The sequence below is a fragment of the Arachis hypogaea genome, chromosome 7, assembly GCF_003086295.3.
Source record: "Arachis hypogaea cultivar Tifrunner chromosome 7, arahy.Tifrunner.gnm2.J5K5, whole genome shotgun sequence".
NCBI lineage: Eukaryota > Viridiplantae > Streptophyta > Magnoliopsida > Fabales > Fabaceae > Arachis > Arachis hypogaea.
In genome coordinates, this window is record NC_092042.1 from 7679198 (window position 1) to 7751286 (window position 72089).

The window sequence follows — 72089 nt, forward strand, 5'->3', positions numbered from 1 at the left end:
ACCGAGTTCCGTCAGAATGAGTACTTGTGCGGAGGGACAGACGAGGAGGCCAATTACGACGTCTTCGTCCCGGCTCCTCATGAGCGCTTGTACGAGCTTAATTTCCACGCCCCCCGAGTTGCCGACTGGATTTGGTTCTACAAATCCATGTTTACTCAAGTGGGAGTCCGTATTCCATTTTCCGCCTTCCAGATGGCGCTTCTAGGTCGGATTTCCGTGGCGCCGTCGCAATTGCATCCGAACAGCTGGGCTTTAATCCGCTGTTTCGAGATGGTTTGTGAGTATCTCGAGCTGCCGGTGTCTGTAGATGTTTTTCTTTTCTTTTTCAATCTTACAAACCCTTCGAAGGAAGGGAAACATAAGAAGGGGTTCATGTCCTTCCGGTCTGCCCAAGGTCGGAGGATTTTTGGTCTGTTTGAGGACTCCTATCATGGATTTAAGGATAAATATTTCAAGGTCCGTCCGGTCAAAGGTCGTCATCCCTTTTGGTTGTCGTTGGAGGGGGCACGCCTCATCCCGACCTATTGGAGCTTCGGGGCAGGGTCCAACGCCTTTGTTAAAGTGTCCTATAAGGGCATGGCTGCGGTGGACAGGAGGATTGCCGACGTGTTGCTGGCAATCTTTGGGAGGAATCATGTGAATCCTCACCTCCTCATGGGTGACCGGGAGGCCGGTCGGAACTATATTTGTGAGGAATCTTTGCTTGCTTTGTCTCTTAGCATCTTGCTTTTCCTAATAACTTATTGCGACTAACGGACTTCTTTTTCTTTTCACAGTGGGAATGTCTGCCGAGATAACGGGTCTCCCCAACTTGTTCCAAACCTTCCTATGCGCGAGTGACGACGAGGGGGGTAATGAGAAATCTGCTGCTGCCCCGGAGGACAAGGCCGCCTCCGAGCAAGGGGCTGCGGTCGACGAGACCGGCACCCCGGCTCAGGGTGCCTCGGTTCAGGTTGATAAGGTGGTTCACGTTTCCCCCTTCCACGAGGTGGTCGGTACTGGGGGTTCGACGTCCAACCCTGATGCCGATGACGAGGTGGAGGAGGTTCCTAGCCTCAAAAGGAAGAGGAAAATGTCCAGCAGTCCTGAGGGGGTTCTTACTGTCATGGAAAAGAACTTCGACGCCGGGAACTTTATAGATTCTCAGCTGATTCCTGGTACTGAAGAGCATTTTCATGAATCATCCCTTGCCGGGCAAGCGAGGTGGATGTATCGTACCCTCTTGCGCGGCGCAGTGATAGCTCGGAAAGTCGAGTTCGAGCTGTCCGGGATGGAATCTCTTCGCAGGAGGTTGGAATCTGCTGGAAAGGCTAATAATGAGCTTAAACAAGTTGAGACTCTCCGGGAGCAGCTGACCCAATCTAATGAAAAGCTTGACGCCGCCGAGAAGAAAGCTGCTGTTGCCGAGAAGAAAGTCACTACCGCTGAGAAAAAGTTGGAAGAGTCGGACGCCACGATTTCACGTCTTGTTGATCGCGAAATGACTTTAGAGAGTCAGGTCGGCGCGGCACAAAAACGGGTGGCCGAGATGGAGAAGGAGAAGCAAGCTGTGGAGGCTGAGTTGGCAGTGTTAAAAACAAAGTACAAAGACGTCGTCAAGCAGGGGAAGGGCGCGATCCTGGCGACCGAGGAGGCCCTTAAGGCTCAGGTCAAAATTGTTGCTCCTGGTTTCGACACGTCGGCAATTGGTGTCTTCAAGGTGATCAAGGACGGGAAGATTGTTGACGTTCCCAAAAAGTGATTCCTCTCATTTTGTATGAAACTTTTGGTTGGCCGTTTGCTTTGGCTTTTGTGAACAGTTTGTTTTATTGGGTTTTTTGCCCGCTTTGTTAATTAATACTTTAATTCGTCTGGTAGTGTTGCCGTTTATGTTCACCGTTATTGGTTTGTAGTTGCCGTTTGTGGGGCCAAGTCGTGGCTTTGTAGTGTAGCCGTTTGCTATCGTGGTGATTTATGGGCTACCGAGGTGATCAGTCCCGGGGCCGCTGGTGGACGAAATTGTGATCACATCAATGTAGTATTCTTTGTTGTTGTATGGAATCATTATTATGGCTCTTGGCTATGTGTGGACACAACTCCGTTCAACTTAACCAGCAAGTGTACTGGGTCGTCCAAGTAATACCTTACGTGAGTAAGGGTCGATCCCACAGAGATTGTTGGTATGAAGCAAGCTATGGTCACCTTGTAAATCTCAGTTAGGCAGATTAAATGGTTATGGGTTTCAAAAATTAATAATAAATAGAAAATAAAAAGGGATAGAAATACTTATGTAAATTAATAGTGGGAATTTCAGATAGGCGTGTGGAGATGCTAGAATCCTTTCGAATCTCTACTTTCTTATTGCTTTCATCCAATCCTTCTTACTCCTTTCCATGGCAAGCTGTATGTAGGGCATCACCATCATCAATGGCTACTTTTAATCCTCTCGGAAAAATGGTCCTATGCGCTGTCACTGCACGGCTAATCGTCTGGAGGCATCACCCTTGTTGATAGCTACATCCCATCCTCTCAGTGAAAATGGTCCAAATGCTCTGTCACAGCACGGCTAATCATCTGTCGGTTCTCAATCAGGTTGGAGTAGAATCCATTGATTCTTTTGCGTTTGTCACTAACGCCCAGCCTTCAGGAGTTTGAAGCTCGTCACAGTCATTCAATACCGGAATCCTACTCGGAATACCACAGACAAGGTTAGACTTTTCGGATTCCCAGGATCCTACTCGGAATACCACAGACAAGGTTAGACTTTCCGGATCCCCATGAATGCCGCCATCTATCTAGCTTATACCATGAAGATTCTGTTGGGGAATCTAAGAGATATGCGCCCGGCCTAAGGTAGAACGGAAGTGGTTGTAAATCACGCGCGTTCATAGGTGAGAATGATGATGAGTGTCACGGATCATCACATTCATCAAAGTGTTGTGCAACGTATATCTTGGAATAAGAATAAAAGAGAATTGAATAAAAAGTAATAGTAATTGTATTGAAACTTGAGGTACAGCAGAGCTCCACACCCTTAATAGGAATTTCTTGATGATGAGCTTCCTCATGCATCTCTTGAGAACCGTGGAGGGTCTCTCTTGCTTGCTCCATCCTCTTCTTGGTGATGGGCTTATCCTCTTCAATGAGGATGTCTTCTTCTATGATAACTCCAGCTGAGTAACATAGATGGCAAATAAGGTGAGGAAAAGCTAGCCGTGCCATGGTGGAGGGCTTGTCGGCTATTTTGTAGATTTCATTGGAGATGACCTCATGAACTTCTACTTCCTCTCCAATCATGATGCTATGAATCATGATGGCCCGATCCACAGTAACTTTAGATCGGTTGCTAGTGGGAATGATGGAGTGTTGAATGAACTCCAACCATCCTCTAGCCACAGGCTTGAGGTCCAGTCTTCTTAGTTGGACTGGCTTGCCTTTGGAGTCTCTCTTCCATTGAGCTCCTTCCACACATATGTCCGTAAGGACTTGGTCCAACCTTTGATTAAAGTTGATCCTTCTAATGTAAGGGCGTTCATCTCCTTGCATCATGGGCAAGTGGAATGCCAACCTCACATTTTCCGGACTAAAATCTAAGTATTTTTCCCGAACCATTGTGAGATAATTCTTTGGACTCGGGTTCATACTTTGATCATGGTTCCTAGTGATCCATGCATTGGCATAGAACTCTTGAACCATTAAGATTCTGACTTGTTCCATGGGGTTGGTTAGGACTTCCCAACCTCTTCTTCGGATTTCATGTCGGATCTCCGGATACTCATTTTTCTTGAGCTTGAAAGGGACCTCAGGGATCACCTTCTTCTTTGCCACAACATCATAGAAGTGGTCTTGATGGCTCTTGGAGATGAATCTTTCCATCTCCCATGACTCGGAGGTGGAAGCTTTTGTCTTCCCTTTTCCTTTTCTAGAGGATTCTCCGGTCTTAGGTGCCATTGATGGTAATGGAAAAACAAAAAAGCTTATGCTTTTACCACACCAAACTTAAAATATTGCTCGCCCTCGAGCAAGAGAAGAAAGAAGAGAAGAAGAAGAAGAAGAAAATGGAGGAGAGTGAGGGGAGATGGATTCGGCCAAGGTATAGTAGAGGGGGTAGTGTTGTGTGAAAATGAAGTGGAATGAAAGGGTATATATAGGGAGAGAGGAGAGGGTAGGTTCGGCCATTTAGGGTGGGATTGGGTGGGAAAATGTTTTTGAATTTTGAAGGTAGGTGGGGTTTATGGGGAAGAGTGGATGGATGTGAGTGGTGAATAGGTGATTGGGAAGAGAGATATGGGGAAGAGTAAAACTAGGATTAGGAGGTAAGGTGGGAATATAGTAGGTGGGGATCCTGTGGGGTCCACAGATCCTGAGGTGTCAAGAAATTCCATCCCTGCACCAAATAGGCATGTAAAATGCCTTTGCACACCATTCTGGCGTTTAAACGCCGAGTGGTGCACGTTCTGGGCGTTCAACGCCCATGTAAAGCATGTTTCTGTCGTTGAACGCCAGTTTCATGCTTGTTACTGGCGTTCAGCGCCAGCTTTTCTTCTAGGCACATTCCTGGCGTTCAGCGCCAGAATGTTGCTTGTTTCTGGCGTTCAGCGCCAGAATCATGCTCTGTTCTGGCATTCAGCGCCAGCCAGATGCTCCTTACTGGCGTTGAACGCCAGCCTGTGCTTCCTCCAGGGTGTGATTTTTCTTCTGCTGTTTTTGATTCTGTTTTTAATTTTTATATTTTTTTTCGTGACTCCACATGATCATGTACCTAATAAAACACAAAATAACAATAAAATAAAATAAAAATTAGATAAATAAAATTGGGTTGCCTTCCAACAAGCACTTCTTTAGTGTCAATAGCTTGACAGTGGGCTCTCATGGAGCCACAAAGGTGATCAGGTCAATGTTGTATAGTCCCAACACCAAACTTAGAGTTTGGATATGGGGTCTTAACACCAAACTTAGAGTTTGGTTGTGGCCTCCCAACACCAAACTTAGAGTTTGACTGTGGGGGCTCTTCTTGACTCTGAACTGAGAGAAGCTCTTCATGCTTACTCTCTTTTGTCACAGAGGGATGGCCATGTGCCTTAAACACAAGGTAGTCCCCATTCAATTGAAGGACTAGTTTACCTCTGTTGACATCTATCACAACTCCTGCTGTAGCTAGGAAAGGTCTTCCAAGGATGATGCATTCATCCTCTTCCTTCCTAGTGTCTAAGATTATGAAATCAGCAGGGATGTAAAGGCCTTCAACCTTTACTAACACGTCCTCCACTATTCCATAAGCTTGTCTCAATGACTTGTCTACCATTTGTAATGAGAACAAGGCAGGTTGTACCTCAATGATCCCCAGCTTCTCCATTACAGAAAGTGGCATAAGATTTATCCCTGACCCCAGATCACACAGAGCTTTTGCAAAGGTCATGGTACCTATGGTACAAGGTATCAAAAACTTGCCAGGATCTTATTTCTTTTGAGGTAAAATTTGCTGAATCCAGGTATCCAGTTCACTAATGAGCAAGGGAGGTTCTCTTTCCCAAGTCTCATTACCAAACAACTTGGCATTCAGCTTCATGATAGCTCCTAAATATTGAGCAACTTGCTCTCCAGTCACATCTTCATCCTCTTCAGAGGAAGAATAGTCTTCAGAGCTCATGAATGGCAGAAGAAGATTTAATGGAATCTCTATGGTCTCTATATGAGCCTCAGATTCCTTTGGATCCTTAATAGGAAACTCCTTCTTGCTTGAGGGACGTCCCAGGAGGTCTTCCTTACTAGGATTTTCGTCCTCCTCCTCCCTTGTGCATTCGTTCACATTGATTATATCAATGGCCTTACACTCTCCTTTTGGATTCTCTTCTGTATTGCTTGGGAGAATACTGGAGGAGTTTCAATGACTTTCTTACTCAGCTGGCCCACTTGTGCCTCCAGATTTCTAATGGAGGATCTTGTTTCACTCATGAAATTGAAAGTGGCCTTTGACAGATCAGAGACTAGATTGGCTAAATTAGAAGTGTTTTGTTCAGAATTCTCTATCTGTTGCTGAGAAGATGATGGAAAAGGCTTGCTATTGCTCAGCCTGTTGCGTCCACCATTGTTAAAGCCTTGTTGAGGCTTTTGTTGATCCTTCCATGAGAAATTTGGATGATTTATCCATGATGAGTTATAGGTGTTTCCATAAGGTTCACCCATGTAATTAACCTCTGCCATGGCAGGGTTCTCAGGATCATAAGCTTCTTCAGAAGCTGCCTCTTTAGTACTGTTGGATGCATGTTGTCATCCATTCAGATTTTGAGAGATCATGTTGACCTGTTGAGTCAACACTTTGTTCTGAGCCAATATGGCATTCAGAGCATCAATTTCAAGAACTCCTTTCTTCTGAGGTATCCCATTATTCACGGAATTTCTCTCAGAAGTGTACATGAATTGGTTATTTGCAACCATGTCAATGAGTTCTTGAGCCTCTTCAGGCATTTTCTTTAGGTGAATAGATCCACCTGCAGAATGGTCCAATGACATTTTCGAAAATTCAGAGAGACCATAATAGAATATATCTAATATGGTCCATTCTGAAAACATGTCAGATGGACATCTTTTGGTCAGCTGCTTGTATCTTTCCCAAGCTTCATAGAGGGATTCACCCTCTTTTTGTTTGAAGGTTTGAACATCCACTCTCAGCTTGCTCAGCTTTTGAGGAGGAAAGAATTTATCCAAGAAGGCTGTGACCAGCTTATCCCAGGAGTCCAGACTATCCTTAGGTTGTGAATCCAACCATATTCTAGCTCTGTCTCTTACAGCAAAAGGGAAAAGCATGAGTCTGTAGACTTCAGGATCAACTCCATTCGTCTTTACAGTCTCACAGATCTGCAAGAACTCAGTTAAAAACTGGTAAGGATCTTCAGATGGAAGTCCATAAAACTTGCAGTTTTATTGCATTAAGGCAACTAGCTGAGGTTTCAGCTCAAAGTTGTTGGCTCCAATGGCAGGAATGGAGATGCTTCTTCCATCAAATTTGGATGTTGGCTTTGTGAAGTCACCAAGCATTCTCCTTGCATTATTATTATTTTCGGCTGCTATCTCCTTCTCTTGTTTGAAAATTTCTGAAAGGTTGTTTTTGGATTGTTGTAATTTAGTTTCTCTTAGTTTCCTTTTCAGAGTCCTTTCAGGTTCAGGATCAATTTCAACAAGATTGCCTTTTTTCCTGTTCCTGCTCATATGAAAGAGAAGAAAACAAGAAAAGAAAGAGGAATCCTCTATGTCACAGTATAGAGATTCCTTTATGTTAGTAGAAAAAGAAAGGGGATAAGGAAAGGAGAATGGTTCGGATTTTTAGATGAAGAGAGGTGAAGAGAAGTGTTAGTAATTAAATAATTAAATAGAATAAGAGAGGAGGAAGAGAATTTCGAAAATAATTTTAAAAAGGGGTTAGTGATTTTCGAAAATTAGAGATAAAATGTAATTAAAATTAAAATTTAGAACAAAAAGAATTTTTGAAAAAGAGGTGAGATATTTTCGAAAATTAGAGAGGGAAAAGTAGTTAAGTGGTTTTGAAAAAGATAAGAAACAAACAAAAAGTTAGTTAGTTGATTGAAAAAGATTTGAAATCAAATTTTAAAAAGATAAGAAGATAAGAAGTTAGATAAGATATTTTGAAATTAAATTTTGAAAAAGATAAAATTTTGAAAAGGATAAGATAAAAGATAAAAATTTTTTGAAGAAAAAGATATTTTGAAAAAGATTTAATTTTTAAAATGACTTAGCTAACAAGAAACTACAAGATAAGATTCTAGAATTTAAAGATTGAACCTTTCTTAACAAGAAAGTAACAAACTTCAAATTTTTGAATCAATCACATTAATTGTTAGCTAATTTTCGAAAATATGATATAAAGATAAGAAAAAGATTTTGAAAATATTTTGAAAAATTTTTTTGAAATTTTCGAAAAAGAGGAAAAATTGGAAAAGATATGATTTTTGAAAAAGATTTTGAAAAGATAAGATTTTTAAATTTTTGAAAATTTGACTTGACTTGTAAGAAACAACTAATTTTGAAAATTTTTGACCAAGTCAACCCAAAATTTCGAAAATTTGGAGAGAAAAAAGGAAAAGATATATTTTTTATTTTTGAATTTTTAATGATGAAAGAGAAAAACACAAATATGACCCAAAACATAAAAATTTTGGATCAAAACACAAGATGCATGCAAGAACACTATGAATGTCAAGATGAACACCAAGAACACTTTGAAGATCATGATGAACATCAAGAACATAATTTTGAAAAAATTTGATGCAAAGAAAACATGCAAGATACCAAACTTAGAAATCTTTAATGCATGGACTCTAACAAACGAAAAATGCATATGAAAAACAACAAACAACACAAAACAAGAGATCATCAAGATCAAACAAGAGGACTTACCAAGAACAACTTGAAGATCATGAAGAACACTATGAATGCATGGGATTTTCGAAAAACACAAGAAAATTTTTTAAAGGCATGCAATTGACACCAAACTTAAAAATTGACTCAAGACTCAAACAAGAAACACAAAATATTTTTTATTTTTATGATTTTATTAATTTTTTGGATTTTTATTAATTTTTTTCGAAAATATTTTTGGAAAAAAAACGAAAAAGAAAAGAAAAATTTTGAAAAAGTTTTTGAAAAGAAAATTACCTAATCTGAGCAACAAGATGAACCGTCAGTTGTCCAAACTCGAACAATCCCCGGCAACGGCGCCAAAAACTTGGTGGACGAAATTGTGATCACATCAATGTAGTATTCTTTGTTGTTGTATGGAATCATTATTATGGCTCTTGGCTATGTGTGGACACAACTCCGTTCAACTTAACCAGCAAGTGTACTGGGTCGTCCAAGTAATACCTTACGTGAGTAAGGGTCGATCCCACAGAGATTGTTGGTATGAAGCAAGCTATGGTCACCTTGTAAATCTCAGTTAGGCAGATTAAATGGTTATGGGTTTCGAAAATTAATAATAAATAGAAAATAAAAAGGGATAGAAATACTTATGTAAATTAACAGTGGAAATTTCAGATAGGCGTGTGGAGATGCTAGAATCCTTTCGAATCTCTACTTTCTTATTGCTTTCATCCAATCCTTCTTACTCCTTTCCATGGCAAGCTGTATGTAGGGCATCACCATCATCAATGGCTACTTTTAATCCTCTCGGGAAAATGGTCCTATGCGCTGTCACTGCACGGCTAATCGTCTGGAAGCATCACCCTTGTTGATAGCTACATCCCATCCTCTCAGTGAAAATGGTCCAAATGCTCTGTCACAGCACGGCTAATCATCTGTCGGTTCTCAATCAGGTTGGAGTAGAATCTATTGATTCTTTTGCGTTTGTCACTAACGCCCAGCCTTCAGGAGTTTGAAGCTCGTCACAGTCATTCAATACCGGAATCCTACTCGGAATACCACAGACAAGGTTAGACTTTCCGGATTCCCAGGATCCTACTCGGAATACCACAGACAAGGTTAGACTTTCCGGATCCCCATGAATGCCGCCATCTATCTAGCTTATACCACAAAGATTCTGTTGGAGAATCTAAGAGATATGCGCCCGGCCTAAGGTAGAACGGAAGTGGTTGTCAATCACGCGCGTTCATAGGTGAGAATGATGATGAGTGTCAAGGATCATCACATTCATCAAAGTGTTGTGCAACGTATATCTTGGAATAAGAATAAAAGAGAATTGAATAAAAAGTAATAGTAATTGTATTGAAACTTGAGGTACAGCAGAGCTCCACACCCTTAATCTATGGTGTGCAGAAACTCCACCGTTGAAAATACATAAGTGAAAGGTCCAGGCATGGCCGAGAGGCCAGCCCCCATGATCTAAGAACTAATCATCCCAAGATGTTCGTTAGATCTAAAGTGATCAAAAGATGACTAATACATTAGTAAAAAGTCTTATTTATACTAAACTAGCTACTAGGGTTTACAGAAGTAAGTAATTGATGCATAAATCCATTTCCGGGGCCCACTTGGTGTATGCTTGGGCTGAGCTTGATCTATCCACGAGCTGAGGCTTCTCTTGGAGTTGAACTTCAAGTTATAACGTGTTTTGGGCGTTCAACTCCGGATCCTGACGTGTTTCTGGCGTTTAACTCCAGACAGCAGCATGTACTTGGCGTTCAACGCCAAGTTATGTCGTCAATTTCCGAATAAAGTATGGACTATTATATATTTCTGGAAAGCTCTGGATTTCTACTTTCCAACGCTGTTGAGAAAGCACCATTTGGAGTTCTGTAGCTCCAAAAAATCCATTTCGAGTGCAGGGAGGTCAGATTCCAACAGCATCAGCAGTCCCTTTTGCCAGCCTTTTTTAGAGTTTTGCTCAAGTCCCTCAATTTCAGCCAGAAATTACCTGAAATCACAGAAAAACACATAAACTCATAGTAAAGTCCAGAAATGTGAATTTAACATAAAAACTAATGAAAACATCCCTAAAAGTAGCTTGAACTTACTAAAAACTACCTAAAAACAATGCCAAAAAAGCGTATAAATTATCCGCTCATCAGCCGGGCATTGTTGCCGATTTGTGAGGAATTCGCTTGCGTAGTGGGTTGTCCGGAAAAAGTGAACGAGACAAAAGAAACAAAATTTGCACAAGTATATCTTATTCGGTAATTGCGTAAAAGTACAATTCGATGATGAAAAGTACAATTCCGTGAATGAAATACTTAGCTTGATTGGTCAGCATGTCGCCTCATGTACTAGGAGTAAAATCTTCTCAGGTTGTTTGCGTTCCACGTTCTTGGGACTTCTTTGCCATCGAGTCTCTCTAACTTGAAAGCGCCTTTACCCATCACTTTTTTGATTCTATAAGGGCCTTCCCAGTTTGCCGCCTGCTTGCCTACTCCAGGGGTCGGTAAGCCGATGTCGTTACGCCTTAGGACGAGATCGTTCGGTTCAAATTCCCTTTTGAGCACTTTGGTGTTATAGCGCAGGGCCATTCTTTGCTTCAGCGCTGTTTCCGCCAAATGGGCCATTTCTCTGGCTTCATCTATTAGGTCCTTTTCCACGGCTTCCTCCACTCCTTTCAAAAGTAGTCGCGGGCTCGGTTCTCCGATTTCCACGGGTATTACCGCATCTAACCCGTATGTCAGTCGGAAAGGGGTCTCCTTAGTGGAGGATTGCTCGGTTGTTCGGTAAGACCAGAGGACCGAGGCTAGCTCGTCGGCCCAAGCACCTTTTTTATTATCCAATCGCTTCTTGAGCCCTAACAGGATAATCTTGTTCGCGGACTCCACCTGTCTGTTTGTTTGGGGGTGCTCTACCGAGGAGAACTTCTGTCTTATACCCAGGCCGGTGAGGAACTCCGTGAACTTCTTGTCGGTAAACTGTGTGCCGTTGTCCGAGATAACGACCTCTGGAATCCCGAATGCCTCCACATGAATTTCCTACAATTGGATGAGGATATGCTGGCCAGCGGCTCGGCCTCTATCCATTTGGTGTAGTAATCAATGGCGACTATGAGGTAGTTGACTTGCCCAGGACCAACCGGGAAGGGCCCCAAGAGATCGACTCCCCATTGCGAGAATGGTCGGGAGGATGTTAGCAGGCTTAACTCGGAGGCCGATGCCCTGTGGAAATTGGCGTTCTCTTGACACTTGGCGCATTTTCTGACGAATTCTTTAGAGTCTGCCATCATCGACGGCCAATAGTATCTAGCTCGGATCAACTTTCTTGCTAGGGCTTTGCCCCAAATGTGATGTCCGCAGCAACCTTCGTGGACTTCCCTGAGGACGTAGCTCGTCTGTTCGGGGTGTGGCATTTCAGTAGGGGCTGGTTGAGTCCTTTCTTGAATAGCTGTCCCTGGATGATCGCGTACTTGGCCGCTTCCCTTCTTAGTTTCGCGGCATCCTTTTCGTCATCGGGGAGTTTGCCGTTTTCTAAGAAGTTGGTGATGGGGTCTATCCATGAGGGGCCTAGCCTTGATAGGTGTAGAGTGATCGCTGGCTCCCTCGTCATACCTTGGATAAGAGACCGGTTACCCTCTCCCGGCTTGGTGTTGGCCAGTTTTGATAGGAGATCTGCCCGTGTATTTCTTTCTCTGGGCACGTGGTGGATCGTGACCTCTTCAAACTTTTGACTCAAATCCTTGACATTTTCCAAGTACTTTTGCAATAATGCGTCTCTGGCTTGATAGCTCCCGTTTACCTGGGAGGTGACGACCTGTGAATCGCTGCATATTTCAAATCTCGTTGCTCCGACTTCCGCTGCTAGGGTTAAGCCCCCTATGAGGGCTTCGTATTCTGCTTGGTTGTTTGAAACGGGGAATTCGAACCTGATTGACTGCTCGTATATGACTCCAACCGGGCTTTCCAGGATGATCCCGGTGCCCCCAGAGGTCTGGTGGGAGGCTCCGTCTACGTGGAGCTTCCACCGTGTGCTCGCTTCTTCGGTTGGATCTCCCGTTACTTCTACTAGAAAATCTGCCATTGCTTGCGCCTTGATTGCTTGCCGGGGCTCGTACCGTATGTCATATTGGGAAAGTTCGATGGACCAAGTCATCATCCTTCCCTCGGGTTTTTGGAGCACTTGTCGGATCCCTTGGTCTGTTCTTACGACTATCCGGTGACTCTGGAAGTATTGTTTTAACCTCCGTGAAGAGGTCAAGAGTGCTAGAGCTAGTTTTTCCAGTTTGTTGTACCTTAATTCTGCCCCTTGTAAGGCCCTGCTCATGAAATAGACTGGTTGTTGAGCCCTCCCTTCTTCTCTTACTAGAACCCCGGCCAAGGCTTCTCCTGTTATGGTGAGGTATAGGTACAGCGGCTCCCCGACCCTTGGTTTCTCGAGAACCGGGGGCGCCGCTAGGATTTCCTTGAAATGCCTAAAAGCTTCCTTGCACGCGGGCGTCCATTCAAACGCTATCCCTTTCTTCATGAGGTTAAAGAAAGGTAGGGCCTTTGCTTCCGATGCTCCGAGAAACCGGGATAGCGAGGTCAGTCATCCCGCCAATCTCTGGACGTCCTTGATACAACCCGGGCTCTTCATCTGGAGGATCGCTTGGCATTTCTCCGGGTTAGCTTCTACCCCTCTTTGGGTTATCATGAATCCTAGGAACTTTCCAGCTTCCACAGCGAAGGCACATTTGAGGGGATTGAGTCTCATGCCATGTTGTCGGAGAGAGGCGAATACCTTTGCCAGGTCATTCAGAAGGTCGTCAGGTCTCGTTGTCTTTGCGAGGATGTCATCCACATAGACCTCTACAGTCTTGCCTATGAGGTCATGGAATATCTTGTTCATCAGCCTCTGGTACGTTGCTTGATGAGCGGATAATTTGTACGCTTTTTGGCATTGTTTTTAGTATGTTTTTTGTAGTTTTAGTTGAGTTCTTAGTATATTTTTATTCGTTTTTAGTTAAAATTCACTTTTCTGGACTTTACTATGAGTTTGTGTGTTTTTCTGTAATTTCAGGTATTTTCTGGCTGAAATTGAGGGACCTGAGCAAAAATCTGATTCAGAGACTGAAAAGGACTGCAGATGCTGTTGGATTCTGACCTCCCTGCACTCGAAGTGAATTTTATGGAGCTACAGAAGCCCAATTGGCGCGCTCTCAACGGCGTTGGAAAGTAGACATTCTGGGCTTTCCAGCAATATATGATAGTCCATACTTTGCCCAAGATTTGATGGCCCAAACCGGCGTTCAAAGTCACCCTCAGGAATTCCAGCGTTAAACGCCGGAACTGGCACCAAAATGGGAGTTAAACGCCCAAACTGGCATAAAAGCTGGCGTTTAACTCCAAGAAGAGTCTCTACACGAAAATGCTTCATTGCTCAGCCCAAGCACACACCAAGTGGGCCCAGAAGTGGATTTTTATGTCATTTACTCATCTTTGTACACCTTAGGCTACTAGTTTTCTATAAGTAGGACCTTTTACTATTGTGTTAGAAATCGGGGAATCTTGGTAGCTATCTTCGTGTTTTATGCTATCTTAGATCATTGGGAGGCTGGCCGTTCGCCCTTGCCTAGACCTTGTTCTTATGTATTTTCAACGGTGGAGTTTCTACACACCATAGATTAAGGTGTGGAGCTCTGCTGTACCTCGAGTATTAATGCAATTACTATTGTTCTTCTATTCAATTCCGCTTGTTCTTTGTCCAAGATATCACTTGTTCTTCAACTTGATGAATGTGATGATCCATGACACTCATCATCATTCTCACTTATGAACAAAGTGACTGACAACCACTCTGTTCTACAAAGCAACAAGGCTCTAGTGTTTATCTCTTTGATTCCTGATACACGATGCATGGTTGATCGCCTGACAACCGAGTGCTCGCCTGACAAACGAGCCAGCCATTCCGTGAGATCAGAGTCTTCGTGGTATAGGCGAGAACTGATGGTGGCATTCAAGAGAATCCGGAAGGTCTAACCTTGTCTGTGGTATTCTGAGTAGGATTCAATGATTGAATGACTGTGACGTGCTTCAAACTCCTGAGGGCGGGGCGTTAGTGACAGACGCAAAAGAATCACTAGATTCTATTCCGGCCTGATCGAGAACCGACAGATGATTAGCCATGCTGTGACAGAGCATAGGAACATTTTCACTGAGAGGATGGGAGGTAGCCATTGACAACGGTGAAACCCTTGCATAAGCTTGCCATGGAAAGGAGTAAGAAGGATTGGATGAAGACAGTAGGAAAGCAGAGAGACGGAAGGGAAGGCATCTTCATACGCTTGTCTGAAGCTCTCACCAATGATATACATAAGTATCTCTATCTTTATCTTTATGTTTTATTCATCATCTATACCCATTTGAGTCTGCCTGACTAAGATTTACAAGGTGACCATAGCTTGCTTCATAGCAACAATCTCCGTGGGATCGACCCTTACTCGCGTAAGGTTTATTACTTGGACGACCCAGTGCACTTGCTGGTTAGTTGTGCGAAGTTGTGTTTATGCCATGGTATTGAGCACCAAGTCTTTGGAGCCATTACTAGGGATTGTTTTGAGTTGTAGTGATCACAATTTCGTGCACCAAGTTTTTGGCGCCGTTGCCGGGGATTGTTTGTGTATGGACAACTGACGGTTCATCTTGTTGCTTAGATTAGGTATTTTTCTTCAGAGTTCTTAAGAATGAATTCTAGAGTTTCATGATGATCTGTTGAAGTCTGGCTGGCTGTGAAGCCATGTCTAATCTTATTGGACCGAGGTTTCAACTGATCATCACAATAGCTTGTTGATTTCCATCAATCTTGCTATTGGAGCAATGATCTGCTAAGGCTTGGCTGGCCATTGGCCATGTCTAGTGTTTTGGACCGAAGCTTTCTTTGAAAGCTTGGCTGGCTGCAAAGCCATGTCTAATTCCTGGACCGAAGTCTTAGACTAGCATTGCAATGATTCCTGGAAATTCAAATCAAGAATTCTGAAACCTTTATTTTCTATTTTCATATAATTTTCGAAAAAAAAAACACAAAAAAATTTCAAAATCATAAAAACCAAAAACATTTTATGTTTCTTGTTTAAGTCTAGTGTCAAATTTTAAGTTTAGTGTCTTGCATGCCTTGTTTATTTGATCTTGGTTCTATTTTCAAGTCAATAGTACAGGGGACTGAAGATTCAGAACATGCAGCAGGGGAATTACACAGAAAAAGCTGGGCGTTCAAAACGCCCAGTGAAGAAGGACAGACTGGCGTTTAAACGCCAGCCAGGGTACCTGGTTGGGCGTTTAACGCCCAAAAAGGTAGCATTTTGGGCGTTAAACGCCAGAATGGATACCATTCTGGGCGTTTAACGCCAGGATGGCACAAGAGGGAAGATTTTGTTTTCAAATCAATTTTTTTTCAAGTTTTCAAAGTTTTTCAAAACCAAATCTTTTTCAAACCAAATCTTTTCAATCAAATGTTTTCAAAATCAATTTCTTTCCTTTTTCAAAGATACTTACTAACAATTAATGATTTGATTGAACATTTCAAGTATGTTGCCTTTTCTGTTGAGAAAGGTCTAATGTTTGAATCATATCTTTTCTTGTTAGGCAAGTCATTAATTTTTAAAATCAAATCTTTTCAAAATTATTTTCAAATCATATCTTCTCAATCACATCTTTTTAAAACCATAACTTTTCAATCATATATTTTCAATCACATCTTTTTGTTTTCAATCATATCTTTTTAACTTCTAATTTCAAAATCTTTTTCAAAAATTACTTGATTTTTTTTCACTCTTGATTTTCGAAAATCAATTAAAGTTTTTCAAAATGTTTTCAAACTTTTTCACTTAATTTTCGAAAATTTTCTTCCCCTCTTCTCACATCCTTCTATTTATGGAGTATCACTCCTTCTCAATGCACAATTCGAACTCCATCTTTCACTGATAAGTTCAAATTTTATACCTCTTCCTTCTATTTTTCTTTTCCTCTGACACCTCAAGGAATCTCTATACTGTGACATAGAGGATTCCACATTTTCTTGTTCTCTTCTCTTTCATATGAGCAGGAACAAAGACAAAGGCATTCTTGTTGAAGCTGACCCTGAACCTGAAAGGACCTTGAAGCGAAAGCTAAGAGAAGTTAAGGCACAACTCTCTGAAGAGGACCTGACCGAATTCTTCAAAGAAGAAGAAGACATGGCAGCCGAAAACAACAACAATGCAAACAATGCAAGGAAGGTGCTGGGTGACTTTACTGCACCTACTCCTGATTTCTATGGGAGAAGCATCTCTATCCCTGCCATTGGAGCAAACAACTTTGAGCTTAAGCCTCAATTAGTTTCTCTGATGCAACAGAATTGCAAGTTCCATGGACTTCCATTGGAAGATCCTCATCAGTTTTTAGCTGAATTCTTGCAAATCTGTGACACTGTCAAGACTAATGGGGTAGACCCTGAGGTCTATAGACTTGTGCTATTCCCTTTTGCTGTAAGAGACAGAGCTAGGACATGGTTGGACTCACAACCTAAAGAAAGCCTGGACTCTTGGGAAAAGCTAGTCAATGCCTTCTTGGCAAAGTTCTTTCCACCTCAAAAATTGAGTAAGCTTAGAGTGGAAGTCCAAACCTTCAGACAAAAGGATGGAGAATCCCTCTATGAAGCTTGGGAAAGATACAAACAATTGATCAGAAAGTGTCCATCTGACATGCTTTCTGAATGGAGCATCATAGGTATTTTCTATGATGGTCTCTCTGAACTATCCAAGATGTCCTTGGATAGCTCTGCTGGAGGATCTCTTCATCTGAAGAAGACGCCTACAGAAGCTCAAGAGCTCATTGAAATGGTTGCAAATAACCAATTCATGTACACTTCTGAAAGGAATCCTGTGAACAATGGGACTAATCAGAAGAAAGGAGTTCTTGAGATTGATACTCTGAATGCCATTCTGGCTCAGAATAAAATATTGACTCAACAAGTCAATTTGATTTCTCAAAGTTTGTCTGGAATGCAAAGTGCACCAAGCAGTACTAAGGATGCTTCATATGAAGAAGAAGCTTATGATCCTGAGAACCCTTCAATGGAAGAGGTGAATTACCTAGGAGAACCCTATGGAAATACCTATAATTCTTCATGGAGAAATCACCCAAATTTCTCATGGAAGAATCAAGAGAGACCTCAACAAGGTTTCAATAACAATAATGGTGGAAGAAACATGTTTAGCAATGGCAAGCCTTTTCCATCATCTTCTCAGCAACAGACAGAGAATTCTAAGCAAAACCCATCTGACTTAGCAACCATGGTCTCTGATCTAATCAAAACCACTCAAAGTTTCATGACTGAAACAAGGTCCTCCATTAGGAATTTGGAGGCACAAGTGGGACAGCTGAGCAAGAAAATTACTGAACTCCCTCCAAGTACTCTTCCAAGCAATACAGAAGAAAATCCAAAAGGAGAGTGCAAGGCCATTAACATGGCCGAATTTGGAGAGGAAGGTGAGGCAGTGAACGCCACTGAGGAAGACCTCAATGGGCGTGCACTGACCTCCAATGAGTTCCCCAATGAGGAACCATGGGAATCTGAGGCTCAAAATGAGACCATAGAGATTCCATTGGACTTACTTCTGCCTTTCATGAGCTCTGATGAGTATTCTTCCTCTGAAGAGGATGAGTATGTCACTGAAGAGCAAGTTGCTAAATACCTTGGAGCAATCATGAAGCTAAATGACAAGTTATTTGGAAATGAGACTTAGGAGAACAAACCTCCTTTGCTCACCAAAGAACTGGATGACTTGTCTAGGCAGAAATTACCTCAAAAGAGACAAGATCCTGGGAAGTTTTCAATACCTTGTACCATAGGCACCATGACCTTCAAGAAGGCTCTGTGTGACTTAGGGTCAAGTGTAAACCTCATGCCTCTCTCTGTAATGGAGAAACTAGGGATCTTTGAGGTGCAAGCTGCAAAAATCTCATTAGAGATGGCAGACAATTCAAGAAAACAAGCTCATGGACTTGTAGAGGATGTTTTGGTGAAGATTGAAGACCATTACATCCCTGCTGATTTCATAGTCCTAGAGACTGGGAAGTGCATGGATGAAAACATCATCCTTGGCAGACCCTTCCTAGCCACAGCAAAGGCTGTGATTGATGTTGATGGAGGTGAACTGATCATTCAAGTGAATGAAGAATCCTTTGTGTTTAAGGCTCAAGGATATCCCTCTGTCATCATGGAGAGGAAGCATGAAGAGCTTCTCTCAAATCAGAGTCAAACAGAGCCCCCACAGTCAAACTCTAAGTTTGGTGTTGGGAGGCCACAACCAAACTCTAAGTTTGGTGTTGAACCCCCACATTCAAACTCTAAGTTTGGTGTTGGGAGGTTCCAACATTGCTCTGAGTATCTGTGAGGCTCCATGAGAGCCCTCTGTCAAGCTATTGACATTAAAGAAGCGCTTGTTGGGAGGCAACCCAATGTTATATTTTATCTATTTTCTTTTGTTATTCTATTTTATTTTGTAGGTTGATGATCATGAGAAGTCACAAAATCAATTGAAAAAAAAGCAAAAACAGAATGAAAAACAGGAAGAAAAACAGCACACCCTGGAGGAAGATGTTGCTGGCGTTTAAACGCCAGTGAGGTTAGCAATTGGGCGTTTAACGCCCAGTCTGGCACCATTCTGGGCGTTTAACGCCAGAAAGGGGCACCAGACTGGCGTTAAACGCCAGAAAAGGGCAAGAACCTGGCGTTAAACGCCAGGAATGGGCACCAGCCCGGCGTTTAACGCCAGAAATGGCTCAAAACGTGATTTTGAATGCCATTTGGTGCAGGGATGACTTTTCCTTGACACCACAGGATCTGTGGACCCCACAGGATCCCCACCAACCCCACCACTCTCTCTCTTCTTCACCCATTCACCAATCACCTCAACACCTCTTCCCCAAAAAAACCCTTCACCTATCAAATCCCATCTTTCTCTTCACCACTCACATCCATCCTTCATAAAACCCCACCTACCTCACCATTCAAATTCAAACCACTTTCCCTCCCAAACCCACCCATACATGACCGAACCATGAGCCCCCCTTTTCCTATATATACCCTTCTTCACCCCTTCATTTTCACACAACCTAAACACCACTTCTCCCCCTCTTTGGCCGAACACAAAGCCATTCCCTTCTTCCTCATTTCTTCTTCTTCTACTCTCTTCTTTCTTCTTTTGCTCGAGGACGAGCAAATATTTTAAGTTTGGTGTGGTAAAAGCGTTGCTTTTTCGTTTTTCCATAACCATTTATGGCATCCAAGGCCGGAGAAACCTCTAGAAAGAGGAAAGGGAAGGCAAAAGCTTCCACCTCCGAGTCATGGGAGATGGATAGATTCATCTCAAGGGTGCATCAAGACCACTTCTATGAAGTTGTGGCCTTGAAAAAGGTGATCCCCGAGGTCCCCTTTTCACTCAAAAAGGGTGAATATCCAGAGATCCGACATGAGATCCAAAGAAGAGGTTGGGAAGTGCTCACCAACCCCATTCAACAAGTCGGAATCTTGATGGTTCAAGAGTTCTATGCCAATGCATGGATCACCAAGAACCATGATCAAAGTGTGAACCCGGATCCAAAGAATTATCTTACTATGGTTCGGGGGAAATACTTGGATTTTAGTCCGGAAAATGTAAGGTTAGCATTCAACTTGCCTATGATGCAAGGAGATGAGCATCCTTACACAAGAAGGGTCAACTTTGATCAAAGGTTGGACCAAGTCCTCACTGACATTTGTGAAGAGGGCGCCCAATGGAAGAGAGATTCAAGAGGGAAGCCGGTTCAATTGAGAAGGCATGACCTCAAACCCATGGCTAGAGGGTGGTTGGAGTTTATCCAACGCTCAATCATTCCCACTAGCAACCGGTTCGAAGTTACTCTAGACCGGGCCATCATGATTCATAGCATCATGATTGGAGAAGAAGTGGAAGTTCATGAGGTTATAGCCCAAGAACTCTATAGGGTGGCGGACAAGTCCTCCACCTTAGCAAGGTTAGCCTTTCCTCACCTCATTTGTCACCTCTGTTATTCAGTAGGAGTTGACATAGAGGGAGACATCCCCATTGATGAGGATAAGCCCATTACCAAGAAAAGGATGGAGCAAACAAGAGACCCCTCTCATCATGAGATCCCTGAGATGCCTCAAGGGATGCACTTTCCTCCACAAGACTATTGGGAGCAACTAAACACCTCCCTAGGAGAGTTGAGTTCCAACATGGGACAACTAAGGGTGGAGCACCAAGAACACTCCATTCTCCTCCATGAAATTAGAGAAGACCAAAGAATCATGAGGGAGGAGCAACAAAGACAAGGAAGAGATATTGAGGAGCTCAAGCACTCCTTAGGATCTTCAAGAGGAAGAAAGAGCCGCCATCACTAAGGTGGACCCGTTCTTTGATTTCCTTGTTCTTTATTCTTCTGTTTTTCGAATTTTATGCTTATGGTTATCTATATTTGTGTCTTGTGATCATTAGTGTCTTAGTGTCTATGCCTTAAAGTTATGAATGTCCTATGAATCCATCACCTCTCTTAAATAAAAACGTGCTTAATTGAAAAGGAGAAGAATTGCATGAATTTTAAATTTTATAACAGTTTAATTATTTTGATGTGGTGGCAACACTTTTGTTCTCTGAATGTATGCTTGAACAGTGCATATGTCTTTTAAATTTGTGGTTCATGAATGTTGGTTCTTGAAAGAATGATGAAAAAGGAGACATGTTACTGAGGATCTGAAAAATCACAAAAATGATTCTTGAAGCAAGAAAAAGCAGTGAATACAAAAAAAAAAAGAGAAAAACGAAAAAAAAAGGAGAAAAGAAAACGAAAAAAAAAAGAGAAAAGAAAAAGAAAAAGAAAGAAATAAAGTTGTGATCCAAGGCAAAAAGAGTGTGCTTAAGAACCCTGGACACCTCTAGTTGGGGACTTTAGCAAAGCTGAGTCACAATCTGAAAAGGTTCACCCAATTATGTGTCTGTGGCATGTATGTATCCGGTGGTAATACTGGAAGACAGAGTGCTTTGGGCCACGGCCAAGACTCAATAAGTAGCTGTGTTCAAGAATCATCATACTTAACTAGGAGAATTAATAACACTATCTGGATTCTGAGTTCCTAAAGAAGCCAATCATTCTGAATTTCAAAGGATAGAGTGAGATGCCAAAACTATTTAGAGGCAAAAAGCTAAAAGCCCCGCTCATCTAATTAATACTGATCTTCATAGATGTTTTTAGAGTTCATTGCATATTCTCTTCTTTTTATCTTATTTGATCTTCAGTTGCTTGGGGACAAGCAACAATTTAAGTTTGGTGTTGTGATGAGCGGATAATTTGTTCGCTTTTTGGCATTGTTTTTAGTATGTTTTTGGTAGTTTTAGTTGAGTTCTTAGTATATTTTTATTAGTTTTTAGTTAAAATTCACTTTTCTGGACTTTACTATGAGTTTGTGTGTTTTTCTGTAATTTCAGGTATTTTCTGGCTGAAATTGAGGGACCTGAGCAAAAATCTGATTCAGAGACTGAAAAGGACTGCAGATGCTGTTGGATTCTGACCTCCCTACACTCGAAGTGGATTTTCTGGAGCTACAGAAGCCCAATTGGCGCGCTCTCAACGGCGTTGGAAAGTAGACATCCTGGGCTTTCCAGCAATATATGATAGTCCATACTTTGCCCAAGATTTGATGGCCCAAACCGGCGTTCAAAGTCACCCTCAGGAATTCCAGCGTTAAACGCCGGAACTGGCACCAAAATGGGAGTTAAACGCCCAAACTGGCATAAAAGCTGGCGTTTAACTCCAAGAAGAGTCTCTACACGAAAATGCTTCATTGCTCAGCCCAAGCACACACCAAGTGGGCCCAGAAGTGGATTTTTATGTCATTTACTCATCTTTGTACACCTTAGGCTACTAGTTTTCTATAAGTAGGACCTTTTACTATTGTGTTAGAAATCGGGGAATCTTGGTAGCTATCTTCGTGTTTTATGCTATCTTAGATCATTGGGAGGCTGGCCGTTCGCCCTTGCCTAGACCTTGTTCTTATGTATTTTCAACGGTGGAGTTTCTACACACCATAGATTAAGGTGTGGAGCTCTGCTGTACCTCGAGTATTAATGCAATTACTATTGTTCTTCTATTCAATTCCGCTTGTTCTTTGTCCAAGATATCACTTGTTCTTCAACTTGATGAATGTGATGATCCATGACACTCATCATCATTCTCACTTATGAACAAAGTGACTGACAACCACTCTGTTCTACAAAGCAACAAGGCTCTAGTGTTTATCTCTTTGATTCCTGATACACGATGCATGGTTGATCGCCTGACAACCGAGTGCTCGCCTGACAAACGAGCCAGCCATTCCGTGAGATCAGAGTCTTCGTGGTATAGGCGAGAACTGATGGTGGCATTCAAGAGAATCCGGAAGGTCTAACCTTGTCTGTGGTATTCTGAGTAGGATTCAATGATTGAATGACTGTGACGTGCTTCAAACTCCTGAGGGCGGGGCGTTAGTGACAGACGCAAAAGAATCACTAGATTCTATTCCGGCCTGATCGAGAACCGACAGATGATTAGCCATGCTGTGACAGAGCATAGGAACATTTTCACTGAGAGGATGGGAGGTAGCCATTGACAACGGTGAAACCCTTGCATAAGCTTGCCATGGAAAGGAGTAAGAAGGATTGGATGAAGACAGTAGGAAAGCAGAGAGACGGAAGGGAAGGCATCTTCATACGCTTGTCTGAAGCTCTCACCAATGATATACATAAGTATCTCTATCTTTATCTTTATGTTTTATTCATCATCTATACCCATTTGAGTCTGCCTGACTAAGATTTACAAGGTGACCATAGCTTGCTTCATAGCAACAATCTCCGTGGGATCGACCCTTACTCGCGTAAGGTTTATTACTTGGACGACCCAGTGCACTTGCTGGTTAGTTGTGCGAAGTTGTGTTTATGCCATGGTATTGAGCACCAAGTCTTTGGAGCCATTACTAGGGATTGTTTTGAGTTGTAGTGATCACAATTTCGTGCACCATTGCTCCTGCGTTTTTCAACCCGAACGACATCACCTTATAACAGAAGGTTCCTTCCGGCGTTATGAACGCCGTCTTGTCCTCGTCAGGACGGTGCATCGGTATCTGGTTGTAGCCGGAGTAGGCATCTATGAAGCTCAAATAGCGGTAGCCCGCCGTAGCGTCAATGAGTGCATCTATGTTGGGGAGGGGGAAACAATCTTTTGGGCATGCCTTGTTGAGGTCGGAGTAGTCTATGCACATTCTCCATTTGCCGCTGTGCTTCTTTACTAGAACCACATTCGAGAGCCACGTCGAGTAGTCTAGTTCTCGTATGAAACCTGCGTCTAGGAGGCTGGCCGTCTGCCTGGCCACCTCCTCTGCCCTCTCCCGCGACATCTTTCGTCTACGCTGGGCTACCGGGCGCGCATCCGACTTCACGGCCAGGTGATGTGACATAATTTCAGGGTCTATGCCCGGCATGTCGGCCGGTGTCCAGGCAAATAGATCCCCATTGGCCCTGATCATCTCTACCAGGGGATCCTTCAATTCATGTGGGAGGTTCCTGTTGACGAACGTGAACTTTTCTTCCGTGTCGCCGACCCTGAACCTTTCCAGGTCCCCTTCTGGTTCCGGCCTGGGCTTGTCGTCTACCCTGGCGTCTAGGTCTGCTAGGAACACCCCCGACGCTTCCTTGGATTTCTTCCTTAAGGACAGGCTGGCATTGTCGCAAGCGACCGCCGTTTCCAGATCTCCCCTTATGGACCCTACGGACCCATCGTCGGTAACAAACTTCATGACTAGAAGCTTCGTGTTGATTATTGCTTCAACATCATTGATCGTCTTTCTTCCTAAGATGATGTTGTAGGCTGTGGAATCTCGGAGAACCACGAATTCAGCCATTGCCGATCTCCAGCCCTGTGCCTGTCCCACAGAGATCGGTAGGGATATTACTCCGTCTGGCTTGATGAAGTGGTCGCCTAATCCGATGACCCCGTGTTGGTGCGATGATAGGTCGGCGTCCCTTAATCCTAGAGCGTCAAACACATTGCGAAACATGATGTTCGAGTCTGCCCCCGTGTCGACAAGGATCCGTTTGACGAGGCCGGTTCCCACCCTGGCCGTGATGACCATAGGTGGGTTTTCGGGTGCCTCGTCGAACCATTGGTCTTCGGGGCCAAAGGAGACGCATGGGGGCCTCTTGGAACTTCGCATTGGGACGGAGGAGACTGCTAGGATTTTGGCGTCTTTCTTGTGAGCTGACCTAGACCTCGGCGCGGAGTTTTTGGCGGTTACTACATTTATCACCGTGAGACCGTGGTCTTTATCTTCTGGCTCTTGTCGCCGCTTTGCCGCTCGGGTCTTGGCCTCTTCGCTGTCTTGGTCGCGTTGCCGTCTCCTCGGCTCTCGTATGAGGTGGGAGAACTCAGAGAGTTTGCCATCTCTTATTGCTTGCTCTAATGCATCCCTCAGGTCAAAACAGTCTTGTGTTTGATGTCCGTAGCCCTTGTGGTAGTCACAGTAGAGGCTCTTGTTCCCCCCGTTCGGTCCTTGAGTGGTCGGGGCTTCGACAAGATCCCTCTCTCGGCTATTTGCTGGTAAACTTCCACAATGGGAAGAGTGAGTGGAGTGTAGTTGGTGAACTTCCCGATCCGGGGAAACGATTTGTGTGCCTTGGTCGGTCGTCCCTCCTTGGCTTGGTCTTTGTGTCTCTCCCCGTTACCCTGTTGCCTAGGTTGGTTGTAGCCGGAGTGCCGTTTATTGGCGGCCACGACCTGGCTGACTTCTTCGTCATTTATGTATTCCTTAGCCACCGTTTGGATCTCGTGCATCGTCCAAACCGGTTTCGTGGTAAGGTGTTTTCGAAAGTCCTCGTTCAGGAGGCCGTTCGTCAGGCAAAGGCTGGCCACCGAGTCGATTAGGCCGTTGATTTCCAAGCATTCATCGTTAAAGCGATCCAGGTACTTCCTGGTCGGCTCCCCGGGTCTCTGGGTTATCCCGAGCAGGTTGATCGGGTGTTTTGCCTTTGCTATCCGCGTTGTGAACTGAGCCAAGAAGGCACGGCCGATGTCCGAAAATCTGTAGATGGATCCCTGCGGGAGGCAGTTAAACCATCGGATCGCGAGTCCAGCTAAGGTGACCGGGAAAGCCCGGCACCTCACCTCGTCCCCTACTCCCTCCAGATTCATTCTAGCCTCGAAAGCCGTGAGGTGTTCCAGTGAGTCTTGAGTTCCATCGTACCTCATGTCCGTTGGTTTGTCAAAGTGCTTCGGCAACCGGACCTCAAGGATGGACCGATGAAACGGGGTGGCGCCCATTATCACGGGTTGCCGCGTCCTCACAGGCCTTCCTTCCCCGCCTTCACGATCTCGTCCCGTGTGGAACGTTTCCTTACCTCGGGAGTGGATGATTGTGTCGTTTCGTCTTCTCGGGATGGGAGAGTCTTCTCGGGTGCTTTCTGCTTCCGTTCTGGAAGCGGAGGCGTGCCGGGGGTGACTTCGGTGGGAATCCCTCTCCCGGCTCTCTGGGGACGGGGAGTAAGTAGGATCGGTGGTCCGTCGATCGTGCTCCTGATCAGCTAGTTGTCGTTCCAGATTCTGGACTCTGTGGCGTAGCTCCTGCATTATTCGGGCGCTGTCACCGCCAGTTCCTCCGAAAGGTCGCGTCTCTCGCGTCCTTGTTCGTGTTTCGATGTGTTGCCGGGGGGACCTTCGCCGTCCTCCCGGAGATGCGACAGAGGCTGCCGCCTCTGCGCCGGCTGCTCGGCCTTGATCTCCAAGGCCCGGCACAACTTCCATAACCACGTTTCCCACAGACGGCGCCAATGTTCGGTGAAGCGGTTACCGGACAACTCGGGTGAATACTTGAGGGGGTGAGAACGCTTCGATCGTGGTCGTGCTAGGTTTGGATCTACCGGGTAGCCGAGCTCTTGTTGAGGAAAAAGAGGGGGTGCCACCTGCAAAAGACACTCCGACGCTCTAGTCAGCTAGTGTGCAGGTGGGGAATAGGTTAGGTGGAAAGTGTGACGTACCTAGGGGGAGGGTAGGACCCTTCCCTTATATACTATGTCAGGTGTGGGCCCCAGGAAGACAGAACTCACCTTCTTCGAAGCTTCCTTGCACAGCTGTGGCGGCCAGCTGTCCCAAACGGATGCGCGGATCGAACAGGTTCGGGTCACCTGACCGTTGAGGTCGGGTGGTGATCGAGTCGGGTAGGCCCAAGTTCTTTCTTGGACCAGGCCGTAACAATATTTTATAAAATTTAATTATCTTATAGTAAAATTTGTTAAGAATATTTTTGTCCAATATAAATACAGAGAAATTGATTCAAAGTAATTTAGAGATCAATTCATGCATTTTTAAAGAATAAAAATTTATTAGAAATTAAAATATTTAATTTAAATTTTTTTAAAGACTAAAATAAATATTTATTCTTAATTTTAAGAATCATTCTAATTTTCAGTTAATAATTAGCACAATTGATCAATTATATCTATTTACCAAGATAAATTTAGTCGTTAATTTTTTTTTGAAACAAAAAGCTCAACACCAATTTTCAGTAATCACATTTTTATTTTTTATAATTTTTAAGAAAATATAAAATAGTAGTCTTGTAGTTTTATGGTTTTGATATGAGTTTTGAGTTGTTTTCAATTTCAAATTTTCCAATTTGCACCAGATTTCACATGCATAATCACAACCTGCTACCTAATTGACTTGTAAACATAGGATTAATTGAAGCAAAGAACTACGAAATCAGAAACTGATCATCTTGCTCTCCCACTCCAAGAGTTCTTGTTTTTTAATTTCAGTCGCTTTGTTCTCTTTCGAATCATTATGATGGGTCCCTCTTCTTTCTTTGTTTCTTTTTCCTTTTTCTTTTCTTTTTTTTTCTTTTGTAAAGAATACCTCTTTATTCTATGCACATTATAAACTAAGCATAGTAACTAACTTGTGCCAGCTACACTCTTACTCCTAACTACCTGCCAGCTCAGCTATAACAGAAAAGATTCTCTAACTGCCTCACCATTATGTAACTGTCATGAACTACTCTTAACTGCTCCTTCTATCATCAGTAATGAGTCTCTCTATGTTGCAATCTTATTAGCCCATCTCTCACTACCGTTAGAAGTGTTCTCTTCAGCATTTTGGACCTCTATTTCACTTAACTCTCTTAACTACATAAATGAAACTAGAAGTAGTCAACAAAAATTCAGCCCAAAACTAGAGTAGTAAATTAAATAAATATATAGATATATTATATATATAGTTGGTTGGTTCCATGCTTTTAATCCCTTGAAATTCCTTATATTTTTAGAGCTTTTCTGTGTTGTTAGTTCTCTTCTCTCAAAAAATTATATTACAAATTTATTTTGGACTTTGTTTGAAAATCCCACTTCTCTAATGCTATAGAACGAAAAGATGGATCCTCTCTGATTTTCATTTCCACTGTCACTAAAATTACTTTCGTTAAAAATGAGAAATATCAGAAGATTATTAAAATTTATTATTTTTAATTATTAGTTAATTATTGATATTTAAAAATATAAAATAAAATATATAATTAAAGGTGAATGTTATTTTATTTTTTTTAAAGTAATATGTAAATTACTTTTTTTGATATGTCACATTTTAATTTGATGTTTATTTTAATATATTTGTTATATATTTATTATTTCACTATTTTATCAATTTTTTATCTTAAAATATATTTTTTTAACAAAAAATACTAAAAATTATCAAAATTTATTATTTTTTATTATTATTTAATTATTAATTTAATTTTTTAATTTAATTTTTTATCTAATAATTTAATTATGATAAATATTATTCTATCTTTTTTAAAATAATATGTAAATTATTTTTTTTGATGTGTCATATTTTAATAGGTGTTTATTTATTTTAATTTTTTAATAGAATTTATTGGATGATTAATTTATCTAATAAAATAAAAAAATTAAAAATTGATTTCGGGCCATTAAAATTTGTTAAAAATTTAACAAAATATTTGAAAAATAATGTTATATATTAATTTTTTATTTTTCACACAAAATCTCTGATTTTTAACAAAAATTAAATAAAAATTTAGACCTTTATAAAAAATATTTGGAAGCTAGCTACATTAATTTAAAAAAAAAGATATAAAGTGGTTTAATTTTTTTCTTTTTTTTCATATAATTCGAAACTAAATTGTATAGAATAAATTTTTAAATTTAAAAATTTATTTGACACAATAAACTTTTTAAATTAAAAATTTTCACGGTGACACTAATTTATGTTTTTATTTTTAATTTGTCACATCAATATTTTAGTTTAGAATTTAGTTAATGTAAGAAAATTTTTATAATTTTGAATACGTATAAAATTTTATTACCTTTACTTCAAAGTAATTAAAATATTATTTTAATATTTTATTATTTTAAAAGAACTTAATCTCTACCTAATAAGAGCTATAACTAGATGAGAGAGCAGATAGTGAATGTGACTCGCAGTATCTATGGATGACGTGTAAATAGTTTGGTGATAAGATGCATGCATCTCGACACGCATGAAGACAAACAAAACAACCTAATTCACTAGAAAAACACACACACACATATACACATACAATATGTGTGTGTATCAGTGTATGCTTCATATAATCACATCTTATTAATTGTTAAACCTCAGCACTAAAATGAATAACAAGGCTTTTTCTTTGTTGTGCTTGCTTACTGTTTTTCTTAATTAATTGATGAAGTTAACTGGACCTGAGTTTTTACTTTAAAAGTATTGATTTTTAAGTTTATAACTAATTGTATGATCTGTGTAGGAGAAGCAAGATCAGAAGAATTGAAAGGAAACAAGCCTGAAATGAACGGCGTGGAAGGAGCAAATGTGGTGGATGCTCAATGCCGCCGCAAATGCTTTCACCCACGAATTGGCTACACATTGTTGTTGTTTCACTCAATCCTCACACATTTTTATTCACTGTCTTGCAATGTATTTACAATCTCACACTCGAACTGTTGTATGTTCAGAGAAAAAGAAAGAGAGTTGAACACTAGAGAACTGAAGAAGCAAAAACTGTCCACTAACACTATTCAATAAACTGTTAAATACAATAACAGAAAGAAAAAGAAACTAACCACTCACTCCACTACTTTAAGAATAGGACTCCACTTCCTTAAAACTAGAAACTAACTGAACAAAAAAGATTAACTTGCCTCTGAGACCACTAATGACTTTGATCCTATTAACTGAATCATACACATAAACATAAAACAAAAATAAATAAATATCAGGTCCTAATACATTATCTAACACACATGTTGCGACCAAACCCCGTAGATATATGTACAACTAATAATCCCCAAGAAATAAATTACTTCATCATCTTTTCCTTTGAAGATAATAATTAAGGCTATTAGATAATTTAATATGTTTAGTTTAGGATTGAATATACCTCATTAGTCATTTATATCGGAGGAGGTTCAGCTAGTTAGAGTTCTCTTTCAGTCATATATACACATGTAGCTTACACTGATATACGTCATAAGAAATGATAAGAATATAATTATATATTTGCAGTTTATCTTATTTCATACATATGTTTTACATTGTTTCATTCCGCCTTTTTGAGTTGTAAATGATCATCGTCATCGGCAACAGCAATTATTTTAAGTTTCTTATTTTTTTATTTTTTATGATATTTTTATTTTGACCGATTATTTAAGAGTTTATAATCAGTTAATAAGACTACTGGAGCTAATTCGAATTTCAAATGTTTATTTAAGCTAATTTAAATTAATAAGTGAGTTAATTATTTAATTAATTTAAATTACTTTATTTATTTATTTTTGGTATACAAATTAGTTTATTTTAAGTCCTTGTTTTATAGATTGGTGCAACCTGTCTTTATTTGTGGGCCTTATCGAGAGGACGGAGAATAACCCACTTTGCCACTTCTATGTGCCACTTGGGCACTAAGTGTGGGCCGTACATCTTGCAGCCTTTAAAATTCTGGAATATATCCCTTTGCTGGCCCAAACTCAAGATTCTAAGTTGCATTATTAGTTATTTAGTTTATTACAGCTTATTTTCAGCATCTACAATAAAAGGTGGCATAAACAAATAGTTATATCGTGCCCAAAAATATATAGCGATATATATAAGATTTCGTGGCCAGTTTCTGTCCCTCCGGGGACATCCGACAAAAAAAATGGCCAGTTTCTTATTTACCAAGGTGAACTCTGATACAATTATGAGTTAGTCATTAATTTTTAGTTGGGAGCAGATTTATTCTTAATCTATTATGTACCATTAATTTTATAACTAAAATTGGTCAGATATCACTTTTTTTTTCATTATAATTATAAGTTTAATAATTAAAATATATAACATGATATATTAAATTAAAATTAAAATATAATTATATTAGTATATTACTAATTAACAACTAAAATATATTATAATATTTTTGTTAAAATTAAAATAAAATATTCTTTTAAAAAAAATTAACAAATTTTTTTCTTTTATTTTTTTATATTCTCGTAATATTATTACAAATTAAAACAATAGTTTTATGTATATTAAGATGAGAACTTAATAAAATATGCAAATCGGCTTATTTATTTATTTTTTTAGAGTATTTTTTAGTTCCATCGATTAAAAATTAATTCATCACGAATATAAATTTTATTTAAAAATTTTAACTAATTAAAAAATTATTATTATATATATATAATAAAATTTAAATTTCTAATACTTATTTAAACAAATTAATTATCAACTATAATGATTAGAGCAACAGGTGCAAATGAACCTAATTTTGTTAGATAAGATCATAAGAATAAAATAGTAGATATATGAAATAGAAATGTTTATATGGGCCACCCTTTGATATGACCCCACTTTAGCCATGAATGCTTTATCACAAACTACAGCTCATGGTTTCAAAATTTCTCTTCCTTGATATGCTCATCTCCACACCTTCTTGTCCAATGTCGGTGGTATGTGGCTTTCAACTATTGGATAACACCATTTTCAACCTCAACCATGAATTTGTTCTCATATTACTGGCCAAATCTCGATGTATATAGTAACCTACAATTATAAAAAAATGATATAGAATCTCCAGAAAAAAAAAATCTATATAAATTTAACCTTATTTAAAATTTTAGTGCACATACAAATATTAAAAATCACTTTAAAGTTTAACTCATTTGAACTTATTCTGTTCTACTTTATTTTATAAAAATTTCACTCCGTTATTATGTGCAGATGATATAAATCTGCACCTTAACCTGTCTCACAAAATTTATATAATGAAAATTTAAATTGAATTTATGGTATATTTGTTATAATATTTAAATTATTTAACTTATTTTTAAAATAAAAAATAAATTATTTAAAATAAAAAATAAATTATATAAAATTTATTAAATATTATTTATTTATCTTTTTTAATAACTTAAGTATGATAAGCACTATAACATTTATTAAAATTTAAATATTGTACTTAAAGAATCTATTTAAGTTGATTGTTGACAACTTATTTTATTTATTTTTTATTTTTTCTTATTAAAATAAATAATTATATGACATATTTTCAAAAAACCAATTATGGGACACATAAAAAGGCAATCCACAAAATCAAAGAAAACATTAACATCAGCGGATCACCCTTTCCTAAATGTACACTTGGAAAATAACAATCATAAACATGATCCAAACTCCCTATAAAAACCTTTTTGACCAAACACACAATGCAATCCACTCCTACAAAACCAAACCTCCTAGAAAGCTCCAAACAACACCTGAAAGATCTTCAACAACACAATAAAAACTCACTCCCAAGTCCCAACAACTTCACAAACAAAGAGCAAACATATTACTTCTTTTAACCCAGCTAGCTACTCACTCATAACAATAATAATAAGAAAAATAACATACATGGCTAGATACTATAATGATCAATACTACTTCTGGGAATATTTCTCTTTCCCACTTCACCTATGCTTCTTCATGTTCATACTCTTCTTTGTGTTGGCCTTTTCTTGGTACATAAACTATGAGTCCAAGTTTGAGGACTTGTTTGTTCAGGTCAAGATCTTGCTAGCACTTGTTCCGCTAATCTTGTTGCTTATTGTACACTGCCTCTCCTCCGAGTCGTTTCCGATTCCTTTGCCGGAGGAGAGGGAGTCGTTGCACCGTGCCGGAGGGTCACCGTGGGGAGTGGCACTCTTGCTTGTGTTCCTCTTCTTTATGATGGCTTACCAGTCTTCTTTTCATGAACGCTGGTTCCCCTTGGTTACTAGATGATTTAAGTTGCGTGGGTCAACTTTTTTATTTTTAATATTGAATTGATTTATTCTTTTTTATTATGAAATAAGTCTCGTACTTTATTTTATAACGAGGGAGAATAAATTAATTCATTATTAACGAAAAAAGTCAATATACTTTTTTTGTTTTGAGAAGAGGCAATTATATAGAGAGAGTGAAGTTAGTTTTATTTTAGTATTTAAAAAGAAAAATAATGTTATATATATATATATATATATATATATATATATATATATATATATATATATAAAATAGTAGTAAAGTCGAAAGTCTTAGTGGAGAGAGAAGAACAAATTGTTTTGCTCCGTTCACTACACACCAAATACCGTGTTATATTTCCTGTAATATATAATAGAGTTTCTCGACGTATAATTATACTTATCAATATCATCACTAATTTTTATGTTATCGTGTTAAGTTATAACTTGGTTAGAGGCCGATCAATGACCTTGCTTAAGTTAAAAAAAAAATGATATTCGTACACTAAAATTAATCATTAATATATTTATATATATATATATATATATATATGTTCATACTCTGATTCAACGATAAAGTCCAGGTCCCAACAAAAGGCTCAACCCAAAAGGGTTGAGTCTCGCCTTGTACCGACCTCCTCCCTACGAAGTCGGTTCTTACCACGACTAACCTTAAAGAAGTCGGGGACGAAGATTAGCTGGCAGATAATCACTCATTCAAATGAGTAACTGTCCCTAAAATCTCTCTACCCACTTCCAGGAGCCATATCTCAACCTCCCTAAGTTAAAGGGGGCGGTTATCCACCTCAAAAGGCGGAACTACTTCAGTAGTGGTTATGGGTTCACCCCTATAAATACACTGACACCTCTCAGGTATCTCAGAAGTCCAATACTCTCTAGACCTATTTTACCCCTTTGTTGACTTTGGCATCGGAGTATCTTTACAGGTACCACCCCCATTCTCCCTTACACAAGTCGGACGGGGGTCTCGGAGCACAAACACACTTGGACGTTTCATCGTTCAGACGATTGGGCCAATCAAACTTGTCCAACCCATTAATCTCCGGTTACCCATCGTAACATTGGCGCCGTTGCCGGGGACCCGAGAGATCAACCAGTAATGGCGGACATGTCACAGGAAGATGGTCATGTGGCATCAGATTCTGAACAAGAGAATCTAGATACCGGAAACAATGACGCAGACCTAACCCTTCACCAGGGAACCAACGACCAACATAGGGAAGGCACCTCCGGATTTAAAAATCCGAAGATGAACTCCTCCGAGGGGCGTGAATCAAAAAAGGATGGGGCACCCTATACAACCGAACTAATGGGGCTATTCCATGGCCATCAAGGTCGCTTGGAACAACTGGAACAGGAGCGGGAGCGACAAATAGAAAAGCACTTAAGAGAGGAGATGGAACGACGAAAAGAGTTAGAAGAAAAACTCTTAAAGCTAGAATCCTCCCTCAAAAGTCGGAACTCCCACGGCGACCGAGAAGAGTCACCCCCAGGAGGGGAGGACCCCTTTAGTGAGGACATAATGAGGGCAAAAGTTCCGAGAAACTTTAAAAGCCCTGATATGGACCTCTATGATGGAACCACAGATCCAAAGCATCACTTAAGCAATTTTAAAAGTCGAATGTATCTGGCTGACGCTTCTGATGCAACACGCTGCAAAGCTTTCCCGACCACCTTATCGAAAGCAGCGATGAAGTGGTTTGATAGCCTCCCTCCAAGGTCGGTCACCAGCTTTGAAGACCTCTCGAGAAAGTTCCTAATGCGGTTCTCCATTCAGAAAGATAAAGTAAAGCATGCACCGAGCCTCCTGGGAATAAAACAGGAGGTCGGAGAACCTCTACGGGATTATATGGAAAGGTTCAACAAAGCATGCTTAGAGATTCAAGACCTTCCCACCAAGGCAGTCATTATGGGGCTGGTAAATGGGCTTAGAGAAGGTCCCTTCTCACAGTCCATATCAAAAAGGCACCCCACCTCTTTGAATGATGTACAGGAGAGAGCGAAAAACTACATCAACATGGAGGAAAATGCCAGACTGAGAGAGTCGAGTTGGAGATCTGGGCACCCTCCCTCGATAAAAGAAAGGGAGAGGGAGCCCAAGAAGAAGGAAGACCTCGGTCTCGACAGACCCAGGAAATATCACTATTATACTCCTCTAAAGGTTTTCATAGTGGACGTATATAAAGAAATTTGCAATACTGAAAGGCTGCCGCCTCCCAGACCCATCAAGAATAAAAAAGGGGGGAGTCGCAGCGACTACTGCGAGTACCATAAAATATATGGTCACTCAACAAACGACTGTTACGACCACAAGAATGTGATAGAAAAGCTGGCCAGAGAAGGCCGACTTGACAGATATCTCATGGAGAGGTCGGACAATCATGGAAAGAGAAAGCGAGATGATGCGGACAGAAGAGACCCACTACCGCAGACTCCGGAGAGACACATACATATGATCTCAGGCGGATTCGCGGGAGGGGGATCACCAAGTCCTCTCGCAAAAGACATCTCAAGCGAATCTACCAGGTCGGAAGTGAATCGCCCGACCTTCCTACCATCTCATTCACAAAGGAAGATGGGCAAGGAATAATCCCCAGACACGATGATCCGGTGGTGATAACCATGATCCTAGCCAACGCCCATCTCCACAAAACTCTGGTGAACCAAGGAAGTTCAACAGACATCCTTTTCAAGCCTGCGTTTGATAAACTAGGGCTCGACGAAAGGGAGCTGAGAGCCTACCCCGACACCTTGTTTGGGCTAGGCGATACGCCAATAAAACCACTGGGTTTCCTGCCCCTCCACACTACTTTTGGAAAAGGAGAAAAATCCAAAACTCTGAATATAGACTTCATAGTCATCGACGTGGGGTCAGCATATAATGCCCTAATCGGAAGAGCTACCCTAAACCGACTAGGAGCAGTGGTATCTACCCCACATCTCTGCATGAAATTTCCGAAATCAGCGGGGATAGCAACGGTGCGTGGGGACCAGAAATTGGCAAGAAAGTGCTACAATGAAAGCCTGAACCTAAGGGGAAAAGGCAAAGAAGTCAACACCATAGAACTCAGTGGAGCAAGGGCCAAAGAAGAGTTGCGACCACAGCCAGGAGGAAAAATCGAGGAAATACAGGTCGGCAAAGAGGAAGGGAAAAATACCAACATAGGAGCCAACCTAGGGGAAACCCTGAAGCAAGGGTTGACTAAACTCCTAAGAGACAATTCTGACCTCTTTGCCTGGAAAGCCTCCGACATGCCTGGGATAGATCCGGAGCTTATGTCCCACAAGCTCTCGGTGTATCCAGGATCCCGACCTGTACAACAGAAAAGGCGCAAGCTCGGCCCTGAACAAGCTCTAGCGGTGGAAGAGCAAGTACAGGCACTCCTAGAAGCCGGCTTCATTAGAGATGTTAAATATCCAACATGGCTAGCAAACGTAGTGCTAGTCAAGAAGCAAAACGGCCAATGAGGATGTGTGTCGACTACACCGACTTAAATAAAGCGTGTCCCAAAGACCCTTATCCACTCCCAAGTATTGATACTCTAGTAGACTCTAGCTCGGAGTATCAATACTTGTCGTTCATGGATGCCTACTCGGAATATAACCAAATCCCTATGTATGAGCCAGACCAAGAGAAAACATTGTTCGTCACGCCCCGAGAAAATTTCTGCTACGTGGTCATGCCATTTGGACTAAAAAATGCAGGGGCCACATACCAAAGGCTGATAAACAAGGTGTTCGCCCCCCACCTCGGGAGCTTAATGGAAGTCTACGTAGACGATATGCTAGTGAAAACTAAGGAAGAAGCTGATCTCTTGACAGACCTCTCGCAAGTCTTCGACACCATAAGGTTGCACGGGATAAGGCTAAATCCCGCAAAGTGTACTTTCGCGGTGGAGGCTGGAAAATTTCTAGGGTTCATGCTAACACAGAGAGATATCAAAGCAAATCCCGATAAGTGTAAAGCCATCCTTGAAATGAAGAGCCCAACCTACCTAAGAGAGGTCCAACAATTGAATGGCCGACTAGCAGCTCTCTCCAGGTTCTTGGCAGGGTCAGCACTCAAATCCCTTCCACTATTTTCTTTACTAAGAAAGGGATGCCAGTTCAAATGGACTCCAGAATGTGAAGAAGCGTTCCAAGAGTTCAAAAGATTCTTGAGCCAATCGTCGATCTTGACCCGACCTCTAGTCGGGGAAGGTCTCATCCTATATTTGTCCGTAGCAGACAAAGCTGTCGCATCAGCCCTGATAAGGGAGGACGAGGTCGGACAACATCCGGTTTACTTCATTAGCAAAGTCCTGCAGGGCCCCGAGCTAAGGTACCACAAACTAGAGAAGTTTGCCTACTCCTTAGTAATAGCCTCACGAAGGCTACGGCCTTACTTTCAAGCACATACTATAAGAGTCCGAACGAACCAGCCCATGAAGCAAATCCTCCAGAAGACGGATGTTGCAGGGAGAATGGTTCAATGGGCAATAGAGCTCTCCGATTTTGACTTAAATTATGAAACTCGGACAGCGATCAAAGCCCAATGCCTCACCACTTCATAGCAGAATACGCGGGAGATCAAGAGAAGCCAACTACATGGAAACTTTACGTAGATGGATCCTCAAACAAGACAGGAAGCGGTGCAGGCATAATACTGGCTGACGAAAGGGGAACCCAAATAGAGGTATCCCTCAAATTTGAATTTCCAGCTTCAAATAATCAAGCAGAGTATGAAACCCTGATTGCAGGGTTGAAACTGGCAGAAGAGGTCGGTGCAACGAAAGTGGTGATATACAGCGACTCTTAAGTGGTGACCTCCCAGATAAATGGAGAGTATCAGGCTAAAGACCCGAACATGAAAAGGTACTTGGAAAGAACTCTGGAACACTTAGGGCACTTTGCGGAAATCGAAGTTAAGCATATAACTCGGGATCTCAACAGCAGAGCAGACGCCCTCTCCAAGTTAGCAAGTACCAAACCAGGAGGGAATAATAGAAGCTTGATTCAGGAAACTCTCCAAGAACCCTCTGTGGTAAAAGTAGAGGACAAACGAGATATCCTAGAGGTAATTGGGCTAAACCTCGGATGGATGAATCCCTTGATCGAATACCTAAAATTCGACATCCTCCCCAAAGAGGAAAAAGAGATTAAGAAAATTCGGAGGGAAGCATAATATTACACCCTGGTGAAAAATATCCTTTATAAAAGAGGAATATCAACACCATTGTTGAAGTGCGTACCGACCTCAAGGACCACTAAGGTACTAGAGAAGGTTCATAATAGGATCTGCGAAAACCATCTCGAAGCCAGGTCATTAGCCAGGAAAGTAATCCGAGCTGGATTCTACTGGCCGACCTTGTAGAAAGATGCCACAGAATTTGTGAAAAAGTGCCGACCATGCCAAATGCACGCAAATTTCCACGTGGCTCCCCCCGAGGAGCTAATCAGTATAACTTCTTCATGGCCCTTTGTAAAATGGGGGATGGATTTGTTAGGTCCTTTTCCCCAGGCCCCAGGACAAGTCAAATACTTGATTGTGGGAATAGACTACTTCACAAAGTGGATAGAAGCAGAACCATTAACCACCATCACAGCCCAGAGAAGTCGGAGGTTCCTCTACAAAAATATCATCACAAGGTTTGGAATACCATATTCCATTACTACAGACAACGAAACCCAGTTCACCAACTCTACCTTCAAAAGCCTGGTGGCCAATATGAAGATCAAACACCAGTTCACCTCGGTGGAATATCCACAAGCAAACGGACAAGCCGAGGCAGCCAACAAAGTCATACTGGCAGGACTAAAAAAAAGACTACAAGATGCAAAAGGAGCCTGGGCTGAGGAGCTACCACAAGTGTTATGGGCTTACCGGACAACACCACAATCTGCCACTGGAGAAACGCCCTTCCGACTCGTCTATGGCGTAGAAGCCATGATACCAGTAGAAATCAGCGAACAAAGTCCAAGGGTGATTCTCCACGATGAGATCGGAAACATACAGGAGCACAAAGAGGAGCTCAAACTGCTCCCCGAAGTTCGAGAGCAAGCTCAGATAAGAGAAGCAGCGTTGAAACAAAGGATGACTACCAGATCCAACAAAAAAGTCATTCGAAGAAGCTTCACCCCAAACGACTTGGTATTGATCAGAAACGACATTGGAGTCAACAAATCGGGGGAAGAAAAACTCGCTGCTAATTGGAAGGGACCATACAAAATTAGAGAGGTCTTAGGAAAAGGTTATTATAAGGTGACCGACCTAAATGGCACCGAGTTACTAAGGTCGTGGCATGCTTGCAACATGAAAAGATACTATAGTTAAAAGCGAACTCTACTCCCTGATGTACTCTTTTCCCTACTTCACGATTTTTCCCAAAAAACAAAGGGTTTTTTTCTGAAGAAGGGTTTTTAACGAGGCATCATAGTAGAGCCTAAGGGAAATAAGTTGCTAAAAGCCCTTAGTAGCAGTAAAAGTACCTTTCCAAATAAATAAAGATCTTTTTCAAAGATCTTTTATAAAAATTCCTTCTCGTTTATTTTCTTTCTACGAAACGCGCCGACTTAAGCTCGACAAAGCGTGAAAATCCCATGAACCGACCTAGATGGTCGTCAGGATAAAACGACGAGGTACAAGTCGGTGTAAAGAGGTTATAAAAGTTGATCGTAAGAAACTCGGAAACACTCTGACTCATAAGTCGAAATGAAAACCCAAGTAGAGAAGCTCGGAAACACTTCGACCCATAAATCGAAATGAAAAATCGAGCAGAAGAAAAACGCATCGCAAAAATAACCTAAGTCATAAAAACTCAATAAACCGCAAAGTTGAGTATAAGGAATAGTGAAAAAGAGATCGAAAAACCTATTAAAAAAGCCAAAAGACTGTCCTAAGTTCTCAAAGCGAAAAAAGCTCAGAAGGACAGACAGGCCAAAGGAAAAGGTTTTTCAAGAAAAAATCGAAGAAATTTTCTAAGTATCAAAAACAGAAAAAGCATGCACACGAAAGATAACTTAAACCCCTTATCCAAAAAAGGGGTATTTCTAAAATATTTTGTTTACGGCTTTAAAAGGCCAAATAAAATGTCAACTACCACCACCAACATAAAAAAAGAGAGAGTTTAAAAAAAGGAAACCCACAGGCCGGGCCCCCATATAGCCAACAAATTTTTTAAGCATCACCACAGGGAGTAGTCGGATCACCACTAGAATCAGGAAGATTGGCCGCAACGCCATCAGGACCAAGGAGAGGGGCACCCACAGGAGTTGGAAAAGAAGTCTCGAGAGCCTTGGAAGAACTCGGAGCGTCGTCTGGTCGGAGAGGAGAGTCTATGATTCTCTGACCCCGAGTCTTCAACTCGGACTCAGACACAGGTCGGGGAGGAGACACAATGGCCCCATCAATGACAATCTTGTCAGGGTCCAAAGGAGAGAGATCCAAATCGGGAGCAAGGACTCCGACCTGCTCCTGAAAAATCCTCCAAGCCTCCTCGGCTCCCTCAGCAATAGAGTCCTCCAACTCGGCGTAAGCAGTCCGAGAATTCAACAAGTCCTTCCTCACCTCCACGAGGTCCTTGAACAAGCTCAAATAACTCTCCTGCGCCTTCTTCCTCAAGTCCTCCTCCATATTGCATTAGGCTTGTAACTTGCTCCCCTTCTCCCGAAGGCCATCCCTCTCCTCCTTCAATTTAGCGACCTCCTCCTTCAACTCCTTCTCATGTTTCTGATACATGAGAAGCCTTTCCTCCAACTCTTCAACCCTCGAAGTTGAACCTAGAGAGCTAAGAGGAGTCTTCTCAAAAATATCAAGAAACTTAGTGCACACCGCCGCCGCCCTGATATTTTCCTGAGCCAGAATAGTGAGGTGGTTCCGGACAGAAACATCATCCATACCTATACGGGTATAGGAATAGATGTGTTTCCGGATAAATGCAGGAGCATCCACCTTAGCCTCACCTTCAAAAGAATAGGAAGACTCTAAAGTCTTGCGCTTCTTCTTGTCTGGCTCAGGAAAAGATCGGGGGGAAGGGGGCGGCTGAGAAGAGGCCGAGGAGGAAACAACAATAGGACGAGAAGAGGTCCCCAAATTTTGGGAAGAAGGGGGAGGAAGAGGAAAAGGAGAGCTAGCTACCCTGGTGCTGCCGGTTCTGGCACGGGACCTCACTTTGGCCTCCTGGACCCTCTGGTAAGATTCACTGGAATTCCTCTTCGCCATCTCTGAAAAAAGCAATTAGTAGCCAAAAAAGTCAGACAAGTCAGAAAAACAAGATACAAGTCAGAAACAAAGCAGAAAGACAAAGGCTACCTAATTGTGCCTGGACAAAGGTCGGCGACCCCTGGAGAAATTTTTTGGTATCCAGATATGGGGCCCTCCCCCACACTTCTCGAAGGAACCCCACAATGGCTTCCTCCACCTCATCCAAGTCATCCAAACCATATTTCTCACAGGGGGAGGCCTCCAACCAGTACAGAGGAAAGCGAGGAATAGAATTTTTATCCAGGAAAAAGGGGTGGTGACCCTCTACACCTTGAACTTTGAAAAAATAATTTTTGAAGTCATAGAAAGATTCATCAAAAAAGGTGAAAACTCTCCGACCTTGTATGGCTCGAAAAGACACCCATTGCTACTTGTTATTTAGCCCACTGAAGGGCTTGGTCATGTGAAAAAGATAGAAGAAAATCCTCAAAGAAGTCAAAAAATCTAAGGCATGGCTGATAAACTGGTAAATTTTCAGAAAACCCCAAGAATTGGGGTGAAGTTGGGTAGGAGCAACTCGGCAGTGACGTAAAACAGCTATTTCAAAATCAGAAAATGGAAGAAAAACACCCAAACGGGTAATCATGCTTTCATACATGTAGAAAAAATGAGGGACCTCCTCAGTATCCCTCCCAAAACAAACCCAGTCTTCCAGACCCGGGACCACCAATTCATACTTTGGCTCATCCTCCTCAGAAGTACAAATATGGTGATGAGTGCGAAGGTTGGTGATAAACTCGGCATCAACCAAGGGTTCCTCCCCCAAGACCGTAACATCAACCCACTGAGCAAGAACTTCTACAGAAGACATTTTTCCCTAGGGTACGATGAAAACCTACAAAGGAAAAAGAAAAAAGAATAAAAAACGAGAGTTCCTAAGGGGCATGGAATCTAACAGAAACCTACGGCGTCACCTTCTCCCTCTCCAAAGAAAATAAAAGGCATGCAAACAGAAGCACTTAATAAAAGGGAAGAAAGAACCAACCTTTGCCTGAAAAGGGATAGAGAAAGATGAAAGCCTTCAACGAAAGTGTTCCACGAATAGATACGAAAGTGTTCCACGAACAGATGAAAGGAAAAATTTGAAAAATTGAAGAAACGAAACAACGAAAGAAGGGGAAAGCACTTATAAGCACGTTAGGGGCATAATGGTAAAAATGGAAGCGGTCATTAATGAATGCACCGTTACCAAGATAATTAATACCTACGCATACCCCTAACGGACGCGACGTTTGATTAAACGTAACTGTAAAAATCAAAAGTCACGAAAATTCACGTCGGTTGCAAACAATCACGTCGGTTCCCTCACAAGTCGGTTACGACCCCGAGTAGAATACTCGAACCCAAATCTTAAAAGAAATTGGGCTCGAGTAGGGGCACTATTCATACCCTGACCCAACGATAAGGCCCAGGTCCCAACAAAAGGCCCAACCCAAAAGGGTTGAGCCTCGCCTTGTACTGACCTCCTCCCTACGAAGTCGGTTCTTACCACAACTAACCCTAAAGAAGTCGGGGATGAAGATTAGCTGGCAGATAATCACTCATTCAAATGAGTAGCTGCCCCTAAAATCTCTCTACCCACTTCCAAGAGCCATATCTCAACCTCCCTAAGATAAAGGGGGCGGTTATCCACCTCAAAAGGCGGAACTACTTCAGCGGTGGTTATGGGTTCACCCCTATAAATACACTAACACCTCTCAGGTATCTCAGAAGCCCAATACTCTCTAGACCTGTTTTACCCCTTTGCTGACTTTGACATCGGAGTGTCTTTGCAGGTACCACCCCCCATTCTCCCTTACACAAGTCGGACGGGGGGTTTCGGAGCACAAACCCACTTGGACGTTTCATCGTTCAGACGATTGGGCCAGCCAAACTTGTCCAACCCATTAATCTCCGATTATCCATCGTAACAATATATATAATTTATTTTATTTTTAATATGTATTTATATTTTAATATATATTTTATGTCAATAACTGTTTTTAGTGGCTAATTTTTGTCTAACATAACATAATTAATTAATTAATTGCTATATTTGATTTGCAGCAAAGAGTTTGGGTGTATTTTTTGTGCAACAATTATTATGATTGCTTACTGAAAGAGACTACTAATAATTAGGTAAATTATTAAAGGCATACATTTTTGGGTGTTCGCGGTGCGGTTTGGTTCGGTTTTTGAGAGAAAAGTCATCCGATCCGATCGTTTAATTAAACTGCGGTTCGGTTTGGTTCGGTTTTTTTCTCAAGGTCATCCGAACCAAACCAAACCAAATAAAATCGGTTTGGTTTGGTTCGGTTTGTTCGGTTTTTTTCAATCAATTCAAAAAGAATACTACCATACTATTTTACAAAGTCATATCATTGACTACGACAAACACGAATACACAATAACTAACAAAGTCTTGATCTAATGAAATTTAACGACAAAAGAAATTCAAATACGACAATTAAAGATGTTTAAAAGTTCAGTAGTCAACACAACTGAAAGATAAAAATAAATTTTCAAGTCATGGACGGGTTGAAAGCGCTTGCCAGTGAATTGAAGTAGAAGACATGACTTCCCAACTCCTATAATAATAAAACAAGAAGGCTACATAAGTAACTTCTCTCCATAAATAAACTACTACTCATAATATTACATATACACTTTGAACACAATACATATATGAAATGAAAACAAACAGACTACAACTTCAATTAGCTTTGTCACTGGTGCCTCGATTCATATTAATTGTTTCTAGCAATTAGGATTACAAGTAATACTGAAGTGCCCATTACAATCTCAAAGTTTTACATTTTTTTTTTGTTTTAACAAAAATTCCCATATTATACAATTTTAATGAAGTGACTACTATAATTACATTATGAAAAGTTGATTAGTCATTAGAAGCTGTGAACAACTGCAAAAGCATTAATAGTTCATATTTTGGATGTCAATGGTATTGGGGGAAAAATTGGGAACCAGATGGGATCAGCATCAAATCAATCCAGCTACGATATTAATTTTATGCACCAAATAAGATCATAAAAACACAGAGAAACTATAAGCTTAAAAAAGAGATCCCAAATGGAAGCTGGAAAAGCGCCACGCGTACAAAAGAATCAAGCATTAAAATTTCCAGAATTCTCAACAATTGAAAAGCTGAACCCCATGGGGTAATTAAGAAAATTGAACAATTATTATAATAAATTGATCATAAGATTCATAAAAGCTATATCATAAAAATCAGGGGAAATAATTGGAATTACCGTTATCACCGATGATGATGTTGGGGTCAGTGGTGTGGTGGGAGACTGGGAGCTGCTGTGTTGAACTCTTGATCATGGCCAGAACCCAGAAATTTATAACCAGCAATCCAACAATACTAAATTCTTAACAATAAACTGAATAATACGCTGATCTCAATACACTGAACAATAATTCAATAACCAGCAATTCCTGAACAAAACCTAAACAATGTCATCTAATTACTTGATGTTAACTATTTAAAACAAAATCTGTTTATGAGTGATTGTTATTGTTATTAGTATTATTGTTGTTAGTTGTGGTGGTGGTAAATAGCAAGTGTCAGATGAGTATTTCAGTAAATCAAAAACAAATAAATTAAACCATGAATAAAAACCAGCAACAAATAAATATATACCGAAATGGAAATTGAACAACAATATACAAAAATCAACAATAAATTAAACCATGAACAAAAATTAGCAACAAATATACACTGAAACAGAAATTGAACAACAATGAATCAATGATTATTGAACAAAAATTGAATACCTAAATTGGAGGCTCCTTATCTGACTTGACTCGATGGCGGCTGCTATCCGTGTCTCCGCGAGGCCAGAAACGATGCTGTGGGTGGCTGGGTGGTGCTGTCTCCGCGAGGCCAGAAACGATGCTGTGGGTGGTGACGCGGGTGGTGCTGGCTCTGCGACGATGGTGTTGGCTGGTGCTGTCTGCGAGGAGGTGCTGGGACGAAAGGTTCGGCGGCGCTGTGTGAAAGACTGGAAGGGTTCGGTGGCGCTGGGAGGTGGTGAGAGGAAGGGGTTCATTAGCGCAGGGAGATGGTGGGAGGAAGGGGTTCACGCATGTTGGGAGTGGGAGGTGCTGGCTGCTGCGAGACTGGGAGTGGGTTTCGAAAGTAGAGAGCGCAGAGTGAATGTGAGGATTGGCGGCTAGGTTAGGTTATGCTGTGAGGGGGTTGGGGGTGGGGGGAGGGTTGGTTTTATTTGTTTTTTTTTAATCGGTTCGGTTCGGTTAGGGTTTTCATTGTCAAAACCGAAAACCGAACCGAACCGCAATAAAAACAGCAAAATATAATTTTTTTCGGTTTTTTTGGTTTTCGGTTTATTCGGTTTTCGGTTTTTTCGGTTCGGTCGATCGGTTTTGTTCGGTCCGGATCGGTTTTGAACACCCCTAAGTCAAACCGTAGTTAAACTACTTTAATTAAATATACAAATAAATTATTAAAATTCAATGATTTTTCAGTTTCATATAATCAAGGTTTTGAAAATCAGACCGGTCATCGAACTACTCTAATTATTGGTTTATTAGTTCAATTAAAAAAACCGTTTATAATAAATACCTAATTCAATAAAAATTCAATGAATAAAGTAATTAGTTCTAAACACTCTTCTCCTGCATTTTTTTTACTTCAAAAGAGATTATAAACAACTAGTTCTATCAATAAAAAAAACTACAATGATATGCAATACCAAAAATAGGCCAATAATAAAGAGGTCTGCTACGCATACAAGTTTTTTTGGCTTAGAAGTCTTACAAATCTAATAAAACACACGCATTACATTTAATTAACGCATTACACACTTCCACATTCAAGAGTAAATAAAACGCATGTTATTCAACAACTTTCTGTTTCCAAAGCGCGCTACTCACCATGCATTATGAACGACTCTTCTTCTTCTTCCTCCATGAAAATAATTTTCTTGCCAAATTTAAAGATAATGGAACTTCAGAAATACACCCAAACGATTACAGAAATATACCCCAACGATTACAGAAATACACCCAAACGGTTATAGGAATTCACCCAAACGGTTACAGGAATTCACCTAAAGGATTATAAAAATACACCCAAAGAATTTAAGAAATACACCCAAAATTCGTTGAAGTACACCTTATGCATATTTCAGAACTCTTTCTCTTTCTCTTCCTCATCTTCTGCTTCTTCTTCTTCAAAAACGATTTCATTTGATGTCAAAAAAATGGAAATCGAGAATAACGAAGAAAGAAAACAGAGAAAAAAGCACGTAAATAAAGAAGAAGAACAGAAAGAGGAAGAAGAACGTGCAGCAAGAAGAAGAAGGAGAAAGAAAAGGCAAGAAAAGAAAGAAAAGAAGAGGAAGAGGAAGAAGAACGTGCAAGAAGAAGAAGAACGAGAAAGAGAAAGTAAGAAACGAAAGAAAAAAAGAAGAAGAACGTGCAGCAAGAAGAAGAAGAAGGAGAAAGAGAAAGCAAGAAACAAAAGAAAAGAAGAAGAAGAAGAGGAAGAGGAAGAAGAAGAAGAACGTAGACCTTGCATTTCGTTTTTGGGGTTTATTCGTTAATTAACTTGTAAAGCATATAAGCCCTAATGACTTGTATGCAGAGCTTTTCTCAATAATAAAATAGTAAAGGGTTTCTCTCTTCAATTCTATGTTCAAGCTTGTAGCAGACCAGAATCACCAAAGTAATACCATTGAAATAATCCTCCTTAATTCTTATATAACTCAAAGAATTTCTTACAAAATGAAAATTGAACACAACACACGGTCTTAAAACAAAAACAAAACAACATTCAGAAATCAATCACCTTTTCCAAACACGGCCTTAAAACAAAACAATATTTAGAGTATGAGCATTGATCACAAAACTGATTTCTGAAACAACAAAATCAGCCGAACAAGGTTCAGAATTTGAGCATTGATCACAAAAAATTGATTTCTGAAACAAAACAAAAACAACAGAACAACATTTAGAGTTTGAACATTGATCACAAAAAATTGATTTCTGAAAGAAAATAAACACAGCAAAACTAGCAGAACAACATTCAGAGTTTGAGCACTGATCACAAAAAAATTGATTTTTGAAACAAAACAAACACTCATCAAAACAATGAAAACTGATTTTTTTTTTTTCAGAAGAAGAAAACAATGAAAACATGAAGCGTATAATAAATCAATGATCACCAATATCCAGCAATAATCTCCAAGACAATAATAAATACACAACAATAATTTAGCAAATAAACAAGAACGAGACCTAAATAGAAAATCCAACAAATTAAATCGCAGCAACCTAACAATTTAGCAAATTAAAACAACAACATCCCACCAATTTAGCAAATGATCAATTTAACAAGTTCAAGAACTGAAAATCACAATTGTTCCTGCGTGAAAAGAGGTCTCTGAGGTATAGCCTGTTCTGTTAGTGCTTGAACTTGCTTTCCTTAGGAGTGAGAGGAAGGAACATCGTCTTCTTGTAAGGACGGCGGCATTGGGCACCTGCAAAGGGACTCCAACGCTCAAGTTAGTAAGAGTAGAAGATAAATATGAGTTATTCAGAATGAATAACGTACCTCCTTCATGTCAGGAGTGGATATATTTATAGAATTGTTGTGCTACAGGCAGTACTTAATGGGTCTAATATTGTGAAGTTGTTAGGTGATAACTGCTCTTTAGTGCTCTTCTTTAAAGAGATTTGCGGAGAGATTCCTCATCTGGATTGGCACGTAGTTATTTGATTTTATAGGATAAATCCGTTAGGAGAGTAAAATATGTACTCTCCACGTACTCTTGATATAGTACGTGTGTATTTAGTTTTAACCGAATTCCGATTTATAGTTTTACCTGGGCCGAATTATAGCCAACGGATGGATCATAGCCCCTAAACTTGACCTGTGAAAATTTTTAATTAAACAGGTTGAGCTTCCGACCTATAAATCGGAATTGTGACTATGGCAGCCCCAAACTCAACTTGTTAGATTGAAAAGAGGAAAAAATGAAAAAAAAAATTGGTAGTAACAGATGAAATAGATAAACAAATAAATAAAGCTGAATAAAAAAGATGTAGCCCTCAAATTTAGTCAGTTAGTCAATATTTATTCAAAAACAATTGAGTGGTAAGAGTTGTTCAATCAATATAATTGTGTGGGGATACTTTTCTGCTTGAGAACAATTTTTCATGGATTGCATATAGTATTTGATTGACGCGAACTGAAAAGTTCAAAAATATGTATTCATTGACCGAATCAATTGTCTTGAGAGAATTTTTCCAACCCACAGTAACTTATTGACGAATTTCTTACTCAAAGCAATTAATTATTGAATATTGAGTGAATAATAAAGATTTGTTTCGATTGGTAAAAAGTCATTTTTTTGGATTGATTAATAGCCAATTTTGTTTTCCGAAAGATTGATTAATTGATTTTGATATGTGAAATGATAAGATACATACATAATATGAAGCAATTAGAATATATAGAGTAGTAGATACCTCGTAAGAAGTTATGATGTATTGAAAGTTGACATAAAAGATTTATATGAGCAAATTAGATTATACATATGCATAGTTTTACCGAAGTAGAAATGTCAATCGCGACTTATAGGTAAGGTTCATAAGTTATAACTTGAGGTGGAGGAGGAGGTGAAATGTGTTCACGTATGATCGAGATCCATTCTCATAAGTTGAAGGTGAAAAATTGAAGACACATTAAAGATGTCCTGTTCCAATTACCAATACATTAAGAAGAAATTTTGTTAAATACATATCCTGAATTTATTGCATAAATTAAAATTAAACTCCGTCATTTTGAATAATTGAAAAAACATGAATAAGACAGCACGAACATTGAGTAATTAGTTGAAGAACAAGTAGTAATTGCTAATAATAATAATAATATAAACAACAAATAGAGAAGTTTCCAATAATACATGAAGACAATTGAAAAAGAATAAGAAAATATACGTGTCAATAGGAATAAGTAGTTATGTATTATGATGTTTTCCTAAAAATCAATAAGAAAATGTCATTACCAGGATAAGTTGCTTAAAAATTTTATAATCGGCAACATAAGAAGAAAAAACAGAAATTCGGCATAATAATAAATATGATGATTAGAGCAAAGCAATGTAAATAAGGAATAAAGCGAATAAATGATAAATTTGTAAAAATTTATTTAAAAATATTGTAAAAGATTGTTAAATTTGGTTCAAAACTCGAATATAATTCCAATTTTATAAACTTCGGTGGAGCAGAAATTAGTTTCTTCGGCTCCTTTCTTATTTTTCTCGTTTTTGCTCCTGTTGGTCCTACTCCTGTTGGGGTCCTACGAGGACAGAAGATTTTGGCCATTTTCTTTGCTTCCACTTGGAGAGTGATGTTCATTACTACCAGTTCATCATGAGTAGGTGGGAGAACAACATCATCACTATGGACCTGTAAAAATAATAACAAAAGGTTCTTGTGGGGTTATTTAATTTTGGCCCCACGGTGGGCGCCAAATGTTCCTGCGTGAAAAGAGGTCTCCGAGGTATAGTCTGTTCTGTTAGTACTTGAACTTGCTTTCCCTAGGAGTGAGAGGAAGGAACATCGTCTTCTTGTAAGAACGGCGGCTTTGGGCACCTGCAAAAGGACTCCAACGCTCAAGTTAGTAAGAGTAGAAGATAAATATGAGATATTCAGAATGAATAATTGTGCTACAAGCGGTTGCTTAATGGGTCTAATATTGTGGAGTTGTTACTGAGTGGGTGATAACTGCTCTTTAGTGCTCTTCTTTAGAGAGATTTGCGGAGAGATTCCTGTGCTCATCTGGGTTAGCACGTAGTTATTTGATTTTATAGAATAAATCCGTTAGGAGATTAAAACATGTACTGTATTTAGTTTCAACCGGATTCCGATTTATAGTTTTACTTGGGCCGAATTATAGCCAACGGATGGATCAACAACAAAAGCAAAAAATAAAAAATAAAAAATAAAAAATAACAGAAGAACAACAACACAAGAACAATTAGCAAATTAACAAGTTCACAATAACAGTTAAAATTTACCATAAGAAACTAATGCAAGTGGAATTGTCATGCTAATATATTTTCTGCAAAGATGCTATTTGTGCAGCTAAAATTTCCTAATTACTAAGATCCAATTATTCTAATTTCACATGCAATCAACTTACTAAGTTTCTAAAAACTAGAAATTATAAAACTAACCAGAAATATGGTTAAAGCATTTCATCAAACATGTTGAGTGCGGCAAACAAACGGCGGCTGAGCAGACAAAGACGACAGACGCCGAGCTCAAAGAAGCAGCTACGATCGGTGATAGCAAACAGGGGTTGAAGACTTGGAGCACGAAGGAAGCTAGATAGACGGATGGCTGGCGAACTTTGAGTGCAAGGGAAGCTACGGAAGGGTTTTGGTTTGGTACTAATTTTCTTTGCTTCAGAAAGTAGGGGGTGTGTTCACAAATGACGGGGTGAAAAGGGGTGCTAACGAGTTGGGACGTGGGTTCTCTCTTCTTTTTTTTTTGTTAAAAAACATGAAACGAGTCAACTATGAAAACCATTTAATTATTTTTATTTTTATGTAAATTCTAATTTAACATTAATTTTATAATTTAGTTAAAGTTTTTTTTTTCACTTCTTACCGTATCTCTTAAATTCTGATACTTACTTAATTAAATTAGTAAACTAATTATTAAATTAACCTAACTTGATTTAGTCAAAATATTTAAATACATTAATTATCACATAGTCAAAATCAGAAGTATCAGAATTAATGTATCAGAAGTATCAGAATTAATGCTATTTGTGATACTTCTGATACATTAATTATCTCTTATTTTATAGATAAGCTTTCCGTGACTTTAATTTTATATTACTAAGCCAACTAAACTAACTTTTTTTTATAATAAATCTATTTTTTAATTAATTAATTAAAGTTAGCTTCACTCCTAGCAGAACCGTTATATTATACATGGGGATCGAGTAAATGCTCGTGCCAGCTGTAACAAAATGCTTCCCAACTTTTGATACTGTTCGATAAAATAATCCAATTTAATTAGATTTTCCATAAAAAGTAGAACTATACCGTTTTTTAATTGGCTCAAACCCAAATCTAAATCTAAATCTAAACTTGATATAAACATGGCAGGAGTTACTTTTGTCACATGAGGAAATTATTTTTTTTTTCAAAGGAGGAAATTATATATATAATTGCCTAAAAGGATTCCACAAAATAGCTTATTTCATAAGTTTATAGTTTGACTTTTTATTATTCTCTATATTATTTCTATAAAAAAATAGGCTTTATATTTAAAAATAATTGGATCATCAAACTTTAAACAATAGGATTTTACTGTCTTGTATCTTTAAAGAACATTTCAAAGTACTATAAAAAAATATTTTACAAAAATTATTAAAAAAAATTAACTTTTTTATTAGAGTAGTTTAGCTAATATATGTACATGATAAGTATACTACTACTAAAAAATTTTAAATATTTTTATTTAATGAATATAAAATAAATATATTAAAACTTAAATTTTGATATTTTTAACAAAAAAAAATTTATTTTATAATTTTAACATTTTTTATTATTATTATACCCATAGAATATCTCCTTCAAACATAAGATAAGTAAATCCTAAATAACAATAATAACAAATTCTTATAATCACAATGAACTAAAATAATTGTCTTGAATTTTAGTAGTGAAAATATTCTTTCTTAACTTTTAACTAAGTTTGTAAAGAAAAAAAAAGATCAACATAAACATCTAATCTTCTCTCATTTCTATAAACTTTTATGTATTAGAGACTAAATTAATAAGACTATTTTACTCAAAAGGTTACTGATTGATTTTTACTTTGATTTAAATTTTACAGATACTTAGTACTTGGCAAAGCATGCTACCACTTAGGCCTAATGGAAGACGCAATGATTCTCCTCCAAACCGGCAAGCGCCTAGCTACGGCCGCCTTCCGCCGCGAAAGCATCTGCTGGTCTGACGACAGCTTCTCCCTCTCCCTCTCCCTCTCCACCGCCGCCGCAGCACCACCGTCCACCCCTCTCACCGAATCGGAGTCCATAACCCAGCTCCTGTCCCACATCAAGCTCCTCCTCCGTCGTCGGGCCGCAGCACTGGCCGCCCTTGACGCCGGGGTCCACACGGAGGCCATCCGCCACTTCTCGAAGATCATCGAGTCTCGGCGCGGTGTGACGCCACAGGGCTTTCTCTCGCAGTGCTACGCGCATCGTGCCTCCGCCCAGCGGCACGCATGGCGAATAGCGGACGCAATCGCGGACTGTAACCGCGCGCTGGCGCTGGAAGCGACGAGCATCGAAGCACTCCACACACGCGCGTCGGTGCTTGAAATGATTAAGTGTCTTCCTGATTCTCTGCATGACCTTGAACACCTAAAGCTTCTCTACAACTCCATTCTTCGTGACCGCAAGCTGCCTGGACCCGCCTGGAAGCACCACAATGTTAGGTACTCCCGTCAACCCACAACTGTCTCGTTTTCTTTTCTATTTTTTTTTTTTAGTTTTCAGGATTTTATAAAAAAATTATAAAATAATAAATTTTGTTCTCTATTGGATTTTTTTAAAAGTTGAGGATAAAAACTAATAAGATAATCGGATACTTTAAAGTTTGTTTAGTTTCTATTCTTATTTTTATATTTAAGAATGTTTTCATAATTTTGTTAAAAGAAAAATGAAAATAAAGAATAAAAATAGATTTTTTTATTCTTTATTTTTTATATAAAATTTTGTAAATAAAATCAGTGTGAATGAAAACATAAAATATTTCCTTAAATCAAAGAAATTATTAATTTTTAAAATAAAAAAGATTTTACAAATAATAAAGCACCCGCTTTCTGTATTTTATTAATAAGATAATGATATTGTCACTCTTATTTTTTATACTATTATTTCACACATATCTTTTATTTTTTATTTACATGAATTTAAAAAAAATGACATTATTAATATAAGAATAATAATATTCATTTCATGCGATAATAAAAGTATAAGAGTGAAAGTTACTTATAATTTTTGTTAAAAGTTTTAGATTATAATTAATTAATATATATTAAAGTTTTTGAAGAGACTAATATAATATAGGAATAGCAACGGGACAAAAGCGGGATATATCTTTCTGATTTTCGTCCCCATCTCTAGATTTATTTCTCGTTTTTGTCTTAATTTTTGTCGTGGAAGAGTATTATTTTTTATCTCTATTTTTTGTGGACTTCTATTTTCTGCAGAACTTATTCTTTATATTCTTATATTAATTATTTATATAAAAAATTTAATAAAAAAAAAAAATATTATTACAATATATAAGGATACAGTCATGCAGCAGTGAAAAGGTTAAAAGGCGCCGCGATCAAAGACAATGAAAAAGTGAAAGAGTGACGACACAATGAACACTAAATAAAAATGGCAAGGAGTATAATTGTGACGTTATATGAGATTGGGATCGAATTTGCGAGTTCTAGTCTTTTGGAGTGATTAGAGAGTGGGATGATACAGTGTTAGTGTTATGGAAAAAAGAAAAGACACTTTTGAAATTAGGGTTAGATTTTTCACAATATATACATATATAGTATTTGGTATGTGAAATGACTAAAAGTTTTATATTAGAAATAAATAATTAAGGGCATTTAAGTAAATTTAATAATTCGAAAATTAGTGAAAGCAGATTGGAAATCTCTGCTCGAGTCCCCATGTCTGCCTCAAGAGAATTTTGGCCTCCATCTCTATCTCTGCGAAAAAATTTTCCATTTTTGATCCCCATTTGGAGTAATTTCCGCGAAAATATCCACATTTCAAAAGTTTTGTCATCTCTTATAATAACCTCTCTCATATTTTGAATCATTTTACTCTTTTCATTGATTATTTACATCTAACTTAAATGCTTTTATTTCAAAAATAATATTTACACACTAAAATTAATCACTAAAATATACTACTAATATATTTATTATAAATATATGTGTGATTTAATTTATTTTTAAAATATATTTTTATTTTAACATATATTTTATATTTATAATGGCAAATTTTAGTGTACACTTTTGATAAATGTTTTATTTTTTTACTAAACAGGTACGTAGAGATCCCGGGGAGGCTCTGCACTCTGAGCACCAAGATCAAAGAACTCAAGCAGAGAGTGGCAAATGGCGAAACAGGGAACAACGTTGATTACTACGCTTTGATTGGTTTGAGGCGTGGGTGTTCTCGGTCGGAGCTTCAGAGGGCACATCTTTTGCTCTGTTTGAAGCATAAGCATGAGAAGGCTCTGAGTTTCATTGATCGCTGTGAGCTTGCGGACCAACAAGACATTGAAGATGTTAAGGAAAGGGCCAAGATGTCTGCAACGTTATTGTACAGGTTGATTCAGAAGGGTTATGCTGAAATTATGACGAATATCACAAAAGAGGAAGCTTTGAAAGAACAGAGGAAGAGGGCTTTACATGATGATAATAGTAATGAAGATAGTAGTGAGAATGTGTTGTTTTGTTCATCTGCTTCGACTACAAATCCTTCGTTGCTTCAAGGAATGTTTTGTAGGGACCTATCTATGGTTGGGAACTTGCTTTCTCAATCTGGGTTTAACCCTTCCATTCCCATGAAGTATGAGGCTTTGAGTTGCTAGCTAGTTCAATTATGGTTCGCACCAAAAGATTAAAAATGGGAAAAATTGCAGAAAGAATATCTGATTTCAGTAACTTAACTATCTTATACAAAAGGGATGATAAATTTGAAGAGTACTACTGGAAAATTTTGTAACCTTTTGTTTTGTTATTTTATATTTATATTAGATGTTGTATAGAATATATTTATGAATGAAATTAAAACATAGTTTAATTATCATTTAATTTGACTTCTACTTTTAAAGATATTTAGGTATAGAATTTTTTTTAATCGATTATTTATTATATACTATTAATTTTATAATTAAAATATGTCATATGTCACTTTTTTATTGTAATTAAAATTATTTTTTTTTCTAAAATTAAAGAATTCTCTCATTTTCTCTTTTCCTTTTTCTGTATCTCATTCATTCACTCACTCTATCTTTTTTATATATTATTATCAATAATTAATTACAAATTTAATAATCAAATTGTGTAACATAGCACTCTCTAATTATAATTAAAATCAAATTAAAATTAAAATATTAAAATTCAAAGCTATATTACTAATTTGATTAACAATCAAAATATGTTACACGACACTTTTTAATTAAACATGAGATAAAATATTTTCTTCTAAAATTAATAAACTTTCTTTCTCTATCATTTCCACTATATATAAAACTTATAATTTATAATTTATATTTTATATTACTAATTTGACAAATCAAAATATGTTACGAAATATTTTTTTATTACAATTAAAATAAAATATTTTCCTCTAAAATTAACAAATTCCATCTCTCCTTCTTTTTTATCTTTCTCTCTCTTTTCTCTCTTATTCTCTATATCTATCTACCTTTCTCTTTCACAAAAAAATAAATTTAATAAAATAATATAATTCAAATAAATTCATAATTATAAGAAATACATTAAATTTAAAATTAAATATAACTAAAAAATAATTATGTAATATTATTACATAAAAAATATATTACTATTATAATTATTATATACATACTATTTTAGTCTTTTTTATTAAATTTTAAATTTTTACCACTTATCTTTTTATTCTATATTTTTTTAAATATTTATTATCTATAATTTGAAGAGAAAATCTTGAAAATATAGGATACACATACAGACAATCCATTCATGTTCTAATTCTGAAATTACACGGAATCTGTTGGTTTAGATTGAGATATTTTTCTAGTATCATGGCTATTTAGTTGTCCACTCTAAAAAAATGCACACAACAAAATTCTAAAATCTTTTTAGTTTTAAAAAAAGCATTGCTCTTATATGTGTAATTTATGCACCACATAGACCTTATGCACATTATTTATATTAGAACTCCTTTGTTTATACTTTTTGAACATTGAACCTTTATCATCAATTCTTGAATTCTACATACAAACATCTCATATAACATGATTAAGTAAGTATAATTTTAACTAAATAAAAATAAAATATATATGTAATAAAATCTAAAAATAAAATATATATGTAATAAAATGGCCACAGATTACTATTTTTGAAAAAAAAAATATTTTTTTAAAAAAGTTAAACACTTCAGATTAAACAAAGAAATAAAGATAGAAAAAAAATGGAAAAATAGAAAATCAGGTTTATATATTAAAGTCGACATTAACATACTCAGTAACCTTAACTTCATTCTTATTCTGTTGTATAGTTAATTCATTTGTTTCATTGTCACTAAAATATTTGTAATGTATACTGTGAACATTACTTTTATGTTTTATCATTGTTTTGGTGATTTTTTTTTCTGACAATAATCCTACAATATAATAAAATATATTAGACAATATTTAAATAAATAAGTAAAAAAAAATTAAAAATTTTGATAAAACAAAAAATTAAAATTACTTTTACATCATTCAGTTCATCACTCGATTGGTGATGATCAGTATGTTAGATGCTTCTATTGCATAACTCTAGACATCTTTAAATCGTATGACCACAATGTATATAATGAGAACACTTATGAAATTTTGTCACTCAGTTATTTTGACGAGGAGATTTTTTTGTCTTCACAACAATTGAATCACTGATCAAACCCGCATTAGAAAGAATCTTGGGGTTAGGATCACGTTTCTTTTTAAACTTTTGGATTAGTCAAAAAATATCATCTCTAATCTCCATGAAGTCATCTTAGTTCTTTGATGCCGACTCACACAATGTGAAACACAATGTTACTAGAGCACCATATCTAATACCATCAATATTTTCAAGGTCAGTATCCTCGAATGTCACAACTAGAAAATTGCTTAATACAGATAGATTTGGTCTTTATTACAGACTGATTTTTAGTTACCGACGGATTTTGTCACTCTGTAAAGGCCTCGTTGAAAATTATTTACCGACAGATTTTTTTCGTCGGTGATTTACCGACAGATTTTTTATCAGTTAATGACAGATTTTTCCTTGGTAAATTCTCCCCTCCATTTCCCTAGAACGTCAAAGTTTTCGATGAATTTTTCGTCGATAATTAGAGACAGATTTTTCGATGGATTTTTCGTCGGTAATTAGAGACAAATTTTCCGACGAATTTTTCATCAGTAATTAGAGACAGATATTCCGACGAATTTTCCTTCGGTAATTAGCAACAGATTTTTCGTCGGTAATTAGAACCTTGGAAAAGTATTCCAAACTCTGAATACAGACAAAAAAGCAGTCTGTAAATCCGTTAGTAAAATAAAATAGAATTTTTTTATAGATTTTTCATTACAAAATAAACCTGTTTTCATACAAAATAAATATAAATTTAATAAATATAAATTTTTATCTAATTTGTATTCGAATATTTATAATATTTCAAAAAATAAATAAATTCATCGTATTATCAGACTAAAAGAAAAGTATTATAAACACGCAAGTCAATATAATTCAAAACATAAATAAAGTGTATTGATACATCAACTATAATCCTCAGTATATTGTTCAACCATACTAAAACTATCAGCTAGTTTTCAGTGTCATCTTCATCCTCATCATCTTCATAGTCCTCATCCGAAGAGATTGAGGATGGCAGCACTGACGATGGTAGTGGAACAGCACTGGAACCGATCATGATAACTAGATAGTACTTGTGCACATCATTCCGGCAAAGAATAAGATCCTGAGTAGTAGAATGAATGCATTGTTAGTTAGACCTAGCACTTGTAGAGTTTGTAGTTACTACGACTGCTTATCAACCAAATTGGAAACTGAAGAACAAAAAGTACGATAAAGTTCAGGAAAATGATGTGTTATTAGTTGTTACATACAGATTATGGCATGTTTTAGTTTATAGCAACAGAAAATGAAGAATGAAAATTATTTACTTATTTTGCAAATTGATACTCATCTAGACATTACACACCAACCTGGACTCAATCCTGTGTCACACTCATTCAAGTAGACTTCAAGCTACCATGTTAGAATAACATGTAACTGAGTAAATTTTGTCTGAATACCCATCATCCTTACCAACAAAAATTCATACGTTATAATGACACAAGTGAAGTACCAATATCCACCAAACAAAAGACAAAGATATCTACTGTGATACACAGCCAAAATGAATCTGGAACTTCTCAGGAACAGATCCTATAAGATTACTTCTCAGTACTCTGGAAACAATTCAACAATTGAGGATCAAAAAGGCATTGCTATCAGCTTTTTCTCCCATTGCTAAGAGCATTTCTTAGTGAGGCATTATTAACTCATAAAATAAAAAATAAAAAGAAAAAAGATGCAAGCGAGGGTCAGGGGATTAATATTGAACTTTTCTTTTATGGATTAAATTTTAATATGAGCAATATAGAGGACTTAAGAATCTGGAGAAACAAGTTGAACTTGCATCACTTAAGAACCTGGACCCAAGGTAATTAATTAAAGTAAATTTCCAGGGTTTTTAATAATGAAAATTCTGGATCTAATAATTGAACTTGGGCTTAAATATTAAATAATCAGTGGAATCAAATTAATAATAGTTGTGTGTTTTATGATGGTCACCACAGGCTGTACTTATCATGAGGAAGCATAATCTATTTAAAAGCAAGAAGGAGAGTAAGTACCTTGCTTAAATATTAAAATATATATATTTTTACCCTTGCCAACATTGGATCATGTGTTTTATTGGGAGAGTCAGCAGACACTTCACGTTCTGTTGAAGGAAGAAAACTTCTATCACAAAATTAAATATATAGAAGATTATAGACAGTGACATTTTGCGCAAAAGCAGAGTTAACTTTCTGCCAACATGATGCTAACTAAAGAGGGAAGGAAATGCCATAAACTATTAACAATAACAATAACAATAAGCATAATATTTGAGTCCTATTAACTATTAAGGATAAGAACAGAGTGTAGTAAAGGCTGATGAAGAGACTGATAAAAGTTGAAAGGGCAGAAAAGCAAAGGCGCAGAGATAATTTAACTATTTAATAATAAATTGATATGTATGTACAAAAAATTTAAGAATAATGACACACCAGATGCATTAAATAATTTTTCTGGGCCAATCCCTTCCATTATTGGAAAATTAGTAAATGGAATAGATCAAAGAAGTGGATAATTTTGGTGAATAATTATAGAATAATACAAGTTCTATTATTAAAGTTGCCTGGCCATATAACTATTCATAATTTTGGTGAATAAAGGGCTATTTAAGTTGCCTGGCCAGACAAACAACATTTCTAAAGCCAGATTCCATATAACTATTCATAGCAAAATTCAGAACTTAAATGCTGAGGAAGAAAACATCACCTTTATGACCTCTGCCTCTGTCAATGCTGAGGTACCACCAATAATATCAAAATCTCCCTGCGAGAAATGATTTCATAATGAAGGGTCTTAAGATAAAATAAACCACCCCTCAAGAATCCTGTGTTTCAAGTATAGATATGTAGTACACGTTGCATGCAAGCAGGATGTATTGACTTAGTCTTTTTCCTAAGATGTAATGTAGCTTTGAAGACATAACACATCCTTGCAGGTCCAATTTCCAACTCGAGAAAAATAAAATGCCTATTACAATCCTTCCATAGCACAAGCAAACTATCAAAATATTAACCAAAGATGTGTATAGAAAATGGTTTAGAATACCGAAAAAAATTATCTCAGAAGCAGCTATTACATTAAATATGGAAGTACATAAATACGAAGGTTGCGAGAATCGGACTGGTCATCGAACCGATCGAGTGACTGGTTTAATGGTTTAATAATTCAATCGGGGTTAAACTGTGATTGAATTGATTTAATTCAATATAAAGTAAAATTATAAAAAATCATATACATAATTTTAAAAATTTAAATTCAATCATTTTTAAACTAATAAAATTTAAAATTTAACAATTTCACAAAATAAATTATTCATAATTTATCATTAAAAGGTTATAAACAATTTCAAATATTAAAATTTATAACTAAAAAAAATCTTATCATTTGGAGTAACATTATTGATTGATGAATCATTAGTAACTTTAAGGGTAACGTTATCGCTAAGCTCTTTTAATAAAATTATTCTTTCAGAAAATAGCTCTTGAAACATATCATTAGGTAGAAAAAGTATTGCATATAGTGGATATAGATAAAAAAAATTCAGCAATAGACTGTGGAATATAAAAGTCACTACTATCTAATAATGGATATCGATTATCTTTAAATAATTCTTCACTAGGATATCTAACTCAACTTGTTCTAATGGAACACATTCACAAAATTCTTCGTATGACTTGAAAAGTAGTGCAAATCATTTTCACTATTTTCTTGATTTCCCATATCTTTCATTGTTAAATATATATATATATATATATATATATATATATATATATAGCAAATTATGAGTTACTTGATGTATTGTTAAAGAGGCGGAAAAAGAAAAGAAGTCAAACAATTGTAAATTATAACTTTTTTTTATAGGATGTGTATAAATATAAAAAAAATTTAAATTTAATTTTGTTGATCATGCAACAAAAAGATAAAGATAAAGATACGATAAGATAGTGATAACAAATTAAATTAAAAAAATAAAATAATATTTAAAACTAATTTATTAAATTATCTTGTACATACACTTCATATAACGAAATTAATGAAAATGGTAACTTCCCATTTAAGTGATTGTTTCTCAACATCAACACTTGAAGTTGAAAACAAGACGAATATACGTTGGAGAGTGTGGAGTGCCCCCCATTAAAATTTTATAGAGTTAAATATAGTATATAAAATAAAAATTTATTTGTCCCCACTCAATAAATAAATTTAATCCTATTATAATTTTTTTAATTTATTTCTGTTTTCATAATGTATAAAAAAAAGATTTTACTATTTTATAATAGAGAAATGTTACTTGTCTTTTAAATTTTTTGTTTTTAGTTAGCCTTTTAATTTAAATAATATTAAAAGAGTAAAGTATTATTTTTGTCCTTAATGTTTGGGATAAATTTTAAAGTTGTCCCTAACGTTTCGATCGTTCTATTTAAGTCCCTAACGTTTCAAAATTGACTCAATGTTATCCTGCCGTTAGGGATCCGTTAACAAAATTGACGGCGGGACAAAATTGAAACAATTTTGAAATGTTAAGGACTTAAATAGGACGAAAACGTTAGGGACAAAAACAATACATAAAATTAAATTTTAATTTAATTTTATCTTTCAATAATATTAATTTTTTACTGTATATAATATTCAATTATTTTTTAATTACATCTAAATAAATTACACTTAATCACATTACTTTCATTTAAAAAAATTATTTTTTTATAATTTTAAAGAATTTTGATACATTAAAGACAAAAGGTATAATTTATATTTTATTGTATATATATTTTTTTTTCTGCAAGTTTATATACTAGTTATTCTACAAACATTTCATGATAACTAAAAATCTTTAAGAGTAAAATTATAAAAAAATAATTTATTTAAAAATGAAAGTAATATGATTAAGTGTAATTTACTTAAATCTGATTAAAAAATAATTGAATACAATGTATAGTAAAAAATTGATATTATTGAAGGATAAAATTAAAATTTATTTCTATGTATCATTTTTGTTCCAACGTTTTTATCTTATTTAAGTCTCTAACGTTTTAAAATCGTCTCAATTTTGTTCCGCCGTCAATTCTGTTAACGGATCCCTAACGGTAGGACAACATTGAGTCAGTTTTGAAACGTTATGGACTTAAATAGAATGATTGAAACGTTAGGGATAACTTTGGAACTTACTCTAAACATTGAGGACAAAAACAATACCTTATTCAATAATATCATTTAATTAATTTAAATACTCATTTTTATAGGAAGTTACTTATTTTTTTTAGAAGTTACTTATTTTTAATTTCTCTTTCTTCTAAAGATTGAATGATGGACACTTTTTAAAAATACCTAGTTGCACTATTTAAAATAATAATTAAATAATAATAAAAAGATAATTAAAAATTAAATCAATAATTTAAATTTAAGTACTAAAAACATAATTTTTTATGCTCTCAAAAATTCTAATTTTTTTTATTATTTGTTCTTGACTCTTTGCCTCTTAGTAAGACTCCTTAATTTCATTTTTTAATTTTTTTTATTTAATGACAGGTTTATTTTTATTTATTTATATTTTTTAATTCATTCAATTATTTTGTAGTTATATTATTATATTTTTTTATTATATGGTTAAATATTATTGAATAATAAAATCCATTAGTAATTTAAATTTTGAAATATAGTAATATTAACTAACAATAAAGAACAATTAAAATGAAAAGTAAGATCCAAATATACGAATATCTATTGATATTTCTTCTTTTGAAGTTAGCTCTAATTTTGTTAGTAATAACGATATAAATTAAACAAATTTAATTATAAATATTATAAAGAGTCAATTTCGTAATCTTATAAGAGATGAATTTTTAAATAATTATTTAGTGATATATATAAAAAATAAAATATTTAATTGTATTAACAATGAAAAGTTATTCAACATTTTTAAAATATCAAATTTAAAAAAATAAAATCCTAAGTTATATGTTATTATTTAAATTACTATATAAGTGTTTTAATTTATTAGTTTAATAGTTAGAAGATTAATTATAAAATATAATTATAAAATATAATTATAGAATTATTATCATGTTATACATATTTTATCTCCACTAATAAAATTTTTTGGATTCGTCACTCATTGAAAAGCTGATCTCATTAATAAGTAAGGTAGAGAAAATTGAAATTTTACGTGAAATAGAAAAGATAAATTAAGAACATAAGACGTAAAATCTTAACAAGATTTAAATCGTAAAATTGTTAGACTTAGTATAAATTTCATAAAATCGATAGACTCATTTAAAATCGTAATATCAAAAAATTTTAAGAATTAAATCAAAATTCTAACTACTATGCCATTGAAGTAGAAACTTTAACAGACAAATTATTATTACTAAATCTATATGGATTACCCCATACCTACTAAGATCCAGGTAAAAATCACATGGAACAACATTTAAAACAAACACAAACACAAACACTTCGTTTGTTCACATTTAAAGAATATCTTTGCTTAAAAAAAAAGAAGAAGAGAATAAGGTAATACTTAGAACAAACAAGTTTTCATAGCAAATCACAACTCTTTTGTCATTCTCTTCCTTGTTGATTCATCTTTCTCTTATCTTTCTTTTTTTCACACAATATACAATTTTAAATAAATAATTATTTATATTCATAAAAGATGAAAACACTGACATATGTATTTACATTAGATTAAAGCTAAACTTGTACTCACGCAAGATGCCTTTTGTGTGACAAAAATACTCTACGTGACACTCCAACTCTTCAAAGACATGGTACTTTTGTCACACAAATGGCATCTTACGTGGGTACAAGTTTAATTTAGATTTAATATGAGTACATATATCAGCATTTTCATCTTTCACAAAGTGTTACTTTTTATATTAAAATATTTAAGAGGAGTATTCTAAATCGATTCTTAATTTAATTATTAACAAATTTTAATTCCCACATCAAATTTTGATATAAAAAAATTAGACAAACCAATTTATATTATTATTTGATAAAGATATAATCATTTCTAAAATTTTTTCAAAATTTTTATGTATCTGAATCAAATCAAATCGATTAAAAATGGATGGGTTCGATTTGAGTAATTAGCTACCCAATAAAACAAAAATTCATTAAAAAAATAAAATTTTTATTTTAAAAATTTTGTAAATACAATAATGGTAATAGGCCTGTTTTCATATATATATATATATATATATATATAAATCTTTTCCTAATATAACAGTTTGATTTGTTATCCTAATTTATTCCTACCAAAAATATATATGACAAATTGCTATATACATAAATAACCAAACTTTCTAATTGACATTTCTATATATAATTTATGTTGACCGTTGTTACCCCCCCCCCCAAAATTGGTGCGTGTAAATTTTGAATGCCCAACTTGACTAAGAGTTTCCCAAACTGTTTCGTCCCGAGAGCCTTGGTGAAAATATCAGCTAGTTGGAGATGAGTAGGAATGTAAGAAGATAATAGTCGATTGTGTATGATTTCATCCCAGATAAAATGACAGTCAACTTCGAAGTGTTTGGTACGTTTGTGGAAGACTGAATTTTTAGCAATGTGAAGCGCTGCTTGACTATCGCAGTACAAGCGAATGGAAGCAGGATACGACATGTGCAGCGAGGACAGTATATCATTTATCCATATTAATTTCCTGGTTGTCTTGGCCATTGAGCGGTACTCAGCTTCAGCAGAAGAGGCGGAGACCGTTTGTTGTTTCTGTATTTTCCACGAGATAGGGGCAGTATCGAATTGAATGAACCACCCTGTAAGAGATCGGCACATTAGCGGATAGCCAGCCCAATCAAAATCACACCAGCCATAGAGTTGCAAATCATTTTCTTTAGGTAGAAGTATGCCCTGCCCCGGATGTCCCTTCAGATACCGAACAACCCGTAAAGCGGCGTGCCAATGTTCTGTACGTGGGTTCTGCATAAACTGAAACAAAACATGAACACTATAGGCGAGGTCAGGTCTGGTGAAGCACAAATATATGAGTCTTCCAATGAGGTGGCGATACATGCTAGGATCAGAGATAACAGGGCCAGCAGTGATGAATAGATTTTTGACGGTATAGAATTTCATAAATGAATTCTCATTGCAAGTATAGTTTCCAAACCAATCAAAAATCATTTCATACAAAAGATTGTTTGTCACTAGTACAAACCCCTAAAATTAATAACCGAAGTATTTAAACCTCGGGTCATTCTCCCTAGGAATTACAATAAAGTGTCTTGTTATTGGTTTGAGTTGTTTTGGGGTTTTGATAAGAGGCATGAAAGTAAATGGCAATGAAAATAAACTAACAACTATAAAAGGCTCTTGGCAAGGTATGAAAATTAGAAGTCCTATCCTAGTTATCCTTCTCAATTGTGATGAGAATTGTTCATTGCTACCACTTAGTTAACCCTTACTAAATAAAGGAAAGTCAAGTGGATGAATTGACTTGAGCCACAAGTTCCAGCCAACTCCCAAGGAAGGACTAGCTTTAGTGCACTCCAAACCAATTAGCAATCTCTCCAATTATCAATCAACAAAGGAATTAGATAACTCAAGTGTCACTAATTACTCTACCTATGCCAAGAGGAACAAAATCTATACTAAAACTAAAAGAGACATTTCAACAAACACATAAAGTGCAATAGAAGTAAACATTATTAAATGCAAGAATTAAAGAAATCTACAACTACAAAAACAAGAGATCAACAATAGAAAAGCAAAGAAGACACATTTAGTATGAATTACCTCTTATTGAATTGGAAGAATGTAGAAGGAACAATACTAGATCTACAACAAAATATAAGAACAACATAAAGGAAATTACAACAAAAGAGTAGAAGAAAATGAATGTAGCAACAAAGAATTGAGAGGTAGAAGTAGAAGAAAGCAAAGATTAAAATCTAGATCTAAGAACCAAACCTAATCCTAATCCTAATTCTAGAGAGAAGAGAGAGCTTCTCTCTCTAGAAACTAACTCTAACTACTAAACTAAACTAATGGTTAAAAGTTGGTTGATTCCTCTTCAATCCTTGGCTTAAATAGCATCAGAAATGAGTTGGATTGGGCCCACAAGGCTTCTAAAATCGCTGGCCACGTTTTGCTTTAAGTGGACCAGGTGGCAGCAACGGCGCGTGCGCGTACTATGCGCGTGCGCGCCACCATAAATGTAGCAACTATGGCAAATCTTATATCATTTCGAAGCCCCAGATGTTAGCTTTCTAACCCAACTGGAACCGTATCATTTGGACCTCTGTAGCTCAAGTTATGGTCGTTTAAGTGCGAAGAGGTCGGCTTGACAGCTTTCCAGTTCTTTCATTTCTTCATGAGTTCTCCAACTTTTCATGCTTTCTTTCTTCATTCCCTTGATCCAATCTTTGCCTCCTAAACCTTAAATCACTTAAAAAATATATCAAGGCATCTAATGGAATCAATGTGAATTAAATTTATTTATTTTAAGACCTAAAAAGCATGTTTTCACTCTTAAGCACAATTAAAGGAGAAGTTATAAAACCATGCTATTTCATTGAATAAATGTGGGTAAAAGGTTATAAAATCCCCTAAATCAAGTACAAGATAAACCCTACAATTGGGGTTTATCAAGCAGCGGATGCCAACCGGTGATTTTCCTTACATGTAGTAGCTGCGGGCTTAGCAGCCAGCAAACCTGCTTCAGTGATGATGTCCAAGGCGTATTTCCGCTGGCATAGAAAAATTCCCTTGGAAGATCGGGCAACTTCAACCCCCAAAAAATATTTCAGGCGCCCTAAGTCTTTCATGTGAAAGCACTTGTGCAAGTACTGTTTAAATTTGTTAATTGCATCACCATTATTTCCTGCAATCACAAGGTCATCAACATACATCAAAACAACTAGGTGGACATCATTTTTATAGAGACTAAACAAGGAATGGTCTTTTGTGACTGCTGGAAACCAAATCGAGTAAGGGCAGAGGATAATTTTGCAAACCAACAACGCGGAGCTTGTTGCAAGCCATAGATGGATTTTTGAAGTTTACACACTAAGCTTGGCTGAGACACTTGGAACCCGGGTGGGAGCTTCATGTACACATCTTCATCAAGGTCGCCATACAGAAAGGCGTTATGGACATCCATTTGGTGAAGTTTCCAATCCCGGGCTACTACAACGGCAATAGTTGTTTGAATGGTCACCATCTTTGCCACCGGAGAGAACGTTTCATTGTAATCTAGTCCTTCCACTTGTTGATCTCCAAAGATGACCAAACGTGCTTTGAATCGCTCGACTGACCCATCAGAATTGTATTTAATTCGATAAACCCACTTACAACCATAAGCTTTCTTTCCTGGAGGAAGAGGTGTGAGCTTCCACGTGTTGTTAACTTCCAGTGCTTGAATTTCTTTGGACATGGCATCTTGCCATCGCGAATCTGTGACAGCTTGGGAGAAGGATCGAGGTTCTTGCTCGGCTTGTAATGAAGCAAGAAAATTGCGGTGTTGGTCAGAGAAATTGTTACAATTCACAAAGTTTTGTATAGGATAGGACACACCTGAGGAAGTTGATGAAGTCGGATTCTGGATGGAGGGGCTCTTTTGGACAGTGGCAGTGGTGACAAAGTTGCGCAACTTGATGGAGGAAATTTTCACACGGTGTCCACGGCCAAGGGGGGCTTCGGTTGCGGTTGGTGACAAATCAGAGATTGGCACCGTTTTCTCGGTGCTAATTTTTAAGGGGATAACGACGTCCTCGTCTGGGTCATCTCGGAGCTCATGTCCCCCCTGTCTTGGATGTCAGGAGCTGTGGGTGAATGTTCTAGAGTCTCATTTTGATTTGGAGGAATGGGCTCAGCTGTGGGAGAAGTGGAAATTGACCTAATTGGAGTGTTCTCTTCAAAAACATGCTCCAGCATTAGGGGCTCAATTTGGTCAACTTGTGTGTTTGCTCTTTGGGCTTCACGAAAGGGAAACGCACCTTCATGAAATGGACATCATGAGAGACAAAAAAAATTTTCTTTTCCAAATCAAACAGCTTCCATCCTTTTTGCCCAAATGGATACCCGACAAACACACATTTCCTACTTCGACTGTCAAATTTGTCATTTTTCCTACTTTGGTTATGAGCATAACACAAAGAACAAAAACTCACAGGTATTTATAACTGGGAACTCTTCCATGAATAATTTCATATGAGAATTTTCCTTTCAACACTAAGGACGGTGTGAGATTGATTAGGTGCTCGGCAGTTAAAATGCATTCTCCCCAAAACTCAATAGGGAGATTACCTTGGAATTGCAAGGACCGGGCAACATTTAGAACATGCCTGTGCTTGCGCTCTACTCTTCCATTTTGTTGTGGAGTTCCGACACACGAAGTTTGATGAATCACTTCTTGTTGCATAAAGTACTGCTTTAAACACATGAACTCTGTTCCATTATCGGATCGCACCATTTTGACGCATTTATTGTATTGTTTTTCAACCAAAACAAAGAAATTTTTCAATGTAATAGACACTTTCGTCTTTTCTTTTAACAAATATATCCAAACATCCCGTGAGCAATCATCCACAATGGTTAAGAAATATGAAGCTCCACATGACGACGGAGTTTTATAAGGCCCCCACAAGTTACAATGAATTAAATACAAAATACTCGAAGCATGACTATCACTTAATGGAAACTTATCTCTTGTTTGTTTGTATTTTTCACAAATTTCACAAATTTTATTCACCTCTTCGCTAGTACATTTGTCACTCACATTGGGGATCATTTGCACAATTTTAAATGATGGATGTCCCAATCTCTTATGCCACAGAGTCAATTTATTTTCAGCTTTGACATGACTTGCTTGAGTCTTGTACACACCACGATACCAATAGAGCCCATCCTTCCGTTCACCCACTCTAATCATCTTCCTCGAAGTGCGGTCCTGCATAATACACAGCTTGTAAGTGAATTGTACAACACAGTTTTTTTCATTAGTCAATTGTGGAACAGAAAGCAAGTTGCATTTTAATTTTGGTACATAAAGGACATTTTTCAACTGAAGTCTTCCGTCAAGAACCACAGTTCCTTGTTTGCAAGTAAGCACCTGCTCACCGTTAGGCAACCACACTGGGCATCCTGAAATGGTCCTTTTTTCACACAAATTTTTCAAGGTACCTGTCATGTGGTTAGAAGCACCACTATCGATGATCCACAAATCCCGAATTCTCTTACCAGTCATTTTCTCAGATTCAGCTGATTTTTGTTTGCTGATCATATCAACCAATACCTTCCATTGCTAACTAGTTAAACCTGTCATGTCAAGATTCTTTTCTTCTAGGTTATTCACATGACTTCCACTTCCTCCAGTACACGCCACATTAGCACGTGTTTGAGCCCCTCGGTTGCGCATCCCTTGTCTTCCTGATCCTCTGCCAGTGCCTCTTCCTTCGTGCCTTGGCCGGTCACCCCACCATTCTGGGTAACCCACTATTTGAAAACACTCTTTCACATCATGCCCATTTTTGCCGCACTTGGAAGACGTCACGGTCTTTTCTCCATGTTCACCTCCCCTTCTAACCTTGTTGCCGACATGCGCCGTAAGTCCCACAACCAATCCACTTTCATCCGCGGACTTGGTGATTGTCTTCACCCTTTCCTCTTGAATTAACATCGTGTACACACGATTAAGTGAAGGTAAGGGATCGGTTGCAAGGATATTCGATCTCACAGTGGCATAGATGACATCATCAAGGCCCATGAGGAGTTGGTGAACCTTTTCTTCTTCCCTTCGCTTCTCAAGTTGAAAGCCAATTGAACACTTGCACCCACCACAAGTGCATTTGGAAATCTGGTCACAATTTGCAAGTTCATCCCAAAGTATTTTCAACTTTTCATAGTACGCAGCCATGGACGCACCTTCTTGCTTACACCTTGTCAAATCTGCTTTCAACTGCTGTATTCGAGGTCCATTCACAACGGAGAAGCGTTCTTTGATGTCCTCCCACAACGTCTTCGCATTCTCTGCATACGCCACGGTGGTCCGCAAGCTTGGCTCGATCGTATTCAAAATCCACAAAACAATCATGGATTGGACCGTCCAATAATCTTCAAGTTCAGGTGCATCCTTTCCTGGTTCTGTGTGAGTCCCGTCAATGAATCCCCACTTTCTCCGAGCTCGAAGAGAAATCTTCACTTCCCTCGCCCATTCGTCATAATTTTTTCCACGTAATTACACCTGCGTCATTATGTTTCCTGGGTTATCACTCGCGTTGAGGTCGTATGGCGAGTGAGTCTTCTTCTCGTCTCCTCCTGAGGAGTGTGGTTTGTCTCCGATGGTCTTCTCTGGCTCTGTCGCCATGATTTCTCAGGTCATCCTCTATTTTATGTGTTTCTCAAGTTAGACTTTGATGCCATAATAAATAATGGTAATCAGCCTGTTTTCTCTTTGATACAAATTTTATATATGTATATATTCTAATCAACAAATCACAGCAAATTTTTTCCTAATATAACAGCTTGATTTGTTATCTTAATTTATTCCTACCAAAAATATATATGATAGATTGCTATATAGATAAATAACCAAACCTTCTAATTGACATTTCTATATATAACTTATGTTGACCGTTGTTAAAAATCAATAGAAATAATTCAAATATGTTAAATACCAAACACAATAAAAACTAAACATATTAAAATTCAAACATATTAAAAGGTATATAATATTTTAAATTTTTATTTTTCTATTTAATTATCACATAGTCAAATCTAAAGGTTGGTTCGGGTTCTATACTTCCAGCAAACTAATTACTAGAGAGAGTCATTATTTTGGTTCAGGTTTAATCTGATTACTAGTTAGTTTCAGAACAATTTAATTAATTCGGTTCGAATTTAAACAAGTAATCGGATACCCAATATCCAGAATCACCTCTATTTTTTTGTCATATTAAATTGCATGCTCCTGTACATGCACAATCTTATTATTCATCACATTCATGCGAATTATTTTTATTGATGTAATGTTATGTAATTAAATATCAATAATTATTTTATAGTGTATTAAAATTAAATTATATTACAAATAAGATGTTTGAATAAAAAATATAAATTAAATATAATTTTTTATATGTTAAATAAAAATATTAAATATTTATATTTATATTTTCTCAACTAATGTATTTAAATATTTTGACTAAATCAAGTTAGGTTAATTTAATAATTAGTTTACTAATTTAATTAAGTAAGTATCAGAATTTAAGAGATACTGTAAGAAGTGAAAAAAAAACTTTAACTAAATTATAAAATTAATGTTAAATTAGAATTTACATAAAAATAAAAATAATTAAATGGTTTTCATAGTTGACTCGTTTCATGTTTTTTAACAAAAAAAAAAAAGAAGAGAGAACCCACGTCCCAACTCGTTAGCACCCCTTTTCACCCCGTCATTTGTGAACACACCCCCTACTTTCTGAAGCAAAGAAAATTAGTACCAAACCAAAACTCTTCCGTAGCTTCCCTTGCACTCAAAGTTCGCCAGCCATCCGTCTATCTATCTTCCTTCGTGCTCCAAGTCTTCAACCCCTGTTTGCTATCACCGATCGTAGCTGCTTCTTTGAGCTCGGCGTCTGTCGTCTTTGTCTGCTCAGCCGCCGTTTGTTTGCCGCACTCAACATGTTTGATGAAATGCTTTAACCATATTTCTGGTTAGTTTTATAATTTCTAGTTTTTAGAAACTTAGTAAGTTGATTGCATGTGAAATTAGAATAATTGGATCTTAGTAATTAGGAAATTTTAGCTGCACAAATAGCATCTTTGCAGAAAATATATTAGCATGACAATTCCACTTGCATTAGTTTCTTCTGGTAAATTTTAACTGTTATTGTGAACTTGTTAATTTGCTAATTGTTCTTGTGTTGTTGTTCTTCTGTTATTTTTTATTTTTTATTTTTTATTTTTTGCTTTTGTTGTTGATCCATCCGTTGGCTATAATTCGGCCCAAGTAAAACTATAAATCGGAATCCGGTTGAAACTAAATACAGTACATGTTTTAATCTCCTAACGGATTTATTCTATAAAATCAAATAACTACGTGCCAACCCAGATGAGCACAGGAATCTCTCCGCAAATCTCTCTAAAGAAGAGCACTAAAGAGCAGTTATCACCCACTCAGTAACAACTCCACAATATTAGACCCATTAAGTAACCGCTTGTAGCACAACAATTCTATAAATATATCCACTCCTGACATGAAGGAGGTACGTTATTCATTCTGAATATCTCATATTTATCTTCTACTCTTACTAACTTGAGCGTTGGAGTCCTTTTGCAGGTGCCCAACGCCGCCGTTCTTACAAGAAGACGATGTTCCTTCCTCTCACTCCTAGGGAAAGCAAGTTCAAGTACTAACAGAACAGACTATACCTCGGAGACCTCTTTTCACGCAGGAAC

At 37.5% G+C, this 72089-nt stretch overlaps 5 protein-coding genes and 1 long non-coding RNA gene across 10 annotated transcripts; 2 read left to right on the top strand and 4 right to left on the bottom strand.

Annotated features, from left to right (window-relative positions):
• Nucleotides 1–11691: 11691 nt before the first annotated feature.
• Nucleotides 11692–12888, bottom strand: LOC112701065 (uncharacterized). The gene has a single exon (XM_025751867.1). The coding sequence runs from the start codon at nt 12886–12888 to the stop codon at nt 11692–11694; it is 1197 nt and encodes a 398-aa protein (XP_025607652.1).
• Nucleotides 12889–32342: 19454 nt separating this feature from the next.
• LOC112702293 (uncharacterized) lies at nt 32343–32711 on the top strand. The gene has a single exon (XM_072198665.1). It carries the CDS (start codon nt 32343–32345, stop codon nt 32709–32711), a length of 369 nt encoding a protein of 122 aa, XP_072054766.1.
• A 10604-nt stretch (nt 32712–43315) lies between these two features.
• Nucleotides 43316–45185, bottom strand: LOC112702294 (uncharacterized). Of its 4 annotated transcripts, none has more exons than XR_003153973.3 (3): nt 44751–45185; nt 44222–44422; nt 43316–43540 (listed from the first exon to the last, which is right to left on the bottom strand). XR_003153973.3 is itself a non-coding variant. In XM_025753268.3 (3 exons), the coding sequence occupies exons 1-3, from the start codon at nt 45023–45025 to the stop codon at nt 43475–43477; spliced, it is 408 nt and encodes a 135-aa protein (XP_025609053.1). In that variant the 5' UTR covers nt 45026–45173; the 3' UTR covers nt 43316–43474. The 4 variants fall into 4 exon arrangements, 1 of the variants encoding a protein (XP_025609053.1); XR_003153972.3 differs by having other exon boundaries at nt 44222–44411; nt 44751–45176; XR_003153974.3 differs by having other exon boundaries at nt 44222–44356; nt 44751–45172.
• A 6411-nt stretch (nt 45186–51596) lies between these two features.
• LOC112702295 (uncharacterized) lies at nt 51597–54849 on the top strand. Its single transcript, XM_025753270.3, has 2 exons — nt 51597–52460; nt 54082–54849. The coding sequence occupies exons 1-2, from the start codon at nt 51895–51897 to the stop codon at nt 54629–54631; spliced, it is 1116 nt and encodes a 371-aa protein (XP_025609055.2). The 5' UTR covers nt 51597–51894; the 3' UTR covers nt 54632–54849.
• Nucleotides 54850–57410: 2561 nt separating this feature from the next.
• LOC140174192 (uncharacterized) lies at nt 57411–59844 on the bottom strand. 2 transcript variants are annotated; one of them, XR_011863413.1, is made up of 3 exons: nt 59382–59835; nt 58691–58779; nt 57411–57750 (listed from the first exon to the last, which is right to left on the bottom strand). It is a non-coding gene; the product is annotated as an uncharacterized lncRNA (long non-coding RNA). The 2 variants fall into 2 exon arrangements; XR_011863412.1 differs by having other exon boundaries at nt 57411–58779; nt 59382–59844.
• Nucleotides 59845–68937: 9093 nt separating this feature from the next.
• Nucleotides 68938–69999, bottom strand: LOC140174270 (uncharacterized). The gene is made up of 2 exons (XM_072198666.1): nt 69877–69999; nt 68938–69828 (listed from the first exon to the last, which is right to left on the bottom strand). The coding sequence occupies exons 1-2, from the start codon at nt 69997–69999 to the stop codon at nt 68938–68940; spliced, it is 1014 nt and encodes a 337-aa protein (XP_072054767.1).
• Between the last annotated feature and the right edge of the window lie 2090 nt (nt 70000–72089).

What these genes read in the sequence shown, in the direction of transcription:
- LOC112702295 (XM_025753270.3), top strand. Translation starts at nt 51,895, where the DNA reads ATGGAAGACGCAATGATTCTCCTCCAAACCGGCAAGCGCCTAGCTACG. An exon ending in TGGAAGCACCACAATGTTAG is followed by an intron (nt 52,461 to 54,081) that starts GTACTCCCGTCA and finishes TTTACTAAACAG; the next exon opens with GTACGTAGAGATCCCGGGGA.
- LOC112702293 (XM_072198665.1), top strand. Translation starts at nt 32,343, where the DNA reads ATGGCTAGATACTATAATGATCAATACTACTTCTGGGAATATTTCTCT.
- LOC140174270 (XM_072198666.1), bottom strand. Translation starts at nt 69,999, where the DNA reads ATGGCGACAGAGCCAGAGAAGACCATCGGAGACAAACCACACTCCTCA. An exon ending in CAGGAAACATAATGACGCAG is followed by an intron (nt 69,829 to 69,876) that starts GTGTAATTACGT and finishes AGGGAAGTGAAG; the next exon opens with ATTTCTCTTCGAGCTCGGAG.
- LOC112701065 (XM_025751867.1), bottom strand. Translation starts at nt 12,888, where the DNA reads ATGAAGAAAGGGATAGCGTTTGAATGGACGCCCGCGTGCAAGGAAGCT.
- LOC112702294 (XM_025753268.3), bottom strand. Translation starts at nt 45,025, where the DNA reads ATGAACCCCTTCCTCTCACCACCTCCCAGCGCCACCGAACCCTTCCAG. An exon ending in ATAAGGAGCCTCCAATTTAG is followed by an intron (nt 44,289 to 44,750) that starts GTATTCAATTTT and finishes GCCATGATCAAG; the next exon opens with AGTTCAACACAGCAGCTCCC. An exon ending in CATCATCATCGGTGATAACG is followed by an intron (nt 43,541 to 44,221) that starts GTAATTCCAATT and finishes TTATTATTATAG; the next exon opens with GAGTTGGGAAGTCATGTCTT.